The 72,089-nt window shown below is 43.5% G+C and overlaps 1 protein-coding gene across 1 annotated transcript; it reads left to right on the top strand.

Moving 5' to 3' along the window:
* The first annotated feature begins 13,120 nt into the window (after nucleotides 1–13,120).
* On the top strand, nucleotides 13,121–45,794 carry DIPK2B (divergent protein kinase domain 2B). Its single transcript, XM_032842501.1, has 5 exons — nucleotides 13,121–13,599; nucleotides 20,208–20,472; nucleotides 39,330–39,503; nucleotides 41,939–42,227; nucleotides 43,410–45,794. The coding sequence occupies exons 1-5, from the start codon at nucleotides 13,367–13,369 to the stop codon at nucleotides 43,751–43,753; spliced, it is 1,305 nt and encodes a 434-aa protein (XP_032698392.1). The 5' UTR covers nucleotides 13,121–13,366; the 3' UTR covers nucleotides 43,754–45,794.
* The last annotated feature ends 26,295 nt before the right edge of the window (nucleotides 45,795–72,089 follow it).

Here is a 72,089-nt window from a genome sequence, read left to right as displayed (position 1 = left end):
CTGTAAAGTTATATGTCTTACACATCTAAATGTACAGTCTGAAAATCTTACCTCCTATACTTGCCATGTCATGAGATTAAAGGTGCCAAAGAGACCAAGTATTATAAGAACATTATGAAAAGTAGCAGATCACTTGGAATGCGGGAGGAGAAGAGCAATTCAGGAAAATCTTCAGACACTGAATGTGAAAAACACATTCAGAATTTGGTAATGTTTCTAAAAAGGAAAGTAGCATATATTAAAAATTACAGGGATAATTTAGATCACTTTTTAATGAATTCTTGATGTAGTGTTTCTTATAATTTTTCCTTTAAAAGCTGCTATTTAAATTGATGTTGGCTCTTACAATTCATGGCATTTTGGAAATGAGAAAAAAATTGTTTTTCATCATTTTTAGGATTTTCAGCTGTCAAAATCTTATCCATCAGCAACCAAACTGTCAAAAATAAGGGCTTTGTTAACAAAATTGTGCTACATCTATATAATGGAATGCAATACTTATAAAAGGTCTCATAGAAGAATATTTAATGACAGGAGAAAATGTTAAAGTTAAGTTTAAAGAAAAGAAAACTTTGTGTGTCTGTGTGTGTGTGTCTGTGTGTGTGTGTGTGTATGTGTGTGTGTGTAATCTATAGGTCTGCCTTAAGATGTCTCTTGTGCCTGTTAACTCCAAAGGTTGTGCTCTAATCTAATTGCCAAAGTACCATAAATATTTTGCTAAATCACATTGAACCTGGAACATCATTTCCAACACTTTGCCCAGGGCTCTGTTATTAGTCCTGCACTCTTTTCAGCATTTCTATACTTTTTTATTAACACAGTGGATAAACACATACTTGCAAATACTGCAGATGATGGAAATTGGTAACAACAAACCCTCAAGTCCAAAATACCTCTAAGACTGAAACTAAAGCCAAGCCCAAGATAAAGTGAGTGACATCAGCACCATGCCTGAATAGGAAGTTTCTTGTTCATGTCCTCCTCTTCAACAAATATTTGGTGGCATCCACATACAGACAAAAGTGCCTCTGTGGGACCTATGGAATCCAGCACCATACACCAACAGACTTGGGAGAAGTGTCACCCACCCACAGAATTAACTTAATTAACAGACCTTAATTAACTTAATTAACAGACCACAGAATTAATTAACAGACCTCAGTCCTGGTTGTGGACCCTTCACTGACCTGTGGACTGTCTCCGGGCCCTCTTGGCCACATTCCAAGATCACCTAGAAAACACCATCTTAGACAATCACTCACAGATGACAGAGCCTTTGTGGAACTCCGGGTTTCCAGCTGAGAAAGTCCAGCATACTTTTGGAGCAAAAAATATAAGTTTGGATGTACTGAAGAGAGTAAGAGGTACAGTATGACTTTACCTGCATCATCCCTCTTCTGAGGTAACACAGCAAGGGCCAAGAAAGATCTCAGCCCACGACTTTTCCCCACAGGCGAGAATAAGAGCATGTGATTGAGCATCCAGCAATTGGTGTGAGACACTGCCAAAGAAGCTCTTCTCACCCTTACCCCATCCAGAGTACTGAATAGTGAGCTGTATTATTGAAGGGTGGAAAGAGACTGGAAAAGCAACAGATAGGACTCTTGGAGAGTATTAAAAGGATGCAGATCTTACTAACTGCATGATGGACTCCATCAAGAAGGCTGCCTATGAGCCACTAGGGACACCTCAATCTCAAATCTTTCCAACTGGCCATGGCACCATCAACACTCTTTGAACTTAACCCCCACACACCTCCAACCTGTGGCAGGCTGCCTTGTATGCTCCTCATGGTGACAAGAGCAAGGTTTGTCAGGTGACTAGTGAGCACATGTAGAAAACTGACCCAGATCTGTGGGCCAGGAAGAGACTGCAAGCTTGAGCCTTAGTACTACCTTTGAGAGGAAAAAAGTGAGGCTGTGGGCACTCTTTGGTGCTTTTCAAGATGGAGAAGAGACATGCCCTATTTAAGAATTCTGCCACAAGAGGGAGCAAGGAGTGTGGAGAAGGTGTATCCACAGACCCTTCAGAATCCCTAGCAAGACTGACAGAAGGTATTTCTCTCCCAAAAGCAGTAAAGACTGGAGAAGATGGCTGCTACTCCAAATGTGAAGACAGGATTGCGAAACTTCAGGGAACATCAAAAATCAAGGAAGCATGACACAACAAGGATCACAAAATCTTCCAGTAACTCATCCCAAAGAGATGGAGATCTGTGATTTACCCAGAAAAGAATTCAAAATAACTGTGTTAAAGAAACTCACTAAGATACAAGAAAACACAGAATGACAACTCAAACAAATAAGAAAAACAATACATGAACAAGACAAGAAGTTTAACAAGGTGATAAAAATCATTTAAAAATTCTAGAACTGAAGAACATAATGAAAGAAATGGAGGGAATGCATTAGAGAGTATCAAGAACAGAGTGAATCAAGCAGAAGGAAAATATCTTAGAAGACAGAAACTTTGAGGGGCCCCTGGCAGCTCAGTCAGTTAAGCATCCGACTCTTGATTTCAACTCAGGTCATGATCTCAGTGTTGTGGGATCAAGCCCTGCATTGGGCTCCATGCTCAGTAAGGAGTCTGCTTGAGATTCTTGCTCTCCCTCTCCTTATGCCCCTCCTCCCATTTTCTCTCTCTCTCTCTCTCTCTCTCTCTCAAATAAATAAATCTTAAAAAGAAGGAGAAGAAGAAGGAGGAGGAGAAGGAGGAGGAGGAGGAGGAGAAAAGAATATTGAAAGTATCCAGTCAGAGAAGAACAAAGAAAAAAGAATGAAAAACGGATCTATGGGGATACCATCAAAAGAAGCAATTTGCAAATGATTGCAGTTCCAGAGAAGAAGTAAGGGAGTGGAGGCAGAAAGCTTATTTAAAGAAAAATGGCCAAGAACTCTCCAAATCTGGGAAGTTAATGAAGCTCATATGTCACCAAACTCAAAGAAATCCTCTGTAAGACATATAATTAAATGTTGAAAGACCAAAGTAAAATAATTTTTAAACCAGAAAGTGAAAATCAGCCTGTAACCTAAAAGAAAACTTCCAAAAAGTTATTAGTGGGTTTTGCAGCCATGAAAATATACGAACACTGGTAAAGGTAAGTATGCAGTCAAATTCAGAATCCTCTAAGGCTATAATAATGGTGGTGTATTAGCCACTTAACTTGAGTATAAAAGTTGAAGGACAGAGTACTAAAAATAACTGTAGCTAAGACAAAGTGGCCCCCAGGACCTCAGGACTGTGTGGGGTCTCATGTTGACAATCATTCAGGCTTTCTGGCCAGTGACAGCATGCAGAAAGTTGCTGGCCTCAAGATTATAGCCTGGTGGGTGAGGACAGGCCCTGTTCAGCAGGCTGGGAGGGCTTGATGCCTGAGGGTAGGAGTAAGTTGTGCATGTGAGTGCTGTGGGACTTAACATCCAGACTCCCTTGGATCAGTCCCTGATTCAGGGCCATGTAGGGATAGACCAGGCTAAAATTTTAAATAAATAAATAAATAAAGCCATAATAATTGTTAATGGATATATAACATAAAACAAGATAAATTATGACATCAAAAATATAAAATAAGTGGCTCAGTCAGTTACGTGCCAGACTCTTGACTTTGGCTCAGGTTGTGACCTTAGGATCTCGAGATCAAGCCCTGCGTAAGGCTCTCCACTCCACAGGGAATCTATTTGAGGATTCTCTTTCCCTCTCCTTCCGCCCCTCCCCTACTCTCTTTCTCAAATAAATAAGTCTTTTAAAAAACATAAAAGGAGGAAGTGAAATAGTAGTTTTTTAATGTAATCAAAGTTAAATTTTATTGGCATAAAATAAACTGTTATATCAATAAGGTGTTTTATTCAAGTCTCATGATAACCACAAAGCAAAAACCTACATACAGTAGATTCACAAGAGATAAACAGAAGAGAATCAAAGCATACCATGGAAAATCATAAATTCACAAAGGATGGCAGCAAGAAGGGAAGAAAGGAACAAAGAAACTTCAAAGCATCCAAAAACCATGAATAAAACAGCACTAGTAACTCCTAACCTATAAATAATTACTCCACCTATGAAGGGATTAAATTCTCCAATCAAAAGAAATAGAATGGCTGGATGGGGAAAAGAAGCAACCAGAATAAACCATGTGATGCCAACAGGAGACTCTTTAGCTTTAAGGACACACACAGGTACAAAGTGAAGGGGTGGAAAAAGAAATTCCATGTATGAGAAAGACAGGCAGTAAGGTAGCTATACCTACATCAGACAAAAGACTGTAAGTTGAAAATAGTAACAAAACTAAAAAAGTCATTATATAATGATAGAGAGATTAATTCATAAAGAATGTATAAGGATCATAACTATATATACACCCAATATCAGAGTACCTAAATATATTAAGCAAATACTAACAAATATAAAGGGAGAAATAGACAAAAATACAATAATTGTAGGGGACCTTCAGCAACGGCTAGATTATACAGACAGAAAATCAACAGGAAAATGTTGGACTTGAACCATACATCAGACCAAATGGACCTAACAGACATTTATTGAACATTTCATTCAACAGCAACAGAATGCACATTCTTCTCAATTGCACATAGAACATTCTCTAAGATAAATCACATAATAGGACACAAAACAAGTCTTGGCAAATTTAAGAAGGTTGAAATCATACTACATATCTTCTTTAACCACATGGTGTAAAACTATAAATCAACAACAAAAGGAGAGCTGGAAAATGTACAAGCATGTAGAAACTAAACAACACACTTCTGGAAAACAAATGGGTCCAAGAAGGAATCAAAAGGAGAATTAAGATTGTCCACCTTAAATTTATGCAGTGCTATATGTCAATTATATCTCAATAAAGCTGGGGAAGAAAAACTCAAGATGCAATTAAACCAATAAAACTATCAAGAGCCCAAGTTAAAGCTTTTTTTTTTTTTTAATCCATATGCTAGTATAGACTAAGGGCACCTGACAAAACAGTTCGTATGAAAATAACTGAGTATTTTAGTTTGCTGGAAGTTTAGGGGCACCTGGGTGGCTCAGTGGATTAAGCCGCTGCCTTTGGCTCAGGTCATGATCTCAGGGTCCTAGAGCCTCGCATCGGGCTCTCTGCTCAGCAGGGAGCCTGCTTCCCCCTCTCTCTTCCTGACTCTCTGCCTACTTGTGATCTCTCTCTGTGTCAAATAAATAAATAAAATCTAAAAAAAAAAAAGAAAGAAAGTTTATATGAGCCAAAAGAACTAAATGCAGCTGCCAAAAAAAGAAAATATAATCTCTGATATATAGATGATAGATAGATAGATGATAGATAGATAGATAGATAGATAGATAGATTATGCCCAGCATGAATGAAATAGATCATGCCCAGCATGAATGAAATAGATCATGCCCAGCATGAATGAAATCCAGACCATATCTACTCCTTAATATGGAAATCAATTGAATCATTGGTTCTCAGCATGCATCAGAATCACCCAGAAGACCTGTTAAAGCACAGATTACAGGCTCTGCCACAGAGTTTCTGCTGAGTAGGTCTGGGGTGAGGCCCAAGAATGTGCATTTCTCGTAATTTCCCAGATAAAGCTTGTTTTAGGACCACACTTTGAGAGCCACTGAACAAGAATATTGTCAGAGGGTACACCACACTATGGCAAATGTTCTAGGAGCATTATGATAAGAGAACATGTTCAAAGAATGGGATATATTTAGCTTGATAGGAGTTACATGATAACTTGCTACCCATATTTGAAAGCTTATGTAGCAGAACAAACGGACTTGTCAGTTGTAGTTCAAGAGGCAAAACTGAATTAAATTGCAAATTACAAAAAGGCAAATTTGAGCTCAACACAAGGACATACATTCTGTTAGGATCATTCAAAAATAGAATTGATTAAGTTTCAAAAAATCAGGTTGTAGATTTCTATGTATGGATGTATGTCTTTTTGTGAATATATGTATCTTTAAAACCTGGACAATTAATATATAGCAAAAGTTTAGCAGTGCTTATCTTTTGGTAGGGGTAAGCAGATTTTTTTCTTTTGGTTATTTCTATTATCTAATTTTACCACAATGAATATGGATTATTTATGTAATAAAATACTAGGAGCTGAAAAATAAAATGGGTTGTTTTGCAGGATAGATAGGTGGCACCCTCTTACCTAAAGTGATCAAGCAGAAGCTAATGAAAAATCTTAGTAAATGACTTAGAGAAATGGTTCTCAAACTTTAAAATACATCAGAATTGGGGTGTCTGGGTGGCTCAGTGGGTTGAGCATCTGCCTTCCGCTAAGGTCATGATCTCAGGGTTCTTGGATCAAGCCCCACATCAGACTCTCTGCACAGCAGGGAGCCTGCCTTTCCCCCCCACCACCCCGCTTGCCTCTCTGCCTACTTGTGACCTCTCTCTGTCAAATAAATAAATAAAATCTTTAAAAAAAATTTAAAAATAAAATACATCAGAATCTCCTGCAGGGCTTGTTAAAATGAGTGCTAGCCCCCACTCTCAGAGTTTCTGATTCAGTGGGTCTGGGTTTGAACCAGAGAATTTGCATTTCTAAAAATTTTTTGGTCATGTCACTGCTGCTGGTCTGGAGGCCATAATTTGAGTAGCTCTTGTGTGACAGGCATCCTTCTAAAATGGCCTCCAGTGATTCCCATCTCCTGACATCCATGCCCTTAAATAATCCTCTCCTTTTATGTGTGGGCTGTACCTAATGACTTGTTTCTAACAGATATAATACAACAGTGATGGAGCATCACTACTGAGATTAGGCTATAAAAGACTGTGAGGAACTTCTGTTTCCAGAAAGAAGTAGAGAAGTACATTTCCCTATCACTCCTACTAAATATAACTTAAAACTCTAGACAATCATAAGTAAATCAAACATAAGAAGACACTGACAAATGGAAAGAAGACCCATGAGCTAAGGAAGTTGAGAATTGAGGAATGACATGGTTGTGAGCTCCCCATGTTTTCTTATTGCCTCATATATTCAAAACTTGGTACTAGAGAAGCCAGCAACCTGGAAAGGCCAACTGACAGAGATTTTTTTTAAAGCCCAACAAAAACCATATCTCTCTAGCCAGAGGACTAGGAAAGGGCAGCCTAGAAAGACAGAAAAAAACTGTGACCTTACCCCCACCAGCAAGGCCAAGAGGAGAACCTACATCTTCACCCTCACCAGTCTATAACGAGGCACTCTAATTTCCCTTCTCCATTGGGGTGATGCAGAGAAGGTCAAGTGGGGAGCCAAAAGTTCCATGTCCACCAGGCAGTAACAAGGCATACCCACTCTCTTCCAACCATCAGTGGAGACCATGTGGGGAATCTGGACTTCAATCCCCACCCTGTGGTAATGAAGTACCCACTTTGTCTCCCTGACAGGGCTGTATCAGAGAGCCTAGTAGTGAGTCAGAACTTTTACCACCATCCAGGGGTAACAAGGTCATCATCGCCCTGCAATAACACTAGAGACCACAGTGGGGAGTAGTAATGGGGCACTTGTGATATCCCAGCTAGAGTGAAATCAGCAGAGGCTTGGTGGAGGTCAGGAGTTCCCATAGCCCCTCAGAAGTAAAAAGACCCTCCATCGGGGCACCTGGGTGGCTCAGTGGGTTAAAGCCTCTGCCTTTGGCTCAGGTCATGATCTCAGGATCCTGGGATTGAGACCCGCATCGGGCTCTCTGCTCAGCGGGGAGAATGCTTCCTCCTCTCTCTCTCTTTCTGCCTGCCTCTCTGCCTACTCGTGATCTCTGTCTGTCAAGTAAATAAATAAAAAAATCTTAAAAAAAAAAAAAAGAGCCTCCTTCCCAGGTGTCAACAATAGCTGAGTGGGAGCCTGAATTTCCCTCTGGAAGTAATGAGGTGGCTCTCTCCCTGCTAGTCCCTTTCCAGTAGTATTTCAAGAAGTCAGCTAAAACATAATACTTAAATAAAATCTTGAATTTCATAACATAATATCAAAAATGTCCAGATTTCAACTGAAAATCACTCATCGTACCAAAAATTAGGAAAAGCTCAACTTGAATGAAAAAAGACAATCAGTAGATGCCAACAGCAATATGACATAGATGTTGAAATTATCTAACAAAGATTTTAAAGGAGCCATTGTAAAAATAATTTGGTGATCATTACCAAGACATCTGATACAAATTCAAAAAATAGAAAAAACTGAGTAAAGAAATAGAAAGAAGATACAAAGAACAAAATGGAATTTTAGAACTGAAAAATACACTAACTGAAATTAAGACTTAATGGAATGGAGGGAACAAGAAAATAATTGGTAACCTTGAAGATACATTAATAAAATCACCCAATCTGACAAGAGGGAAAATATGCTTGAAAAAAATAAGAATCATGGCCTCAATGACCTATGGAAATACAACAAAAGGTCTAACATACATGTCATCAGATTTTCAGTAGGAGAATAGAAAGAAGGAGGGGTTGAAAAAGTATTTGAATAAATAATGGTTGAAAAGTTTTGAAATTTAACCAAAGACATAAATGTGCACATTCAAGAAGTTGAGTGAATTATGAACAGAATAAATTCAAAGAAATCCACTCTAGTAGACAAAAGTTCTCAAAACTAAACACAAAGAAAAAATATTGAAAGCAGTCAGAGACTAACCTATAGGCAAAGAACAATGAGTGAAAGTGGATTTCTCTATTAGAAACCATATGAGCCAAAAGGAAATGGAACATTTTTGAAATGTTAGAAGAATCATCAGCTCAGAATTCTAAATCCACAGAAAATATCCTTCAAGAAAAGAGGGCAAATAAAACATTTTCAGATGAAGGAAAACAAAGAGAATTTGTCAATAGCAGACTTACTCTAAAAGAATAACTGAAGGAAATTCTCTAAGCAGAAAGGAAATGACAGAAGAAGAAATCTTGTATCATCAAGAAGGAAGAAAAAGCAATGGAAAGAGTAACAATATGGGTGAATACAATATACCTTCCTTTTCCTCTTGAGTTGACTAAAATTAACACTTGATTTTTTTAAACAAAAATTATAACACTGTCTAGTGTGACCCTAAATGTATATAGAGGGAATATTTAAGACAATTGCATTATAAGTAGGGGAGTTAAGGTTTCTACATTTCACTTAAAGTGGTAAGCTGTTGACACCACTAGACTGGGATAGTGGTGTATGTAAAATGTAATACAACAACCACTAGTAAAGCTATACAAAGAGATACACTTAAAAGCACTATAGATAACTCAAATGGAATTCTAAAATGTTCAAGTGGTAGGACAAAGAAAACAGAAAGAACAAATAAAAGTAATATTAAATGGCATACTTAAGCCCTAACTTTTCAATATTTGCATTAAATGTTGATGATCTAAATATACCAATTAAAACACAAGGATTGGTGGTATGGAGTAAAAATAAACAAAACATGACCCAACAATACTGTCGACAAGAAACACATTTTAAATATAACAATATAATTAGGTTGGAAGTAAAGGATGGAAAAAGATACACCATACAAACATTAATCAAAAGAAAGTGGGAACAGCTATATTAATATCATATAAAGTAGATAGACTTGAAGCAAGGAAAATTTTCAAGTACAGAGAGGGAAATTCCATAGTGATAAAAGGGTCAATCCATCATAAAGACATAGTAATCTTAAATGTGTACACCAAACAAGACAGCTATAAAATATATGAAGCAAAAACTGATAAAATTAAAAGAGAAAAATTTTAAAATCCACAATTATAGTCAATCCACAACTGAAAAACAACAAGATAGAAAATCAGCAAAGATATAGAAGAACCAACACTGTCTACCAGCAATGCCTAGTCAACATTTGTACAACACTCTGCCCAGCAAGAGCAAAATGCACACTCTTGGCAAGAGTTCATGAAACACACAGCAAGACAGACTATATCCTGGACCATAAACAAACCTGTACAAATTTGAAATAAAAAATTGAAATGAGGGGTGCCTGGGTGGATCAGTGGGTTAAGCATTTGACTTCAGCTCAGGTCATGATCTCAGGGTCCTGGAGTCGAGTCCCACGTGGGGCTCCCTGCTCAGCAAGAAGTCTGGTCGACCCTCTCCCTCTTCCTTTGCCCCTCCCCCGGCCCCTGCTCAATCTCTCTCTCTCTCTCTCTCTTTCAAATAAATAAATAAATCTTTAAAAAAAATTTGAAACCATACAGCATGTTTTCAGACCATAGTGGAATCAAATTAAAAATCAGTTAACAGGAAGAAAGCAAGAAAATGTCCAAACATTTTGAAAGTAAACAACAGACATTGAAATAATTCATGGGTCAGAGAAGAAGTCTCATGGAAAAATCTTAGAGTACATGGAACTGACTACAAATAAAAATACAACATATCAAATGTTGTGGGATAGAGCTAATATAGTGTCCAAAGAAAAATTTATAATATAAAATGCTTACATTAAAATGAGGAAAGCTGCCAAATAAATAATCTAAGATCCTATCTCAAGAAACTGAAAACAGAAGAGCATGACAAATCCAAAGCCAACAGAAAGAAAGAAATAATAAAGGTAAGACTAGGAATCAATGAAATTGAAAATAGAAAAGCAAAAAAGCAACTCACAGTGATCATGTGGAACCCAAATTTTAAAATATAATACCATTTATAGGACGCGGATCTTGGAATGTACAAAATACTGATGAAAAGAAGAAATAAAACTCCCTATTTGAGGATGACATGATAATCTACATAGAAAATACCAAGGAATTGAAATGCCTGAGTTGCTCAGTCGGTTACACGTCTGCCTTCTCTTCAGGTCATGATCCCAGGGTCAGGGATCAAGTCCACCATGGGGCTCCTTGCTCAGCAAGGGAGCCTGTTTCTCCCTCTGCCTGCTGCTCTCCCACTTGTGCACTCACTCTCTCCCTCTCTCTCTCTGACAAATAAATACATAAATAATTTTTTAAAATACCAAGGAATCTACAAAAAAATCTCTTAGAACTAATAAATCATTTCAACAAGGTCACAGGATACAACATCAATATACAAAACTCAACTGTATTTCTATATATTTGCAACGAACACACAGACACCAAAATTTAAAACATGACACCATTTCCAAATGCTCCTTCAAAAATAAAATACTTTAGTGTACAGGACTTAGATGCTGAAAACTACCAAATGCTGACAAAAGAAATAGGAGATCCAAATAAATAAAGAGGCATAACATGTTTATTCAATTGAAAACTCGATCTAATAAAGATATCAATTCTCCCCAAACTGATACACAGATTTAACACAACCCCTATCAAAATTCCACCAAGGTTTTTTTTGTAGGTATAGACAAGATTATTCTAAAATTTATATAGAAAGGCAAGTGAACTAGAATAGCTAGAATAATTGTGAAAAGAAAGAAGTTGGAAGGCTCAGTCTACCCAATTTCAAGACATTGTCTATAGCTACAATAATCAAGATTGTGTGACAGTGACAGAGGAACAGACACATAGGTCAATGGAACGGAATTGAGAATCTAGACATAGCCACCTATAATTACAGACAACGGATTTTTGACAAAGGTGCAAAAGCAATTTGATGGAAGAAGGATAGATTTTTTAATAAATGGTGCTGGAGCAATTGGATATCCATCGGCAAAACTATGAACCTGCTTGACCTAACCACATCCTACAGAAAAATTAATTCAAACTGGGTCATAGATTTCAATGGAAAGTATAAAACTATAAAACTTTTATAAGAAATCATAGGAGAAAAGCCCCTGGGGTCTAGGGCTAAGTGAAGAGTTCTTATACTTGACACTAAAACCATGATCCATAAAAGGAAAAACATTGATTCTGCAAAAGACCCTGTTCAGAAGATGAAAGACGAGTTCCCCCCTGGGAGAAAATATTTGCAGGCCACATATCTAACACAGAACTAGTATCGAGAATATATAAAGAACTTTCCCAACTCCAGAATTAAGCACAACCGAACATTCCCCTGAGGAGGACAGATAGTGAGGTTATAAGCACATGTTTAATCATCGGAGAACAACCATTAACCTGCTCTTTCTGCCAATCGTTAGCCAAACCGCCCAATTCTTCTGAGACCATCCCCGGCCCCCTCTTATCTGCCTTGTCCCTCCTCCCCTATTCCAAGCCTGCCTTCCTGGTTTGGTCCTTGTATGCTCTCTCCATTCCTAAATTAGCACTCCCTTCCACTCCCATGCTGTGGGCCTTATCTTGCTGTCAGAAGGAAGGCAATTGTGGACAGTAAATGCCACCAAGTCAGGCTGGCATGGAGAAGGGAGGCAGGGTGGTGAAGGTAAGGGGGACAGGCAGTCGGGGACGGGGTGGGGGGACGGCGGGTCGAGGGACAGACATAGCTGGGTGCAGGCCGAAGAATCTTTCCGTTGCTCCCTCATCACATCAGAGACCACCAGATTCCATCTTCTCCCTGCTCAGGTCTGCGAGAGGAGCTGATACATGGGCTAACTTGAGTTTTTCTATTCCTGAAGCAGCCTAACGTTTTTGCCACTGGAATCAGTGTTAAATGTGCCATTTAATTACCAGCAGACTGACCTAGAGTTATTTCACAGCCAAATAGAATCAAAGTGGGGCTGGGATGGCTCATCAAGGGGTGGGCCAAAGTATCCACTGCAGAGGGGGGAAATTGCTGTGTCTCTGTGTGTGTGTGTGTGTGTGAGAGAGAGAGAGAGAGAGAGAGAGAGAGATCTATAGGGAGAGATGTAATTGGTGTGTGTGTGTGTGTGTGTGTGTGTGTGATCCATCAGGACAGTTGTGATTGGGGTGTGTGTGTGTGTGTGTGTGTGTGTGTGAGAGAGAGAGAGAGATCCACAGGGAGAAATGTAATGTGTGTGTGTGTGTGTGTGTGTGTGTGTGTGTGTGAAGGAGAGAGAGAGATTCACAGGGAGAGATGTAACTGGGGGGTGGGGGCACACGCAAGAATAGGGACAGATGTGCCCAGAACTGAAACAGTGGAGGGTGGAGACCTTCAGGATCCTTTGAAACTCCCAGGTGGAATCCAGGTCGGACACACATCCTGAATGGACCTTTCCTGCCCAGCCAGGATATCCTGTGTTTGTCAAAAGGACCGCACAGGGAAGCCCTGACCATTGTCCTTCCCTAAATCTGCCAGTCAGCCCTTCCCCAGCCTGAGGCAGCCGCCCCAGACAGAGGAAGAGTAACTCTGGAAACGGTGTTATCAGCATCCTCCGTGGACTTCCTCACCTCCTCTCCAGCCCCATTAGCCCCAAGCTCCTTAGCATCCTCAAACAGAAATTGGGGAAGCTGAGATGGGGTCATTGCCCCGGACCCAGCCCCCTCTCTTTTGCCAAGCCCTAGCCCTGCGCAGCTCTGAGTGAGCAGCTGAAGGCTGCGGGCGGGAATCTGGAGCGGGAGATGGAGCCCCAGCTTCGGCCCAAGGCTGTCGGCCTCTGCCCGGGCCGCCTGGTGCTGCTGCTGTGGGTCTCAGCCCTGAGCTGTTCTCTTTCCTCGCTGGCTTCTCCCTCTCCTTCTCTGGTGCCCCGAAGCAGAACCAGCTACAGTTTTGGAAGGACTTTCCTCGGTCTTGATAAATGCAATGCCTGCATCGGGACATCAATTTGCAAGAAGTTCTTTAAAGAAGAAATAAGGTCAGAATCTCTGTTCGATAATTCGGAGGGGCAAACTCCTGTTCTCTTCGCTTAATGATGGCCAGGAGGCAATTTCAGTGGGGGGAGCTGAAGCAAAGTCATGTAATCAAAGCAGTGATGGGTTGAAGTTGGGGTGAGGAGGGGGAAAAGGAATGAAGCTAAGTGCTAGCCCTAAATGCTAAATCCAAAGTTTTCTTTTGAAGTAGGAGCTTAAAGTGTTCTTTTCTATGAATGGAGTAGCCTGGGATCATTGAGTTTACCAAGCTCATTTCTCATAAAAAGAGGGAAATAGAATTAATAGAAAGCCTACTATGTGATGGATATTTTAAAGCTTATTTTTTATTCTTTCCGCATCACCATCCTGGAACGTTAATGTTTAGCACTCATTACTCAGAGAGTGACCAGAGCAAGATTAAGTGACTTGCCCAAGGTCACCACCTACTAAGGGGCAGATCTGGGATTCAAACCAGGGCAATTTACTTCAAAGTTTCGAAATCAATTTTCTTATCCAGAGGAAAACCCAAGTTTAGTGAATGGTGATGCATTTGGATCTCACCGAAGGACGGTATCACACTCTGGAGTTCAAGCCTGTCAGTACAGAGTTCAATGAGTCTTGACGACAGTCAAGACCCAGTAGGTGCTCCAATGGCATTGCTGTAACTCTTGGTCATTGCCCTCGAGGGGCTCAGGAGGAGAGAGCCATGTTATAAATAACAATAATAAGATGTGGCCTGAAATGTACAGGACCTCCGGGAGTTCTAAGGAAGGGGGATATTAATTCTAAATGGGGGCTGGGGAAAGCATTCAGAGCAAGGCCTTTAAAGGATGAGCCAAAATTTAGGAGACAAGCTTAAGGTAGAAGGACCAGCTAAAGCAATGGCCCAGGGTGTGGGGAGAGGAGAGAAGCACTTAGTGGTTGGAGCATGGGGCCAATGTGAAGGAATGGTCAAGGAGGCTATTGGAAGAGGCAGATGGGGAAGGGGCCTTGAATGCCATTCCGAGGAATTAGGACTTTTACCCGTGGGCCAGCAGTTCCCAGCCTCTTCGAGACCTTTTATAATAGGCCTTTTCTCCTCAGCCCTCCTCCAGGAACCTATCTGAGGCATGTAAGAGTTGGTGACCAAACAAACAACATTAATTTACAATAATTTGATTTTCAGTCTGTACTAACTGAAGACATATTTGATTATTCAACTAAGTTACTAAACAGATATAATGAATGGAAAATATCGATCAAAAATGTGGAACTTTGGCGAGATGATAGATATCGTATTGATGTGGACTTTCCCCATTAGGTCTTCTTTTAAGGCGTCTCTAATGGTGAAGAGTTGAAAGACTTTCCAACTGGCAAAACTCTATTGCAGGCAATGGCAAAGGAATTTAGTGGGGTAGAGATAAGATGAGACTTGTGTTTTGGAAGAATCTTCTGGAAGGCAATGTGAGTCTGCCTTTGATTCATGTCATGATCTCAGGGTCCCAGATTGGAGCACTACCGCAGGCTTCCTGCTCAGTGGGGAGTCTGCTTCTTCTCCCTCTGCCCCTCCCCCTGCCACCCTGCTCATGCACTCTCTCTCACTCTCAAATAAATAATTTAAAAAAAAATAAAAAAACAATAATAATTTTAAAAAGGAAAGCAGTGTGCAGGATGGATTGGTTGACGTTGGCAGGGGCAGCCAGGTCAGTTCTCCTAGCCCAGGAGAAAGGTCAGTGGGAACAAAGCAGGGCAGGAAGGATGCCAGTGGGTTCAGCTAGAGAAGTCATTTTGTTGACCAACTCAGTGTGACAGAAAGATGGGAATGTTGAAAGTGAACACAAGATTGCCATCCCGCCTAAGAAACGGGATGGGAAGGACCAAGAACATGGATGAAGTGGGGCTGATTCCTCAGAGAAAGGAGGCGAGGAGAACACGGACAGATTTTTCTGACAGGGGGGAGGGCCATTATGGGAGTCAACAGAAAGAGAGTCCCAGGGTCACATCCTCCCTAAGGTAACTAAACAAGAGTATATGAATCGTATAGTTGACTCTTCGCCAAGTGGCAATAAATGAAATTTTTCTCACCAGGCAGGTATTGGCCGAATTCAGGGAACATTTCCCCACATGGGTTTGTGTTCCATTCAAGTTCAGGATATTACCTCAGTTCCCTCAGAATTTATGTTCCATGTGCGTCCTAAAGGGTTGTGTCCAGAGACAGGCAGGAAAGCACTGGGTGGGGCAGGTTGCGGTTTAGGGCTCTCCACGTTGAGAACGTACATTCCTCAAGTTCAGCTGCAGAGAGAGACAGTGAGTGGTTGTGGGGACGTGGACTTGTTTATAGTTCTTCACAGCAGAAGAAACTGTTTCTTTATTTTAAAAGTAATAGCTATTTATTTTAGAATTTTCAAGAAATATTAAAGAAAGCACAAAATGAAAATCATGTATAATTCCTCCTTCATTATATATCCTTGCCACTTTTTTCTAAGTATGGATTTAAAATTTTTTTTCAGCAAAAATGTGATCATCCTATGTACACTTTTCTATAAACTTTAACTTAACAGTATATCAGGAACACGTTTCCACATGACTAAGTATTCTTCAACGTCAGCCATAGAGGCATTTTTCTAGATTGTCTCCTTTGGCAAGGAAAACAAAAGTAAAATTAAACTCTTGGGACTGCACCAAAACAAAAAGCCTTTGCACACCAAAGGAAACCAGCAACAAGACCAAACAAAAAAAACAACCCACCAAATGGGAGAAGATAATTGCAAATGATACAACCACACTTTGATTTTTAATGGCTTTGCAGTATTCAATCACATCAGTCAACCGTAATTTAAATAATCCACTGCTGTGAAACAGCTAGGTATTTTTTTTTCTTTTCAGTATTATAAACAGTGTTATGTAGAACATCCTTATTGCTAGATTTTTGTGCACATCAATCATAAATTCCTATGACAGATTCTCAAAAGTGGAAAATTCTGGGTCACAAAATGCAGTGCATTTTTAGGAGACTTTATATATGTATATATCTCCAAATGGAGACTTCAACCTATAGAGCTCACTTCTTGCATGTTCACAAATATTTAATATTACTGCTATTCTTAGTTTGTATGTCTTCTGAGCTGAGCCTTTTTTTCAGGCTTACAGATCATTTCTTTTAAGGGGTGGGCTTGTAGAATTCATTCCTTTAAATTAATTTATTTTTTTAATTTAAATTCCATTAGCCAACATATAGTATGGGCCATTTCTATTCCTTGTTTGCTAAATTATCTGAAGTTCATATCTTTACCTCTCTTTCTAAGAGTGTTCCTCTTGTTCATCTCCAAATATTTTCCCACTTTAACAAATGACTATGATGATAACATTAGGGAAAAGCCCAGCCGAACTCGCAGATGAACGCATCTTTCCTTCTAACCCTTATCTTCTCTTTGGCAAGAACGCTAATGATAAATTTGTTGCTTCCCATACCCAACGGTTGACCTTTGAACATTTCCATGTTTTGGGTACCAGTTTCCCCATGGGTTCCGTGTCGACTTTCAAGTCCTGAATGAAAGAGTTAAGGGAAGCCAGAAAAAAAGAGTAAACCTGATTGACATAGTCTTCCTTCTGAAAACATACCTATCTGTGAATTCCTAATCGATCGTGCCAGCTGGCGAGATCGACCAGGAAACTGATCGATCAGAATTCATCTATGTGCAGGTCATAGGTTGGGGAGAAAGGTGGAGGCGGGGGACTTAACAGCAGTATTTCTGATCAGAATTACTCCTAGGGATTCCTGGCCTCTCACCAAGACAGGTGCTTTCCCTGCCCTTCCTTCCTGTACTCACTTGGACTTGCATCCCCATCCCCCAAATCCCAAAGTCTTAAAAGAAGTTTAAATACTTCTGATTAGTGGAGGGGTCGCAGTAAAATAAGTAAATCATTAGACTCGCTTTTGCCTTCTCTTCTCCGTTGCCCTCATCTGTCTCTTTCATCTCAGAAGATCATAGTAATGATTGCTTTAACTCACTTTCTGGAATTAAGTTGGGGTCTCAGGAGCTGCAGGGCCCCAGAGCTTATGGCAAAAGCATCCATGTACACGTTCCGTCATCCACGCATGCGCCCATCCACTCATTAACCCATTCATTCAAGCATCCGTTCATGCATCCTTCCACCCAACCATCCCTCTGCAGCCAGCCACCCAGCTAGTCCTCCTCATTTCCCTCCATTCATTTATCATCCCTCTATACATCCAAATACACATCCATCCATCCAACTAAAATGCACTGGGCACTAAATTCATACCCACCCCTCCGCTAGGCACTGAGTGACCAAGTTGAAGGAAGTCCAGTTGTAGTCCTGCAGGAGTTTACTTTCCACTGGGAAAACAGTGATGACACTGGGAAAATGGAAGAAAGTATCTCAGACAAAGGGATGGGTACATGACCAGGTGAGTGGAGGCTCTGAGATGCAAAATGACATGGCTTAGCCAAGGATGATCACTGATTCGGTGAGAAAAAACAAGGTTGGAAGGGGGAGCAGCAGGAGATGAGCCCAGAAAGAACGCTGTGAACTGCTCTAAGTAGTATGACAGATGTCCTGAGAGCTTTTGGGAAGACGCTGGATGCTTTAAGAGTTCTAGGCAGACCTGAGGGATGGAGAAGAAGAAAGGGAGGCAAGAAATATTTAAGAAGGCATGTCTACAAACTTAGTGTTTGACGGAATGCAAGCATGAGGAACATGCTAGAGAAAAGAGTGTTTTATTCTCATTGCAGCACTGTTGCTCTGCCCCACACCTCCACCCTGTCCTCCATGTTGAGGTGCTTGGGTAGATTGGACCACACGAACTCTTTGCTTTCTTCCAGCTCTGGAAACTATGATACTGCTAGCTACGACCCCTAATAATGTTACCTACCAATCTGTTCCCACAAACGAAGTCATAAAAAGGATGACAGGGGACTAGGCCATGGCAAAGCACTTGAGATTGTGAGTTCTGGAGTCTTGAATGCCACTCCCTCCAATTTCTGGTTGTATGACTTTGGACAAATTACTTCTCTGTGCCTCAGTTTCCTCATCTGTATGATTAAGAATACTACTGACTTCACAGGTTCGCTGCCAGGTTTAACTGAATAATTACACATGAAGCATTTAGCACAGTGACTGGCATGCCTAAGTGTTTCATACATGCGTGTTGTGACAATCGATGTCTAAGAGAGCTACCTATCATAAATCCTCGGTCACAGGCCTTTCAATGGGGTTAAACCCCCAGGAACAAGAGCAGCTATAGGAAACAAGCAGATAGGCCTGCCTTGGGGCCCTCTGCCCTTCTTTATCCTCTTAGAGGGGAGGATCATTCCCAATGGTTGTCCTGAGAAAGCTGGTAAAATTGACTCACTGCTGGTTTATAATGTTTCATCTTTTTTTAAATTTTTTATTTTTTATTTATTTTTTTAGATTTTATGTATTTATTTGAGGGAGAGAGCATGAGCTGGGGAGAGGCAGAAGGAGAGGGAGAAGTGGGATCCCCACTGAGCAGGGAGCCCAATGCAGGGCTCATCCCAGGACCCCAGCATCATGACCTGAGCCGAAGACAGACGATTAACTGACTGAGCCACCCAGGCGCCCCACAATATTTCACCTTTTTAAATAGATTTGTAGCAATATTCTTGAGCAAAATTCTTTGAGCCTGCTTCCACAGCAGTTTGAATGACACTACTGCATTGTGGGAGATGTTAATTGATAGGTTCTCCTGGGGCACCTTCTTTGAGAACCTTGCAGTCTCTTAGGGTAAAGCTGCATCATGTAAGTGAGAAAACAAAGTTCTGGGGCCAATCAAAATGCTCATTTCCCCCAAAAGTCATGATCATGAGGTTGGTCCAATAATGCCCAGTAATAAGAAGTTCCAGATTCTTACTTAAATTAAATATAGAACACATCTCAGAAGCCTAATACAATTAATCATGAAAGAAAACATTACCTTCCTAATTTTTCCTATATAAATCAGAAGGAGATTTCATATTCTCTCCTAATGGGAATGTTGGCATGTGGCCAGAAGAATCACTGGAGAAAAGAGTCAAGGTGGGGCCTAGGAAACTAGCAAGAGGGTCCTAGGAGGGGACTAAGGACCAATCGTGCCATTGTGTAACATGACACACCTCTTGGATCCCTGATGGCTTTGAAATGTGGTGACAATTTACCTGCCACTGTTTCCTGTGACTTGGGTGGTATGGATGACTTTAATCTTTGGACTGAAGGCAAAACTGAGGGGGCCACTTGGGACGGGATATGGGGAGCCACTGCTCCTCTGAGTGCAGGCCCAGAAGCCTCTTCACAAACTATGGTTCCAAGACCCAGCCATTAGTCAGAGGGTGGGCTGTTTCTAGAACCAATGTTGAGGAAGGGGAAAGATCATGGGCTCTACTGACCGATGGCCCTGGATCTGCACCTCTGCTCAGCAATGTATTGTCTGAACTTGGGCGAGGTCCTTAAACTCTGTAAGCCTCTGTAAGCTCCGCCTGCTTGTGTGCATGCTCTCTCTCTCTCTCTCTTTCTGTCAAATAAATAAATTTTTTACATCTTTAAATATATATATATATATATATATATATATTAAAAGAATAAAATAAATAAAATAAAAGGGCCCTTCTTCCAGGTTTGACAGCTGGCTGGCCTCCCCCCTTGGACTGCCTCCCGACTACCTGCCTTCTTACCCTGCAAATTACTCGGATGATTCCAAAACCTGGCGCCCCGTGGAGGTCTCCAGGCTGGCCAGCAAACAGCAGAGTGACATCTCGGACAGGAGAATCTGCGCCTCTGCGGCAGCCCCAGAAACCTGCAGCATCGAGCGCATCCTGCGGAAAACCAGGAGGTTCCAGAAATGGCTGCAGGCCAAGCGCCTCACACCGGATCTGGTGCAGGTGAGTGTGCTGGTCGTGAGGTGGAAGACAAAGGGGCAAGGTGGAGGGAGACATCTATTCTCAGCTCCGTGTGGAGAAAAGGAGTCACGGTCTGTCTGAAATGGGACCAAACCATGTCACAAAGCAGAGTGGCTTGTGACAAGACAGTAACTAGACAACTTTATTTACAGAAACCTTTCCCCTTGTCATCCTCCACTCTCACTGACATGACACACACCACCCCCCAATGCCGCAACTATTTGGAAAACAATTTCTGGCTGCTCCCTCTGGTCTGAAGAACCCATGGGATGACCCTCACCAACCTTCCTCCTCCCCCCCCCGCCCCCGCCCAGGGCTTAGCTCATCCTACAACCTTCTTGGGGGACCTTTGCCAACCTTCAGACCGTGCCCTCTCTTGGAAGCTCTCCTAGATACCCTGTTTCACCATCCAGAGAGCCCACTTTAAACATCAGCTTCCTCGTCCAGTGCCCACCAGAAAGAAGAACCAAACCTGAGTCATGGCAGAAGTGGGGGCTCTGCTAATACAGCTCCCTCTTCCCATCTGAGAGCTCCCACTAGCTCCCCCCTGTAGGCTGCCTCCAGGACTTGAGCACATTGCTGATGTTCTCATATCTTGCTTTGGTTCCCCACCCCTGTGCTATGGTCCCCGGGATCCTGATTCCTCGCCCAAACCAGCACAACCACGTACCTCCCCACACACCCCAATGGGCCCCTGATGGTAGAAGGTGCCCCCTCAGAGGACTGAGGGCTATCTCTCCTTCAGCCAAGATGGGAAAGAAGAGGTTCACCCCAAGCTCCCTGTCATGACAGGGCTGGAGAGCACGAACTGACACATTCCAGGGGATGCCGATGCTGCCTCTTGCACTCCACAGACCACAAGCCCCCTTCACATGGACACCTGAGGCTGCCTGAGGGACTTCTGAGCACTCAGACCTTCCCCTGGCCTCTTCAAGATGAGGGACACCAGCAAAGAACCACTGGTCCCTGGATGTGTCATACATGACATAAGACCACCTGGCTTTGTTCTTCAGTTGTGTGGGCACTGCTTTGCAATCAGGAGTAATCAAGCTATGGGAACATGACTGCCATCTGACATCGAGCTTTCCAGTGGGAGCCTTTTGCACCCTGCACTCTATGAATCTCACTGCCCTGGAGTGGGGTGAGAAGGAGCCAAAGGAAGTCAAGCCCTTCCCAGGCCAGGGAGGTGGTGGTGGGATCCAACATCCACGTCTTGGAGTTTGCACAGGAGACAGGAAGTGGAGGAGGCTCAGGTGAGAAGAACCACCCCCCTTCCCGGGGCTGCTCAACACTGAGCAGAACCCAATAACAGAAGACAGATGACAAAGCCCCCACCATGGTCCACACCATACATATAATCTCCCTGTGCCTCTCTTCCTGCACCAGTCGACAGACCCTCCACGCACTGGCCTGGGTACCTGTCATCTGCCATTTGTTGGCCACAGCAAGTACCAAGCCACAGGAAGGACCAATGTGAGACCTTTTCCACTTTGCCTCAACTATATGCTCAGGAACGAGTGCAAGTCCCCAGGAAAATCTAAACAAGATACACACGGAATTGTTTGAGAAGCCCCTTGAAAATCCCATCACCTCTTCTTGTCCCCATCATGGACAAGTCCCACGCTGAAGGACACAGTTCCCCTAAGGTACTGGTTCCAGATTACCTCCACTCGGGACACTGGACAACACACCAAAGGACATCCGGGGGCTCAGGATACACTTGAGATCCCATAGAAAGTGGCCAGATTGACTTTGAACTAAGGAAAGCTCCCTCTTTCCTTCAGCTTCTAGAGATTTCCATAATAACAACCCCCCAGGGATTATCCCAGCCCCCACCCCAGCAAGTCCAAAGCAACCTGCCCAGTACATCTAGCATCACCCACCATGATGAGTGTAGACATTGGGTTTAGACAAAAGATCTCTGGGGTCCAGAAACTCTTCCTGAGCTCTGCCACTTGAAGCTGGGGTGAAACAGGAAGGAGCAGAGACCCAGGAAGAACAAAGAGCTGCCACTTCCCGTGCCCCTAGTCAACAAGCTTCAACAAGCTTCAACACTGTGCTTTATCTTGGGGACACAAAATGAATCTGACACAAGCTCCACCTCCAGGAGCAGGTGACCCAACAGCGAGTACAGGTAAGAACACAAACCACCACAAAGCAATGTGGTAGATGTTACAGTGATACTCAGTAAGGGAACAGAGGACAAACCATTGACTTGGGTCCTTCACTCACCAACCAGGTGACCTGGCCTTTAAGCGCAGGACTTCTCTGCTTTGTTTGCCCCAACATCCTTCCTCCCAAAGTGGGTTGGGGAGGGAGGCCTAATGGATGATCTCCAAGAGCCTCCCAGCTCTGACATTCTCCGACTTGAGATGACTCTGCTTCACTTATTTTTTAACAAATCCTGATGAACGACTGCTGTCAGCAGGTGCTCTGATGGGTTCCTTGATTTCCTAATTCTTTTTTTTAAATTTTATTTATTTATTTGAGAGAGAGAGAGCAAGCATGAGCAGAGGGGAGAGGCAGGGGCAGAGTCCCCGCTGAGCAGGGACCCCAACAGGGGCCTCAATCCCAGGACCTGGAGATCACAACCTGAACAAAAGGCAGACGCTTAACCCACTGAGCCATCCAGAAGCCCCTTGGTTTCCTACTTCTCAAAGGGCAGCAAATAGTGTCTCTCCTACCCAATTCATTCATCCTAATGAGCTAATGAGTATAAAGACGTTTTAGAAAAAGTCCATCGCCATCGAAATACACGGCAACGTTATTATACTGAGAGATCTCTTTCTTCAGTGTGTTGTGCTAAAATCTGCTCGACCAAATTCATCCTCTCACTCTAACATGCAGCCAAACCAGGTTTCCTTCTTTTTGCCAAAAACACATCCATTAACAACACCTCGTTAAGACACATCCAAAGCCACAACCATTTTCACTTTTTAGTTAACTCATCTTTTCATCCCCACCGGAGATTTTTCCTTTCTTTTTTTTCTAAATTTAAATTCAATTAGCCAATGTATAATACATCATTATTTTCCTTTCCTTATTAAAAAAATGAAAAATATCAGCAGCCATCTTATAAATGCTGAACAAAGTCTGTTTTTCCTCCATCTACTAAAGATCAAGGTTATGGGCACCCCGTTTGGAAACACTTCCTCCCTCTCCTGTCCTCCTTTCCAGATACACTTTCACCTTAGGATTCTGCAGAATGCCCTAAGTGTTCTGTCCCCTTTCCCTCCAGGGCCTTATTCCAGGCAGCACCCAAACTCCCGCACTTTCCTTCTTAGCAAAACTCACCTTCCAGGGCACCTGGGTGGCTCAGTTGGTTAAGTAACTGCCTTTGGCTCAGGTCATGATCCTGGAGTCCTAGGATCAAGTCCCACATCAGGCCCTCTGCTCATCAGGGAGCTGGCTTCTCCCTCTGCCCCTCGCCCTTTTCATGCTCTCTCTCTCTCTCTCTCTCAAATAAATAAAATCTTAAAAAAAAAAACCCTCACCTTCCAGACAGTTTGAAATGCATCTGTCATCGCCAAAGGTGGGCGTGGGGGGGGGGACTCACTTATCTGCCCCAGACAGTTGAAAATGAGTGTTCACACAAAAACTCACACGTGAATGTTCACAGCAGCACTGGTCACAAGAGCCAAAAGGCGGGAACGACCCACACATCCATCAACTGATGGATGAATAAACAAAACATGTTATTGCCGCACGATGGAATGTTATTTGACCATAAAAAAGACTCAAGTCCTGATTCCGCTATCAGGGTAGCTTCAAAACATGAAGCTTCAAAACATTACACTAAGTGAAGGAGGCCAATGCAAAAGGACAAACACTGGAGGATTCCCTGTAGAGGAGATGTCTAGAATGGGCAGACCCATAGAGACAGAAAGCAGATTAACTGAGGGGGAGAATTAGGAATGAATGCTTCATGGGCACAGGGTGCCTGTTAGGGGTGATGGAAAAATCCTGGACTTAGAGAGTGGTGACAATTGTACAACCTTATGAGTATACTAAAAGCCATTGAATTATACACCTTAAAATGGCTAGAATGGTACATTTTATGTTATGTGAATTTCACCTCAGCTCAAAAAAAAAAAAAAGGAAAGATAAGCTCCATAGAAACTTCACCAATCCTGTGACTTTATTCCCTTGGAGCCCCAAGAGGTGATGGGCAGCAAATCCAATAATTTAATTCATGCTAGGATGTTAACAGCTAATAACATTTCACTGTGAGCTCTCCAAGAAACCATTTGTGAGTAAAACCAATATGGTAATACTTGTACTTGTCCATCCCATGACTATCTCACACCTTCCTAATATATCCTTGCATCCTCCCCCCATCACACACAAAATCCAGATGTGCCCCTAGAATCCTTCTCAGTGATGCTCCAGGCAAGTAGCCTATTTCTGGGGCACTGTTCATCCCAGATTTGACCAAACAGCTCAGCTGGCCCCGGGAATTCTCTCGACCATGAGTTGAGTGGGTGTTCCCTGATTTTCTCAAAAGCCACTTTCCAACCGGGATCTAGGCCAGGGCTTTCCAGAGTGTGTGTGTGTGTGTGTGTGTGTGTGTGTGTGTGTGCGCGCGCGCGCGCGCGCCAGTGCACGTTTGCGGAAAGGAGAAGGGGCCGCAAGGAACCCACAGGTTTGCTCAGAGAACTGACAAGGGAGAGAAGAGAAACAGCCAAAGAAATAAAAGAAAATTTAAAGGGTGGGGGTGGGGATGTGACCGGTGCAGGGCCTTCTGAACTTTGTTGGTGAGCTCTGCTTATGAGTAAATAAAGTCAGCTTGGATGAAAAGCCCCAGTAGTCAACAGCCAGGGAGTCCGTGGCTCCCCCGCTCCTGCAGGGCCAAGAGCTCCTTTGTATTAAGGACACTTTCTCAAGTCACGGGGCCGTAAGTATGCTGCCGGGACCAGAAAAATCAGCCAGAGGGTGAAACAGTGCACTGTGTGTGTGTGTGTGTGTGTGTGTGTGTGCGTGTGCGCGCGCGCGCGCGTGTGTGACTTACGCTAATAAAACCGTGAATTTCTGCTTCAAAAAACTGCATTGTTCTGTTCTGATGGGAATATCCCACAGCCTAAATTACTAGCCCACAGACAGAACCACAGCCAAGAACACCACCCTGTTTATCATGATCTGCCTGTTCGAAAAACCACAAAGAAGGCTTCCTCTGCTGTTATGCCAAGTGCAAAGAGGCAACCACCCCAGCAGTGCGTGGCTAATCGGAGGAAAACACATATCCCCCATTGGGTCCGCCTCCCATCCCCTCAACTACTGGCTGCTTCTGACATTGTTCTCAACACAGACCCTGTTTTTCCCTCCAGTGGGAACAGAATCCGTGGCCACGCAGCCTGTTCTCCCACTAGATGGCAGTATAGAGTCTTCAGGCCACTACCTTCTAACAAGGATGGCTGGCAATTTTACTTCGTCCGTCTTGGTAATTTTTTAAAAAAGAGATAGAATCAAGGGCAGTGAGCAAATTTAGCAAAACACATGTTAACCATTTAATTGGAGTATGGTTTTAGAGGTAAATACTAAAATAAAACTCATTTGTACTTGTAGCTATTGTACCCGTACTTGAAGTTAATACTTACACTTGAAGTTAATTAAAAAATACGTAAGGAGGGTTTGCAGGACCTATGTGAGGCCCTAGGAGGGTATTAGGGTGTGGAGACAAGGTCCTGGCACTCTGGGAGATGACACCCCGCTGGGGCGGAGAGCCCATTGTGATACGAGACAGGTTATGATAACGTGTTTGAACGAAGATGAAAATCTTATGTTAGAGTCACAGCTAGTTTTAAAATCCATAAGGATTTTAATCTCTCACAGGCTACCAGGTCAAGGACCCTTCCAAAAAGTTAAATATATATATTTTTAAATAACATGGCCAGATTGATGCTAGAAAAAGAAAAATAGCTGATCAGTGACCATACCACTTTCACACTGATCTAATAACAGAGTCAAAGATGAAATGAGTATCAATGAAAAAAGAAATATAAGCTAGCGACTAAAAGTGCCCGGCCAGTCCCACATAGGTCTATTCCCAGAACATCAACACATACCCTCTGGCTGACCCATCTTTGGAGAGCAGAGGCCCTTCCGAGGCCCAATGTGGTCTTGAGACCCTGCTTCCCATGACCCTTGGGTGGTACTCATGGTACTTTGTTTGTCGCCCATGGGAGTTTCAGGAGCCAACTGGAGAGAGATTATAGGTCTTGGATCTGAGCTCCGCCCAGCCCACTTTTCTCCCTCTAGTCACGGCACCATTGACAGTTGAAACACTAAGGCTTTGGATCATAGGTTTCGTAGAGGATTACAAACACAGAGAGACTTCATCACCTCGGCATGTGCGTCAACAACGTTATCTGGAATGGGATGGAGACTATTTCCTGGCTCCATTTTATCATAGGCTCGTGGAAAAGGGACTAACAGATCACTCAGCCTGTCTGCTCAAATGAGTCCCAAATTACTCCTGATGGACCTTGTAAGCGAAAAGAAGACAGTGAAAGGTGTTCTCCACTTTGACGAAAACAAGTTGGAAATTGAAGAGAAGCAAGAGAAGACTCAGGGAAGGTAGACGTGAGATGAGTCACCAGGGGTTCCTTCCCAGTGAGTTCCAATGGAGAATAGAGGTAGCCCACAGCCACAGCAGAACTAAAGGCTGGACGAACATCAAGATGGACCAGCCAAAGCAGGCTCTTCCTTCATGGGGCTCTCAGCTTTCCCTGGACTTGGCTGTTAGCCAGCCAAACCTATTCTTCAATAAATCAAGCCATCTTTTGTTCTTGCTACGATTTCTTTCTTTGCTATTTCAATATCCCTATTTTGACATATGCTGGAACAAAAATGTTTGCTTGGCTCAGAGGCCTAAGAATTGGTTGTTTCTCTGCATATGCCTGCATAATACAAAGTAAACAGAGGTTAAACTATATAGCATATGATAGATATCTAGAAAGACAGTCACTTGAAAAAAAATTAATAATGAAAATAACTGTTAAGTTGGTTGGGTTCTAAAAACAGTTTATTAGGCCACAAAACCTCTCAATAAATTTCAAAAGGTAGAAATAACAGAGACCACCTTCTCTGATTAAAAGGCAATAGCAGGGAGTGCCTGGGTGGCTCAGATGGTTAAGCATCTGCTTTGACTCAGGTTATGATCCCTGGGTCCTGAGATCGAGCCCCCACATTGGGCTCCCAGCTCAGTGAGGTGTCTGCTTCTCCCTCTATCTCTCCCTCTGCTTGCTCTCTTCTCTGTCTCTGTCTCTCTCTCAAATGAATAAATACAATCTTTAAAAAGCAAAATAAATAAAAGGCAATAACATCACACATTAACAACAATAAAAAGGGGGAGAAAAAAGAACCCTACCAAATCTGGAATTTTAAAACACTATCTTTGAACCACAAAGCACATAACTGAAATTATAATTATATCAAGAAAATAACAATCATAAAAACTTTATATAACCCCTATCTATGATTTAATCGTTGCCCCATCACTGCTCAGAGGAGAACTGGAAACCAATCCAGTGCTGTGTTAAGCAGCTATCCATACAACTTTGGTCATTAATGAGGAGGAATAATACAAAAAGATTTTAAAAATGAGGAATTACAGGGATGCCTGGGTGGCTTAGTCAGTTAAACGTCTGCCTTCAGCTCAGGTCATGATCTCCGGGGTCCTGGGATTGAGTCCTGCATCAGGATCTCTGCTCAGCGCAGAGCCTGCTTCTCCCTCTGCCTCTCCCCCTACTCGTGCTCTCTCTCTCTCTGTGTCAAATAAATAAATAAGACTCTTTTTTAAAAAATGAGGAATTATATGTCAACTTGGTCCTGACTCAGGGCCACTTATAACATTAAAAACTTTTCCAGTTTTGCCAGCCCTTCTCCCTAAGGATTACCAAGAATTCTATGGAAGACTTGATTTGTAAACCTTTTCAGTGGATTAAGTGCAAAGCAAGTGTATTTATCCCTGGTTTATGTATATAAGAGCACGAACCACAAAGCAATGTATCAACCTGTTTCAGGTCAAGATAGATTTCTACCCACTGAACCATACATGTGTCCTAGACTCTTGGGGTTGAAAGAAACTTGAAAGCTTACTAATTGAAACTCTAGAAATATTTGCATCCTTTATCTTACCATACAAAATGGAAAACTCACTACTTTAAGAAATAGCTTATTCCTTCTTTTGAACAGAACAAATCGTTAGAAAGTTCATCCCAAATCCGTCTTCTGTTGGCTTTTGCTCATTTAAATTATTAAATTATTTTCACTCCTTGGAGTTATATGTGACATTTCTCCCTTCCATATGTTTGCCCCCTTGATCCTGGCTTCCCGGTCCAGATAATCCCCAATTCCCTTTCCCATCTAGGTCATTCCCTTCAAATTGATGCACATTAAACATTGTGTCAGCTAAAACCCCTGAGATCTTCGTTTTCATTAAATATGATCTTCTTAGATTAAATCCATTACTCTAAGAGCCTGTCAACTTGATTCTGTTACTCATCATAGTCACTATCACCCAACTGCATATCACTATCCTGTGTTGATGAACACAGTTTTTATCTAGGTCCTAGTCATAAATAAAAATGTTAAACAGAGCAGGGAGAAAGAGAAAGTCTTCTTTCTCTATGGGGATTAATCCATGAATTCTCCTTACTGTTGAATGCTTCACTGAAGTTCACATGTTCTAAGTCTATTGCATGTCTTGGATTAAAAATCAAATAATCAGGTCAAAGAAAAAAAGTGAAGTTAATCTAGAATGATTTGATTAAATGAATCCTATATCATAAAATTTAGCTATTTTCAAAGCTTTTCAATCAAAGGAGAAATCACATATTTAAAGGCAAAAATCTTAAGTGTACAGCTAGATAAAGTTTTGCATGTGTTCCCTCATGTAACCGTGCTGCACATCAAGACAGTGAACATTTCCAGCCCTTCAGAAGGTTCTTTCATGTCACTGCCCTACAAAGACAACCCCCCTCAAAGGTAACCAATGGTATTATTTTCTTGAGACTCTCCTGGGTTTAGCTCTAAAAGATCCACATCCTAGGAAACCTCTCAATCCCAAGCAAACTGGAGCCACTGGTCACCCTACCCCCTCCAACGGTAACCACTGTTCTGACCTAAATCACCCTGAATTAGTTTTGCCTGGTTTTGAACTTCATTTTAATGAAATCACACAGTATATACTGAGCGTGGTGCTGTGTGCCACTTTCCATGTTGTTGCATGAATCAGTAGTTTAGTTTTTTCTTTTCATCACAGTCTAATATCCCACTTTGTGATGATGTCACTATTTATTCATCCCACAGTTGATGAACATTTGGGCTGTATTTAGTTTGGGCAATTGTGAATTAAAGCTGCTACAAACATTCTTATATATGTCAGTTGGTGGACATGAGTATACTTATGGAAGTAAAATCGCCAGATGATGACACGTACGTAGGGACTCGTTTAGTGGATCTTACCAGTTTTCCAAAGTGGTTGTACTGATTTCATCAAGGTTACATATATTCATTATCAAAATGTCTAAAGTATATATATTTTAAAATCCATAAGGAAGTAGGGGGGAAAAATCACTTAGAACCCACCCCTCAGAGGCCACCACTGTGAACACATTAGAGGTCTTCCTTCTAGTCTTTTTTCTAGTGCTATTAACTTAATTAAAAAGAAGTTGAAGAATTAGAAGTTGAATAAGTTGAAAAATTATAAGTTGAATAAATATATGGAAAATGCAGTATATGGAATGGTGCACATTCCTCTGTAACTTAATATGGTATCTCATGCCCTCCCCTATATCACTAATGAGGAGAAAAGTTGCCATGAGACACACAAAGAAAGGCCAAGGTGATAGGGTGGTTTTGTAACATGTCACCTTGGCCTGGCTGAAGTGCATTTCCCAGAATTCCCTTTCCTGTTAGTTTCCATTTCCAGTGGGTTACGGAAAGATTTCATTGGGAGTTTTGGAGGGCAGAAGGGAAACAGTGACCAGTTTTTAGCTCACACACAGTGTCCCCTCTGCTGGCTTCCCTTGTTGGGGTGAGGTCAATTGTGTGAGGTCAAATCCCTGTTTTTCAAAAAAGAAGAGAAAACAACCTGGTGTTTCTGCTTCTCTGATTGAACCCTGAGCGACAGGGGTGGTACAACCTCGACAGAGAGGGGTTAGGGAGAAGCAGAATCCTGGCAGCCCTTCCCCCAAGCAAGCACAAGGCTAGTTTGAAGTGTTTTCTGATTATCAGGATTCTATCTGAGCTTTCTGGACCACAGGACCTTTGCACAGCAGAAGCCACTGAACTCCTAAGGAAGCTTCCGCAAGCTTGCATGTGCAAGTGAGTTTTCAGAAGCACTTGGCATCCTGTCTTCTGATTAAAAAAGAAAGGTGGGGGTGGGGAAACCCAGCAGCCCATAAAACGAAATGGCCCAGTGAAGAATTATGACCAGCCTTGGCATACCTGAATCAAAATGACAGACCATGAAATAATGTGTTTTCGTCTGCATCAGCTGCCCCGTCCATCCCAACTATTGGCTGAATTGCCTGCCATAAAGATTATCTCATCTGCCACAGTGAAAAATCTTTGAGCAGCTCACAAGTTCTGCAGTGGCAAAGCCTGGGGCCCCACAGGGGGAGAAGATGGAGGATGAGATGGAAAGAGAGAAAGAGGAGGATGAAACTAGCCACCACTCCTATAGAAAGGCTCATCCAAGGTGTTGGCTACCCCACGGAAGAGGGGGTCACAACTGCTACCAAGTGAGCCTCTGGCTGCCGAAGGTTTGACAGCAAGGAGCACAGTGAGGCAAGGGAAGAAGGTGGACTGACCATAGCCTCTGTGCCACGGACACCAGGAGGGACGCTGTGGGGAATTCAGCAACAGTGGTCACCTATGGCACCACAAATGACGCACGTCTTCTAAAAGGAAACAATTGTTTGAAACTTATTCAGGGATCAGAAGTTGCAGGGATCAGAACCTCCTCAGACCAATTTAAAGTATAAAGGGGGGTTCGTTGTGCCAGAAGTACATCCACCAGGACCTCATGGAAACTAGGAAGTTCCAAGGCACCAACTCAGCCCATCTCTGCCTCCAAGGCAACATTGTTTCTCATCTCCGCTTTCTTTTCAATGTCTGCTCCATCACCTTCTCGGCAGACTGGATCTCCCCATGTGGTCATGCTCCCCGCTCTTCCCCAACGTGACAGGACATTACCGTTCCCGGACCCACCACCCGCCGCCTGGCTCAGCCTCCCAGGAGTTGGGGGTTGGAGCAGATGCCCCGAATAAGTGCACTCTGGCACATCCATCCATCCATAACCAAAGATGTGAGTGTTAAGGACTTCCTGGTGCCTGCTCCAGACTGGGAGCTGAGGAGATTACAGAAGTGTTGGTATTCAACATCTCTGTCCACGAGCACCCGAGAGCTGAGGCACAATGGGGCCTGAGGCCCAGACTCCAGGAGAAGGAAGAAAATGAGGGCTTGGCTAGGTCAGGAAAGCTGCTTAGAGGACATGTGATTTGACCTGGGAGGGGAAGGATGGGCTGGGGGAAATGTCCCTGGCAGATCTTCCCAAGAATAAAAGAACTGCATGCCAGGGAAAGATGCAGAAGCAAGAATAAGGTGTGAATGTGGAAAGTAGTTAAGTGTTAAGTCCATGATCACGGTGTGAGTCCACAGCAGTGAGTAGCTTTGCAACAGCAGGACTGGGAGGCAGGGAGTGTTGACGTTCATTCTACAGGACAGCTGTTCTCAACCTCAAGTCTGCATCAGAATCTTCTGGAGGGCTCGTTAACACAGGCATTGCTGAGCCCCAGCTCCAGAAGTTCTGATGCAGCAGGTCTGGGGCAGGGACTGAGAATTTGCATTTCTAAAAGACAAGTGACTTGAGGACAGGGGATCTTTCCACAGATGGACCTAAAAGTAGTAGGCAGAGTGGTTGGCAAAGGGTCCACAGTGGGGTCGGGGAGGCTGGGTAACAAAAGTAAGGCAAAGCCAAACACACAGAACAGCAGCTGGTGAAGAAAGTAGGCGGCGGGGGGGCATCCAAGAGGCACAGCATCTGCTACTGGCCAGACGATGCCCAGGGTTCCTGGGGAAGGGAAGACGCCTTGCATCCCGGTCCTGCACTTGAGGCCCGGGGCTACAAGGGAGAGGAAGCAAACAGAAGCCCTGTATGAGGGAAGGAGTTCACCCAGAGTCAGAGGCCCTGTTTTGCATGGAAATGGGAGCTCTGCTAGACCCGGGCCCTCCTGTGCTAGGGAAACATTCCGTAGACCGCATCCTGCCCTGCACCACCAAACCTGTTTCATTGTTTTCATTTAATGTGTTCACATCAACACAACCTTCCCAGGGTTATCCACTGGGGGTGGAGGAGAATCCAAAGCAAACTCCAAATTCTGGACCTGCTCCTGGCTCATTTCTAGTCTCTGCCTCTACTCTTCCAAGCCCTACTCGTCATCAGTAACTGACGTGTAAGCAACCGGAACTGATAAGCCCAGGCCAACAGTAGCATAGAGAAACTTCCTTATGGGCGAAAGGGCCAATGGTAAATCATGGATGATGAGGGGACCAGCTACTGTACCAAGTTCCCTCCCTTCTCCAGTGCCAGTAACGGTGGTTGAGGATGGGCTGTGCCTGTAAAGGGACATGACTGAGAATGATGAGGACATTTTTAAATGTCGAAACTTTTTATTTTTTATTTATTTATTTTTAAAGTAGGCTCCACGCCCAGCGCAGAGCCCAATGCGGGGCTTGAACTCCTGACCCTGACATCAAGACCTGAGCTGAGAGCAAGAGTCAGACACTTAATTGACTTGAGCCACCCAGTCACCCTAGATGTCTGAACTTTTTGAATCATGCAAATGGTTTCTCTCAAATAGTCACTGGGGCAGTCAGCCCTTGCAGAATGAAATGTTAACAAACCAAGAACCTACGCATAGTATCCGGGTTCCAGATGAGAAAAACAATCAGCAAGCACCTCAGTAAAAGGGGTGGGGAAGGAGGGAATCCATCTCCTGGAGTAGGAAAGAACTGTGAGCTATTTCTCGTAATAACAAAAACCAAATGGGTTTTCCTGGTTTTGAATACAATGCAGCTTGTGGAAACATTCTGTAACTTTTGGTTTAATTACCCAGAACAATCCGTACAGTCAGTGAATCATCATTGTTTTAATTACGACACGCTGATTAACCCTGATATATAATTAACCTAAACCCTGCTTCAAAAGCATATTTAACAACTAACTCATGTAAAAGGTGTTCAGGTGTGTAACCAGAAAGTCAACTCAGAGGTTTATTAGCACTCGAATTTTCTCTTTTTCCCCCTGGGTGCTAGGAGAGCTTGATAACAGTAAATTCACTAAGAGTAAAAATTCATTTGTTCAAGATTTCCCTCAGCCCTCCAAATTGAGCTAGTCAGGGCAGACTCACCACTGGAAAAGCTGACTTGTGATCTTTTTTTTTCCCCTGGTATCACTATATGTGTGTATATACATCTCAACACACAACGATGATAGCCTCTGGGGGCAATAACAGGAGCTCTTATTCACTTTCACACTGTACAATTCCATATTGTTTGAATGTCTGACAGTGAACGCGCATGGGATGGCCGAGTTTGGAAGCCTCTTTCCTCCCAGTGCATGGCAAAAATTGCACCAGTTAGCCATTTGTTAAAGACAGTGTGGGCACTGTCTGTAGCCTAATCCATTGATGGGGAAGATGGTGGTGACCCTGGAAAAGGTTAAAAGAGGAAATAAACGGGGGCACTTAGGTGGCTGAGTCGGTGAAGCCTCTGCCTTCAGCTCAGGTCATGATCTCAGAGTCTTGGGATTGAGTCCCCCATCAGGCTCCCTGCTCAGCATGGAGTCTTCTTCTCTCTCTGCCTTCACCCTTTCCGCCTGCTCGTGCTCAATTTCTCTCTCTCTCTCCTCTCTCTCTCTCCCATGAATAAATAAAATCTTAAAAAAAAAAAGGTGGGGGGGTGTCTGGGTGGCTCAGTCGTTAAGCGTGGGCCTTCGGCTCAGTTCATGATCCCAGAGTCCTGGGATCGAGCCCTTTGTGGGGCTCCCTGCTCAGTGGGCAGCCTGCTTCTCTCTCTCCCTCTGCCTGCTATTCTGCCTGCTTGTACGCTCTCTCTCTCTCTCTCCCCCCCTATCAGATGGAGAAATAAAATTTTTTAAGTGGAATGAAGAATAAATAAATAAATACTATGAATAGGGAGGTAAAGTGACTTGAGTTAGCACATTTGCTGTCTTTAGCATGTGTCTCATAATTTGTGAACATGAAATAATATCTGTTTGCCTTATTTTTACATTCTATAAAGCCTTAGAAGAACAGATTCTGAGAAGTGAAAACTAAAACCCATTTCAGCATGAACTCTCCATTTGTTAGTTGCCTATGTCCTTGGCAAGAGAGGTCAGAGTCCCGAATCCAGCTGTGCCGTCAGCCATTTTCATGATCTCAGACTGCTGACTTCCAATCTTTCAAAAGGAAAGCCATCCTTCTTGCCTTAGATTTTTCTCCCTGAGAGCAGTTAGTGTTCTTTCTTCTACACTTTTATTTCCATCACCACAAACGTTCAAATTTGTTCAGTCCTGGTAAATCTTGACCTTCCGCGTAATATTTGCTTTTGAGAAACAGCCCAGAGTCATCCAGACCCAAGTGGGATGATTAATATGGGAAATGAGTTTGAGGCTAGGATGGTTATAAGGCACACGCTGTCTTCCTGAGCCCTCTTGCTATTCCTGTGAGGTAGAAAAGGCACCATCGTTTCAGTTGGACCTGAGTCTCAGTCGGACCAAGATTCCAATTCAAACCTGTTGCCCTTCTCCCATGCCCCAGCTAACACACTCTTTGGAAAAGGAGTTTGGGGTAAGGGCATCCCTGGCCTAAAACTGGGCCTGGAAGCTCCTGGGTAGCCTTACCCCAATCACCCCGGGTCATGGAGCCCCGGCTTCTTGCTACAGCTCTGCCCCCATCCCCTCTTTCTCAGATGGATCTCAAATCTCAAGTCCAAAATAAAAGTCAGGAAAATTGGCTTAGCTTTTGACTGATACCCTATTCGCACCAGGCACTCCTAATCCCATCAAAGATGGCCTTGCCCTGTTTGCCGAAGCATGTGGCCATGGAAGGAGAGGCTTCGGCTAGACAAGGACACAGGGCATAGAGAGGACCATGGCTGGTTAGAAGGTGCATCTATTGGGGCGCCTGGGTGGCACAGTGGGTTAAAGCCTCTGCCTTCGGCTCAGGTCATGATCCCAGGGTACTGGGATCAAGCCCCGCATCAGGCTCTCTGCTCAGCAGGGTCCTGGGATCGAGCCCCGCATTGGGCTCTCTGCTCTGCTTCCTCCTCTCTCTCTGCTTGTCTCTCTGCCTACCTGTGATCTCTGTCTGTCAAATAAATAAATAAAATCTTAAAAAAAAAAAAAAAGAAGGTGCATCTATAACGTGACAGTGATGACGCTGATACTGATGACGATGATGGCGACGATGATTTGTACCATTTACTGAATGCGAAACACTTACCTCTCGCCTTGCCAAGCCTTCTGCATGCATGTTCTGTGAGGCTTGTAAATCGGCTCTGTGCTCAGTTCTCAAAGAAATAGCGGGACAGGCAGGATTATGAAACCTAAGCAACTTCTTTAGTCTTTCCACTATGTGAAAATGGACAAGTCAGCAGAGTGACTTCTGGCACTACTTCCTGGCTAAAATAACGAAAGGGGCAATCCTAGTATCTTCACCCATCCCTGACCCAACATCATAAGAAGTATAAAAATGGAGGTATCTAGGGGCACCCAGGTGGCTCAGTCTAAGCGTCTGCCTTCGGCTCAGGTCATGATCCCAGGGTCCTGGGATCGAGCCCCGCCTCGGGCTCCCTCCTCAGTGGGGAATCTGATTCTCCCTCTCGCTCTACTGCTCCCCCTCCTTGTCCTCTCTCTCTCTCTCTCTGTCAGATAAATAAATAAAATCCTAAAAAAGAAGAAGAAGCAAAGATATATTCTCCTAGCTTCAAATCACCTTCTATGCTCTCTACCTGGGTAGCTTAGGGGGCCAGAGGTGGGGCAGGAACCACTATGGGGGAAACTGCATGGACGTTGGAGTCTAATGGACAGGGTCTTGTCTTAGCACAGGTTACTATAACAGAATACCACAGACTAGGTGGATTAAAGAACAGAAGACTATTTTTCACACTTCTGGAGACTGGGAAGTTCAAGATCAAGGTGCCAGCTAATTGGCTCTTAGGAAATGTCTTTTCCCGGTTTGCAGACAGCTGCCTTCTCATTGTATCCTCACCTGGTGCTCTCACTACTCTTCTTATAAGGGCACTAATCCCATCCTGAGGGCTCTGTCCTCGTGGCCTAGTTACTTCCCAAAGGCCCCATCTCCCGATACCGTTGCATTGGGAATTAGCGTTTCAATATATGAATGGGGGGGTGAGGGTTGGTGCAGGGGCAGGGGAACAAACATGTGGCCCATACCAGGTTTGAACCCTGAATCTGACCCTTACCTACACTCGGCCGACTTCCAATTCCTCGGTTGCAAAAAGAGGTTCATAAGGGCACGTGCCTCGTGGGTGCCTGGGAGGATTCAATGAGCAATGGCAGGGAAATAGCCCACTGCCTGGCACGTGATGGGTTCGTCCCCTCTCCTCCTGTTTATACACGGGCCGAGGGCTGGAGCGCACATGAACTGGACACTCCTAGACTTGGAGGTGCAAACATGGAATGTTCTTTAATGTTCTCTCCCTGAGCACAACTCCTGGGCTCTCATCGGCAACCCCGGGCACATTTCATCATGCCCAGTCACTTCAGAATTTGGACTAGCCCCCTCCCTCCCTGGGAAGCCCCAGGGGCTCACTGGGTACCCGCAATGATGCCAGTTCAACAAGCATCCATGCCGGCTTCTGTCAGTCAGTTTCAATCCTTGTCTGGGAGCAGAAGCGTATGGGTCCACAGCCACAGTCCAGCTGGGGTCCTGTGGCAGAGTGAGCAATTGTCTCAGGTCCCCAGTTTTAGCTCCGAAAGCTCCACATTCCAGGAAACCCTCAGTCCCAAGCAAGCCGGGATGGTTGAGCATCCTACCCCATGAGCCTGTCTACGCCCTCACCAACCTCCAAGACTCTCAAGACTTCTCCCAACTCCCACTGGTCCTTCCACCCTCCTGGGTTCTGGCTGGGGAGAGGGAGGGCTCAGGCTGCTGGCCCTGCCCCGTGCCCCAAGGTCTGGGGCTCTGGAGGCTCCCACCCCGCCTACATAACCCCCATGGCTCACTCTGCCAGCGCCTCCGCTAAGCAGGCAGCCTGCAAACACCGTCTATAGACACCTGGGGGCACACTTTCTGCCCTTGGTCTTTCAGGCTTCAGTTCCTCACCCTGGAAGTCAGGCTCTTAGAAGTTGAAAATCCTGTTCTCACCCACAAAGTCTGAGTCTTGCTATCACCGATATCATCGGCTATCACCACTATTCTCTGTGCTGGGAGTTTAAACTCTTTTTTAAATTCAATTAGCCAAGATATAGTACATCATTAGCTTTTTATATAATGTTCGGCAATTTAAGCTTTTTAAAGATTTATTTATTTGAGAGAGAGAGCGCAAGCAAGGGGAAGGGCAGAGGGAGAAGGAGAAGCAGGTTCCCCAATGAACAGGGGATTGATCCCAGGACCCGGAGATCATGACCTGAGCCAAAGACAGATCCTTAACCAACTGAACCACCCAGGTGCCCCAAGTTTAAACTTTTTTCATTTAATAAGAGCGGATAGCATTTATTGAGTGCTTACTGCTGGCCAGGCACTGTTCTAGCATTTTACACCTGTCAGCTGTTTTTGATCCTCGTGATCTCTTAGTGTGCTGTTACTGGCACCCTCTTCTTAAACTGTAACCCAGAGTACAGAGACTTATAAGGAACTTGTCCAAGGTCACACAGCCAGCTGGTTGGTGTGGCATTGGCGCTGATTTCTGGCAAACTGGGCCCGGGGCCTTATTTTTAAGTATGTCTCTTTTCTTTTATTAAAGTAGGTTGGGTTCATTGTGTTTGTTCTGTGTGGAGAGAAAGGTACAGGCGCTGGGTGGAAGGTCATGGAAAATAAACAGAAGTCCGTGCCTCCCGATTTTATCCCAAGAAGAACAAAGTGGGGGAACCTAGGTGGTTCAGTCAGTCGAGGGACTGCCTTCATCTCACGTCATGATCCCGGGGTCCTGGGATCGCGTCCCAGGTCTAGCAGAGAACCTGCTTCTCCCTCTGTCCTTCCCCCCATTCGTGCTCACTCTCGCTCTCTCTCTCTCAAGTGGATAAAATAAAATCTTTTTTAAAAAAAGAAGATCTGAAATGAGGCAAGTATGACCTCTAACACCACAAAAAAAAAAAAGAAAAGAAAAGAACAAAACACAGGAAGATGGTCAGGGGCCTAGCATCACAACAGTGGTGACATTGTCATGAAATGGTGAAAGGGACCTAAAGGTCACTGGCAGAGGGCCGATCTAATTAATTCAGCCTGAGACTGGCTTTCTGTGGAGAGGGAGAGTGGGGGTGCGGTGGGGTGGAAAAGCAGGCGCTCCAACGTGTTGCGTGCTTGCTGAAGTGCGCCACCTGTCGGGCGCCACCCTACCCTGCCCCTAGGATGGCTCCGTCCATTCTCCTTGACCCTGGGGGGTCTCTCCCCAGTCCCCCCAGCCCCGCCTGCACAGCCCCTTACACTCCGCCCTCCAGTAGCGCTCAGATGCCCCCTTCCTGACCCCTTGTCAGGGGTCTCTCCCTGACAAAGCCCATCTTGTCCCCCAGCTCTGGTGTCTCCCCCCTCCCAGCAAGAGCTCAGCACCCTTTCCCCCCTCCTGGGGTCTCTCCCACCTACCCCCTGCAGGGCCTGCCCAGCCCCTTCCTGCGCTGCCCGTCGCAGCGACTCCTGGACCGCGTGGTCCGGCGCTACGCGGAGGTGGCCGACGCTGGCAGCATCTTCATGGACCACTTCACTGACCGAGACAAGCTGCGTCTGCTCTACACCCTCGCTGTCAATGCTCATCCCATCCTCCTACAGGTAGGCAGTGACCCCCGCCCAGGGAGGGGCTTCATGTCTGGCTCCGAGGGGGCCAGCCCCGGGTTGAGCTTTCTTCCCCTTTACCTAAAGCCTTGGGGCCACCACCTGGAGATATGCCCTGCAGCCGTACCTGGGGAGGAGAGAAAAACAGAAGTATTGTAGCTGTCCATCAGTAGGGGAATGGTCAAATAAATGAAGGCGCACTAGGACCTGGGGATCCCATGGTTAACGAGACAATCATGGTGGCCCCTGTCTCCTTGTAGCTTCCAGTCCAGCGTTGGAGACAGACAGCGAGTCAGCAAGTGTCTGCAGAGCGTGTGGAGGCCAGTCACACCCATTTGCCCCAAATCCCAAGGGTCAGGACACTCACGCTGTGGACACAAAGGAAACTAGGAAGCGGGAGGAAAGAGTGGAAAAAGGAGGAGGGCTAGGGAGAAGAGGGAGAAAGAGGAAGGAGAGGAGGGGCAGAAGAAGGAAGAGGAATAAGGGAGGGAAGAGAGAAAGGAGAGGGAGGGGAAAGAAAAGAATGTAAAGGAGAGGGAGAAGCTGCAAGTCGAGGAGAAAAACACCACAACAAAGACACTTGATGTTTATTTTCAGAATTAATTATATAATTATAATTTCATCATTTAATTTTAAATATAATTGTATATAATTATTAATATGTATACTCAATAATCATTGATATATTATTATATATTTTGGTCTATATTAATCAATTGGTATATATTTATTATCTATAATTATTTCATTCATTATTATACATAATTGTATGTTTATTATATATTATTTGTTATATATAATTATACATGTAACTAATATATAATAATTATTATATATAACATAATATGTAATATATAATATGATATAATACATATAATTATATATAATAATCATATAGTGTTCATATATATCATATATAATATAATAATAACATAGATTATAATATAATCTATATGATGAATATACTATATTAATATATTGTAATTATATAATAATTATATGTAATATTATGATACATAACATAGCTTATATAATGTATAATATATAATAATTATACATAATAATATAATTATAATATATAACATTAGTTTGTCATAATATATAATTACACAAACTATATATAAACTAATATATTAATAATCATAATATGAAATATACAATTATTAATATATTAATATATAACTTGCTGTCTTGTGCACATTTATTAATATATGAATAATTAATATAGACTGATATATAATCAGTGAAGTGCTTTCACTTATTGAGCACCTGCTGTGTACCGGGTTTTGTGTTGAATGTTTTAATTAACAATTCCACACCGAAATATTATTATTATCCCCTTTTCCAGATGAGGTAGGTGAGGCTTAGAGATGTAAGGTGACTTGACCACAGTCACTTAGCTAATGTCAGCAATGGGACCAAACCCAGAGCTATCTGACTGCAAGGTCTGTATGCTAAAAGCTGCCTAGTAATACTGACATCTTAAATCCTAGAGAAGGAGAAGGAATTGCTGGTTGTGCCTCCCTGGAGTCTTCTTTTCCCAGCATCCTAAGCTTGGTGATGGCAGCAGACTGCTGAGAGGCCTGGGCTGGGTACCTCCACCACCCTGGGCCCCACCCATGAAGAGCCTGGATCTGCCCAGTTAGACCTCGCCAGGGGGCCCAGGACTTCCCTCCACGGCCCTCAGTGGCAGAGGTCCCGGGTGGGCAGGGGAAGCAAGAAAAGGTTCTTCACAACAGGCGGCTGGGTTAAAATGGGCAGAAGACCACAGAAAATTGTCGAGAGGGGGATAACTTTTTTTTTTTTTTAAATAAGGAAAATAAGAAAAAGGGGGCGGGGGGGTGGGGCAGGTGCAGCATCTCTGAGCAGGCAGTTGCCCTAGCCAGGCAGATTCATCCAGAGCCAGAGCCGTAGTTCCCCAAACTCGAGCCCACCAAGGGCCGCTGTCATGATTTTTGCTCTTTCCCAGAATCTGTGCCTACACTATTATTCTTAAAAAATATTTTCCTTCACATCGGCCTGAACTTGACCCTCTTGTTTCACCCCCATGGCCTCTTCCTAGGCAGGGCTGTCTGTGAAATCCCAAATACTAGTCATATTTTTTTCAACTCTTCAACTCTTGAAATAAACATAGTCCCCTGAATCCGGAAGCGCAGGAAAAATCGCCCCTCGCTTGGGGAACCTGTTGAAATGCATCCGCTGCCTGGAAATAAGGGCTGCCTTTTCCGAATGTCTTCATCCACCCACGATGGAAAGAAAGGGGCACGGGGCCCGTGGTCCAAGAGGTAAAAAATAGGCTGAGGGACACGCGGCAGAGGAAGGGGCGCGGTGAGGCTTATCCTTCTGGGGGATCCCAGTGAGAGACTGGGGGGAGCGGCTTCTCGGCGATGTTCGCTCTCATTTCCGAACACCTCCCCCGTCCTGCTCTGCAGATCTTCCCCGGCGCCGAGGGCTGGCCGCTTCCTAAGTACCTGGGCTCCTGCGGCCGATTCGCGGTCAGCACCAGCACCAGCCCGCTGCGCGACTTCTACGGCGCCGCCCCGGAACAGGCGGCCGACCTGGCCTTCCAGCTCCTCGCCGTCCTGGAGTCCCTGAGGAGCAACGACCTGAACTACTTCTTGTACTTCACCCACGTCGACGCGGGCACGTTTGGCATCTTTAACAACGGGCATCTGTTCATCCGGGATGCCAGCGCCTTGGGCGTCATCGACAAGCAGGAAGGTATCCAGCGTGGGCCTAGCTGAGCCGCTGGCAGAGGGGAAATCAGGGTGACAGGAGCCAAGGAGAGGTGATGGGGGGAGGGGAGTCGTCGCACCCCGGGGCCTTTCTGGTCTCGTGTGTCACTGTGAGAGAAGCCCCAGTTCGTAAAATGTCCCTCTTCCCCTTTTGAGTCTGGGCTCCAGCTCCATCTCCAAAGGGGAACTGGACTTGACTTTGTCCATGGCGGTCTTCTGCAAGGCCGCCCCGGCCCCGCCTAAACCCTCAGGGCGCTGCCGGTGTCCAATGCGTGTCAGTGTGACGCTGGGCACCTGCCCTGCCCCCCTCCCCACCACACACACGCACCATCTCTGGGTCTACCTCCTCGGAGCCTCTCTCAGATGTTTCTAGACTTTATCTCACACATACCTATCTGGCTGATGCCCTAGTGCGCCCCTTAGCTTTTTCTAAACTTTCCAGACTGAAAAGCATGGCCTCGAATGTGGTATGTGAGGGAACTGGGTTTCTCCCCACCCTCAGGGGCTCAGCCAGCGTTGTAGAACTCTTTGAACATCCCAGTCTCTAGCAGTGACCACATTTTCTTAGCCCAGTCACAGAACAGAGGATTTTCTTGTCTGATCTCTGATTTTGCTGATAAGAGAAGGCCTCCGAAGACTGACCTGTGAAACCACACTGACTCATTTCCTGAGTTGCCTTTGTTAAAGAGAATCGAGTCGGAAGAAACGAGGCTGATGGCAGAATACTGGGGCGACGGAAACCACTGCGCTGGGCAGGCCCCCGGCCCCTGTTGCATCCTTATTCTACATCACCTGCTGTTTCTCCCAACTCTGTATTCCACAAGGGCAGATGAGATGGGTCCTAGCGATTGCCTGCATTCACTCGTTCCCTAATAATAATGGGAGGATCACAGTGTGGGTTTGAGCCCTACATTTAGAAGCCCAGTCTCTGGCAGGGATCAGTGCATTTTCCATGCCCCGGCCTCCTCCTGCCATAGCACAGAGAGTCCCTCCCGTGTTGTCCTCTGCAGGGACCACTGTGTCCCCAAGCTCTAACTCTCCTGGTGACAGGAGATGCTAGGACCCTAAACGTTCATCCAGCAATTCTAATTAGTGGTGCCACCCTTCCATTCCCCTGCAAGGGGCGCAGGTCATACGGTGTGTAATATCATGCATCTCTCTCTTCTAGGCAGCCCGGCAGCTGCCGGGGCAGTAGGAGAGAGTAGAGACATCTTTAGCTGCCTGCTTTCCGGCTGCCAGGCTGAGCTGCCCTCCTGCTACACAATCCCAGAGAAGCAGAGCCTGGTGCTCGTGTGTCAGCAGCTGCTACCTCCGCTCCTCCAGGGGAAGTTCCCCTCCCCAGTGCAAGAGGAGATAGACACCGCCCTCCGCCAGTGTGGGGAGGACTCCCTCCCTGACCCTGAAGTCCTTGGGGCCGCCAGCCGGCTGAAGGACATCTTGAGGCCCCTGAGAACCTGTGATCCCAGATTTGCCTACCGTTACCCAGACTGCAAATATAACGATAAGTTCTGAGGGGCTGGATCCTTGCCGGCCTTGGGGAACAACATTCCTGGCCCTCCCTTGCCCAGGAGAGTAGCTGCAGGGTTGAAAGAAGCAGCTGCATCCTGGGACATTTGGAGAGATGGGCTTCATTTTCCAGGAACAGAGGAACACTCTGACAACCAGAGGGGAGTCGGCTGCACGGCGCGGTTGCCCCTATTGGCTACAGCGTCACAGAGAAGCCTGGGGCTGGGCGGCAGAAGACCCAACCACGACCACAGACACTCACTGGACCTTGCTGAGCCCTGGTGTCCTCTGTTCTCCGGCAGACTCTCAAGTTACTGAAAAAAGATAGAGATGTGAAGGGCCAGGGACACGTATAAGAGGTTACAAAGAGTGTTCCAGAATCGTGTACAGGCAGGACACATAGGAGAGAGCCGTGGAGGTAGAGGTTGACATAGAGGGAAGGCAGGGGGAAGGTGAGGCCCCTGGCCAGGACCGTATCAGACTTAAACAAGAAGTGCCCCCTCCCTGCTCCCCGTGCCTTTGCACTAGCCCTTCTGCCACACTTCCCACACTGCCACAGTGTGTGGGGACTGCAGGCTGAGGAAACACATGGACAGGGCCACACTCTGGGTGCCTAGGGTCCTGTGTGCTCCTATGAGGTACCTCGTGATGTGGGAAGGAGCCCCGGGTGAGAAGAGATGAGCTGTGGGCTATGGGCCAATGTGTTCTTCCGGGACCTCTGAGAAGCAGGTGTCAGGACAAGGGCAAGACGGGCAAGGATCGTATAGGATCCCTGCATAGAAGGGAAGAAGGAGGTATTGCCGATCTGAGCCCAAGTGAGGGAGAGAAGGTCAGAGGGGGCATTCTATGACTGGCATCGGTGCTATCTGAAGGAAGGTTCCACAAGGCCTTGCTGCACTCCATTCCTGGCAGGGAACAGCCCGTGGGAAGCGTGGCCTTGGCCTCACCGCAAAGACAGAGTTCAGAGTGCACCATAGGGCCCACAGCCTGCTCTGCTCCCTGGAGCAGGAAGCCTGAGCAGGACACAGCAGCCACAGTTGGGGCCCCAGGCCAGCTCTGTCCCCACCACAGCCTCCAGTGTTGCAGTCGAAGGAGTCTGAGAATTTTCACTCAAACTTGGCCTTAGGAGTCATTGCAACAACATTTTTTCAAGGCCAGCCAACAGAATGTATTTTATTCAACAGTTTGTTAGTTTCCTTTATACCTTTGAAATATTTAGTCACATGGTATGTGGGCCTCCATGTGGATTCTTGCCCTGGCCCCTTAAGCCTTAGTGGGGGCTCTCTGGACCTTTGTCCAGCCTCCCTGTCAGCTCTCTACCTTTAGGGACCTCCCAGTCAGCCTCCTCTCTTCCCCTCTGAATAGGTACCTTTAGGTTAGAATGCTGGACTTAATAGCTCTCATACTACAGATGGGGAAACTGAGGCCCGGGAAGAAGAGCAACTTGCTGAGATAGTCCTTGCTCCTCTTGCCTTCCTCTTTGGCTGCTGATCCATACCCTGTCCTACCCAGTTTAGGTCCCTTCATTCACGTTTAAACATGGGCCATGAAAAGTCCTATCTCATTGTCCACTAGGTTGCTTGTCTTGGGGGGTTTGCCTTTTGACGGCTCCAGGCACTAACTCCTAGGGCAACTATGATAGCAAGGATGGCAGGCCAAGCTTCTGAAAGGGCAGGCCTGGGCTGCCTGACAGTCTTTGAGACAGTTGCCTTCTGGCTCGGTTTGGAGGGGCGAGGACTGACCACCTTTCCTAACACCTGTCTTTCCGCCCAGTGAATCTGGTTTGTGACTTCTGGCCTTCAGAAGCACAAGAGGAAAGTTTTCTGTTGGTTGATGCCACCCATTTTGTTGTAATATGTTAAGGCAGCCACAGGAAACTGAGACACACCCCGAACCCTGTCTTATTGTCTGCTTGGAGAGAATGCAACTTGCAGTATTCCCCAAGGCTGGTCTATAGTGATGGGTTCAAAGGCCCGGCCCGGCCCAACCATGAGGGAGTGTGCTATGCCATCTGTTCCCGGGGCTGAGACTCAGATGGTTCCATTTCTCCACTAAGTGCCACGTGTCATCTAAGACCCTGTCTGAGTCTTACCTTGACCCAGAGCTTTTCCGGACAGCCCGGCCCCCAGGGAGCCCTTTCTGAATCCCCTCTCTGTCCCCCTGAGGCATGGGTCTCATTGATGAGAGGCCCATTGAAATGAGGCCCATTTGAAGCTAATGCAAAGGATATTCCTGATGTGACGCACGCTCCCACCCTGCTTACAGCAGCCTCCAGATGGCAGTAGTGAGCACCCTTTGTGTTCTCCGCAGCAAGGCTTGGAGCAGGAGCTCCTGAGGGTGGAGCCTTCATGGACGGGATTAGTGCCCTTCTAAAAGAGACCCTAGAGAGTCCCCTTGCCCCTCCTGCCACATGAGCATGCAGGGAGGAGATGGCCATCTATGCACCAGTGAGAGCGCTCTCTCCAGACACCAAACCTGCTGGTCCCTTCATCTCAGACTTCTCAGTCCCCCAGAACCATGCGAAAGAAGTGTCTGTTGCTTGCCAGCCCCCCAGTCTATGGTATTCAGTTATAGTTGTTCAAACAGACTGAGACGTGCTTCTGGGCCCATGCAGCACGAAGCGGCTTCCTTGAGAGTTTTGCTACCTACTGCCTCTTCTGCCTGCAGGACCAGCTCCGCAATTTGTGGGGCCTCCTATTATTGGGATTGGCCAGACAACAGAGCATGAAACTGAGAGCAGGCTCCATGAGACTGAGGAGCTTGAGTGCCCATGAACCTGGCCCTGGGTGCCTGAGAACACTAACTCTTCACCGTGGCAGAGAATGTTCCTGGGGTTCACTGGCATCTCCTTTGGCCTCACCACCAAGGGGACTAGGCATGGGACCAGAGGCAGTATACAAAAAAACTGGACAACTACCATGACAAAGGAACTGATCTACGAGAACACACGCCACCCACCGCAGCCACGACTTCATGGAAGGAACCACAGCCTGGCGGCCAAGTCCGACTCTTCATAAGAGGAAACCGGTTCAAGCGTTCGCTCAAAGTGACCATTTTTTGGTCTCCTGCTTTCCACTCCTCCCCTGTAGCATCTGACTTCTGTCCACCAGTAATTCTGTGAGCCTGAATGTTTCCTCTAGAGTTAAAAAAGAAATTGTTTGCTAAAGAAATGAATCAATACGTTGTTGGATTTATATTCTTTTGGGAATATAGCCCTGGAATCAGACAGACCTGGTTTCAAGTAATGATTCTGCTGATTCCTGTGTAACCTTGGGCACGTTGCTTAACCTCTCTGAGCCTGCATAAAATGGGGAGGAAAGGATCTGCCCTTGCAGGGTTACTGTCCTAGTTCAGTGATACAATGTCTCTCAAGACCCTGGCACATATAGGCATTCTGTATTTGAAGGCAAATGTAGGGCAAGAATAGAGGGTCTCCTAGCTCAAAGGACTCCTCACACAGCCAAGGAAAGTGCTGCAGGCTCTGGCAGGCCCCTAATCCTGGCCCCAGGGCTCTGCTCCAGCCCAGAGGAACCGTAAGGAAACCAGAATGCCGCAGGCTGGTGGGCAGTGTGGGGTCATTGTTAACCCCTCCCACCAAACAGACTCTGGCTTGATCGTGAATGACAGCTGGGCAGCCACTATACTCACTTCCCCAGCCCAGCCCTCCGCTGGGCTCAGAAGGGAACCCTCCTCAAGCAGGTAATGTTGGGTGCCTTGGGAAGTCCATCCATGCTCAGTACTGAAGAGAATAGCAGAAGCCAATGAGAAGGCTCATTGAAAGCTGTTGTCTCATCACCGGTGCACGGAGATGTGGCTTTTCTGCGCACTTCAGGCATATTGGCCACATAGGCCGGCGCAGCTGGGTTCGTGTGCCCGCAGGTATACTCGTGGTCCGTCTGCAGCTCTTTAGGATGCCACGTGGCAAGTTGCAGTTGAGAGTTATGTGGGAGCGTCAGCGCCCAGGCAGGGGGCCATGAATTTGCAGACATAATGACCCTCCAAAGGGTGACTGAGAGGCACAGACCAGCAGAGAGGAGCTGGGCAACCAGTTCAAGTGGCCCACCCCATGTAGCTCTTCATAGGAGCAGACAAGGAGAGGAAGCACCCCCATCCCACTAGGGTGTCAGGTCCTAAACTGGCCCCTCTTGGAAAAGTTAGCACGTCATAGTTACTTACTGCAGTGTTGCTTGTAATCAAAAAATACTGGAAACGACCTAAGTGTCTGTGCATGGGAGAATGGTTGGCTAAATCCATGATACCTCCACACAGTGGAGTGCCATGCTGTTTTGCAGATGAATGCAGACAATCTCTATGAACTGGTATGAATGATCTGCAAGATAACCCGCTAAACAAGAACAACGTAAAAGCAAAGCACCAAGAGTATTTAGAGGATGCAACCTTTTGGGTAAGAAAGAAAGAGTATGGGGCGCCTGTGTGGCTCAGTGGGTTAAGCCCCTGCCTTTAGCTCAGGTCATGGTCTCAGGGTCCTGAGATCGAGCCCTGTATCAGGCTCTCCGCTCAGTGCGGAGCCTGCTTCCTCCTCTCTCTCTGCCTGCTGCTCTGCCTACTTGTGATCTCTGTCAAATAAATAAAATCTTTAAAAAAAAAAAAAAGAAGAAGAAAGAGTATAAGCAAACATTTATGTATTTGCTCACTTGTGATATAAATATACATTATATGAAAATATACATAAAATATTTTATATATATACACAAAGAGAGAGAGAGAGGAGAGAGAGAGAGAGAGAATAAACCAGAACCTAATGAGATTGGTTACCTACAGGGGATGGTGGGAATGGGATGGAAAGAAGGGAGGAATGGGAATGGAGGGGGGGATGAAGATGGAGTGAACCTTCTCTGAGTATATTTTTTTTTTATAAATATGACTCTTAGAGCCATGGGAATGCCTCACACAACCCACAAATAAATAATTAAAATTCCCCCAGGATGTGGGTTACACTAAGATGCAAGATAGACGATAACGAGCAGACCTAACTGTGTTACACATGACTAGGATAACCACACCAAAGAACTAGCCTAAGCAACTTGAAAAGTAAGCATTTGATTACAACAGTATAAGGCTAACGATTGAAAATCGTTAGTTTTGTGCTGTGTGAATTTCACCTCAAATTAGAACAAGAGAGGAGACAAAGAACCATACACAACAACTTGTGCTCTAGTTAGTAAATATTTTTCCCATGGGGGATGCGGTTTAGCTGTTTCAAAATTATTTTAAGTGTTGAGTAAGTAAGTAAATATATTGTGGATAATGAGAGACAGGCTTCTTAGCATTGGAGAAGGGAGTTACAAACAAGGAAAGAGGGAAGGCAAATTTTAACCCTCTAAGGCTGGACTGGAATTGGAGGTATTACTAAAAATGGGATTTTTGCTTTGGATACACAAATGGATAGACACAGAAATAAAGATGTGAGTGTTAGAAATATATTTCCCAGCTCTGTCTCTGAGAAGGCCTATAAACAGTGACACCCCCCACTACCTGGTGTCCAGGTCTTGGTTTCTCCGGTAAAGAGACCAAAACTCTTTGGAGAAATGGCTGATTCCAAACTAAGAAAGCAGAAGATGAGTCTGGAATAATCTTATGTGGCCAGAAAGAAAAGAAATGCTCAAAAAATTGTGGGCACAGAAGCCAACTTGAAGAGACTCTCCGTAGCCAAATCTGAGACAATCTGAACAACAGAATAAATAGTGATAGTCATAGATTCTAATGCACAAATAAAATCAATTCTTATGAGACCATACTGATATAAATACTCAAATAAGTAAATAAGTAGGGGAAGCAAGAGCTCTTTGTTATGGTAGAATTCCAACTCATAAATGTAGAAGAAATGATGGGAGTGGGAAGTCATCCCTTGGCAAACACCACACTAATTACTGCAGGCAAGAATCCTCAGTGGGGACCTACAACCAGATGAAAACGGAAGCCACAGGACATTTGCACCAACTCAAAGTGGTCTTGCCACAATTTACTCATTAAGAATGAAGGTAAAACTAGTGGTGAGGAAACCTGGCAGACACGACCTTAGCCAAGCGATCAGGGTCCACCTTAGCAGTGACGTGCATCATGTGCCCCCCCACCCGAGGTGATGCCCTGAGAAGGGCACAGCATATCACTTCTGTAATATTCTTGCCCAAAATGCAAAACTTCAGTTGAACCATGAGGTAACACCCAACAAATCCAGGGACATCCTACAACTGGCCATGAAAGGCAAGGAAGGACTGGAGAATTATCACAGACTGGCGACGTGAGAATTACATGCAATGTGGCATCCTCAATGGGATCCTGGCCCAGAAAATGGACATCTGTGGTGTGAATCAATACCCACTGGGCAAAACTTACCAGAAACACACCCCCCAGTGGAACAGGTTAGGTTTATTCCTCATGGCAAGGGGGGAAATGCACACCACGAGAGGGGAGCAGAAAGGACTTGGTAGAGGATTAGAGTTTGTTAGGTGAGTTTGGGGAGGGCTCAGGGAAGTGGGGCTTGGGTGTCGATTGCATGCTGTCAACAAGTGGGGGTAAAGCCATGACTGTACACCTCCATGAATCTTATCTCTAAGGCCGGGGGGTGGAGAAATGAAGCAAGCTAACACCGTAGTTTGTAAGGCAGCAGTAGCTCATAGTAGCCAGGACAGGGGGACATTCAGTTATTTTTGGTTCCATAATGTTCGTGCTGTTGTTTGTGTTCAGACATTAGTATGGTGTGGTCTTGTTTTGTCTTGATTCATTGTGGTCACAGAGTGGCCTTGTTTGATGTTCGTGATCTGAGCGATTGTTTATGTTCGAGGAGAACACAGAGGCCCCAAGGTAAGGACCAGGCCAGCTCTGAGCACAACCAAGGGGAAGGCCTGGCCATGACCCACTAGTTCCCAGCTAGTGTGTGGTCCTTGTCTCTTTCTCAGAGGGACGAGTGGTGAAATCCCATTTAAGGCTTATTCGATTAGTACTTCAGATTTTGTCAATGTTAATTTCTTAGTTTTAATAATTGTCCTATGGTTGGTAAGAGGTTCGCATTAAGGGAAATCGGATGGGAATTCTGTATACTGCTGTGGAACGTTTGGGTCAGTCTAAAATTATCCCAAACTAAAAAGTACAAACAAAACAAAACAAAAACCTCAGCGAGTGGGGCAGAAATTGGCTGGGCACCAGGTGAAGAAGCTGGCTTGCACATTGGAGCTGTGTTGTATACAGCAAAAGACATCACCCAAAGTATGAAAGCATTACCTGTGTGATAAGATGGTCCTGCCTATGACAAAAACACATGGAAACTGAGTTGGATTAAAAAGATAAGTCACGGGGTGCCTGGGTGACTCAGCTGGTTAAGTGTCTTCCTTCAGCTCAGGTCATGATCCCAGGGTCCTGGGATTGAGCCCATCATCGGGCTCTCTGCTCAGCGGGGAGTCAGCTTTTCCCTTTCATTCTTCCTCTGTGCTCTCTCTCTCTCTTTCTCTTCAAAATAAATAAAATCTTTTAAAAAAAAAAAAAAAGGAAGACTCAGGTCACCCATTTGGGGTTTAATTTGGGGTTTACTCCGGGATGACGCTCATGGACTAGAAGCCTTTTCGTTGCGACTGTTCTTTCTCTGCTTCTCGATCAATTCATCCAAGTGAACGTGCCCATGCTTGAACCAGGGACACCCTGACCACACTGGAAAGCTGTAGAGACCCGGGGCTCACATACTTACTTCTGCTTCCTTGGTGCCTCATGTAGAGATAGCATACAGCACAAGTTAAAGATCCCCTTCGCACCCTTGCACTCCCCCCTATTTATCTGAATCCACCTTTCAGTCTCATAACCCTACCTGGAGCTTCTCTCTGAAAAATCATTCTCGAGGAGGGAATACGTGCCAAAAGGGAGTTCTTATTCCCCTGGTTAAAATAACACATATTTTATATTTTATTTTTGTAACGATCCTACCCGAGGTGGGGAACATTTCAGGAAAAGAGGCAAGTCACGGAAATTGGGTGAAAATATAATCCTGTTGAAAATTAAAATTTGGCAAAATTCATCAAGAGCCCCAAAAAGGATTGTGCACTCTACCCAATAATTTCACTTCTGGGATGCTACCCAAAGGAAGTAATCAAGAATGCAGAGAGATTTAGGCACAGACTGACTGTTAAAAATCACGACTGAACACTTGTAACCTCTACAAAAGTGAGAGTAAGTGGAATTTTTAATAGGCATCGACTATCACACAAGAGGAAATGAGAGGAGAAAAATAGAAACAAAATTGTGAAAGCTGGAAAGCAAATAACTTAGCAGGACCAAAAGAACGGAATTCTAAGCTGGCAGCAAAGAATACCGAGAACCATCTCCATTTACACCACAGAATGTCTCAAAAAGTTGAGGAATTGGTGGCGCTAGATCCTTCAGGAAGTGAGGGGGGAGGATGAAATAAGGAGAAGTCTTAAAAGGCCATTTTAAGAAGCAAATGGTCAGTCTGAGGAAGACAAATACCGTATGATCTCACCCGCATGTAGAATTTAAGAAACAAAACAGATGAACAGAGGGGAAGGCAAGGAAAACTAAGAAGACGAAATCAGAGAGGGAGACCAACCACAAGAGACTCTTATCGTAGGAAACAAACTGAGGGTTGCTGGAGGGCACATGAGTGGGGGCGGGGGGTGGGATGGGCTTTGAGGAGGGCATGTGAGGGAATGGGCACTGGGTGATGAATCACTAGACTCTACCTCAGAAACTGATCATACAGTATATGTTAATTAAATTGAATTTAAATTTTTTAAAAAAGAAGTACCAAATGGAACTGATCCCCCACCCCCTGCCCCCTGCCCCCCTCCAAACTTCATAGCCAGATAATGGCCGGGTGATGGCCCTCTGAGATCCAACAAAAGATCAGAAACTCCTTCCCTAGAGAGAGTAAGTCCAAGGGTCTTTAGGGACAAGCACACAGATTAGAATAGTAGGTCACACTGAAAATGGGGGACCAAGGGCATGTGTGCACAAGAGATGCGTCACGCCTCCCCGTGAACTGGCAGCCCATCTGTCCTTCCACCCCCCACCCCAGGCAGGAGAACATGCCAGGGAGCCCCAAGGGAAAAGGCTAAAAAATCCCACCATCACAAGCCCTTCAACCACCCCACTCGGGGCTCCGCAGGGAAGTCCTCACAGGCTGGCCAGAGCACATAATTGTCTTTTCAGTTCCCCCCTCCTTTTCTTTTCCATTTTTTTTCTAATATTCGTTTGACATAATTTCAGGCTTTCAGAAAAGTTGAAAGAAAAGTACAAATAATTTCCATAGAGAATACAAATAATTTCTGTATTCTCAGTTGTTTACTTCTTTCCATGCTTGCTTTCTCATTTTCTCTCTCTTCATTTCCCTCTCTTTCCTTCCCTCCTTGTTTCTCCTCCTCCATCTCAATCTCTCTCTCTCTCTCTTCCCCCCTCCCTTTTTCCCTCCCCCAACCATCTTTTTCTGAACTATCTTGGAATAAGTTGCTGATGTGCTCCCCAAAACTTCAGAGTTCATATTCTAAAAACAAAATAAAGGCTGACATAACCACAGTACAATTCTCAAAATCAGGAGATTAACATTGATACCACATTGTTATCTGACCACAGCTATTGTTCAAATTTTTCTAATTTTGCCAGTAATGTTCTTCATAGAAATCTTTTTCTGGCCCAGGATACAATTCAGCATCATATATTGCATTCAGTTGGCATGTCTCCTTTAATCTGGAACATTTTCTCGGCCTGTGTGTGTGTGTGTATGTGTGTGTGTGTTTCATCAGTTGGACATCTTTGAAGAAGAGACGGGGGTTAGTATGTAGAATTTCCCTCAATTTGGGTTTGTCTGTTGTTCCCTATCAGAAAACACATGAAGACAGTTTGTCCCATTATTCGTGATTCACTTGCTAACTTGAGATCTACCAGGTCTCAGCACTGTAAATTTAATCTGTAATTGGAGAAGAAATCTCTGAGATTATGTAAATATCCTCTATTCATCAAAATTCCTCCCACTTGTTCTAGCATCCATTGACGATTTTGCCTGAATCAATTATTACTATGGTGGTTGCCAAATGATGATTTTTTTAATTTTATTTTCCCTTTTGCATGTATTAGTTGACATTCAATTGTAAAACAAAAGAACTTTTCTTCCTCCTTACTTACTTAATACATTTATGTAAATATGGGCTCGTGGATTCTTATTTTCTTTTTGCTTTCATATCTCTTTTATGTCCAGAATAATAATGGGAAGATTCTTATTTAATTCAATGGATTGTAATTTATTATTATCACATATTTTTGTACTCCAAATTTCCCCAGGGTTGAGCAGTAGAAAAATTCCTAGGAAGCAGAGCACAAAGTCAGACTAAAAATGAGAAAAAAAAACTTAATTACAGAATTAGTCCAGAAGGTCCAATATGCAATAACAGGAGTTCCAAAGAGAACACAAACACACACACACACTCACACAGAGACATAGATGCGTACTTAACATAGACAACACACAGTGACATAAACACACACCCAAGGACACATACAGACACACAGACACCCATACCCATACCCATACCCAAACACAGATACTGACATGGACGTGGAGACACACATGTGCACACAGTCACACAAAGATGCACAAACAGAAACACACACAGACAAGTAGACACACACGGAGAGAGGAGGAAATCATCAACAAGAAAATTAAATTTCCCAGAATGGAACACCATTAGTGTTTATACTGGAAGTACTTTTGGAGTGCCCATTACAGTGCACATGTGTTTAGAGCCCCAGGGACAAAGGAAAGACCCTACAAATTTCAGGAAAATAGCCTCAAACTTTTCACAACTCTAGAAGCCAGAAGACAATGACTTCAAAATTCTGAAAGAAAATTATTTCCCACCTTCAATTCTCTACCCCAAAAAACCATCAATCAGTCCTATATCCAAACTATTGATTTCAAACATCCAAATTCTAGAAGTTTCCATTTTCAAACATCCTGTCTTAGAAAGCTATGGGAAGACGTGTTCTACCACAAAGAAGACCCGAGGTGTAGGAAACAAGGGCTCCAGCATGGGAGAGAGGGGAAAGGAGTCCTTGGTGCCAAGAGATAGCAGTATGCCAGGTATGGGGCCACCAAGTCCACAGTGGGGCAGGTCAGAAGCCTTCATCCATTTTTTCAGGAAGAAGGAACCCATGCAAACCTGAAGCATCTGAAGGTTTTGGCAGAAGGTTTAGACCATTGGTGAAACTTTGACTTTGAATTAACAATAAATACATAGAGAAACAAGCAAAAGAATTAACACAATTAGGAACTTCTGAGAAAATGAGAAGTTTCTCAGGAAAGGAAAAGTGAGCGTTGTATTCTACAGGGCTCAGCTCTGAAAGGCATTTACATAGAGAGAGTTATCTAAACACTGTTAAAGGCACCAGATTAGGCCCACGATGGGGTCACTCATGCTAAGCCCTGTGGCAGCAAACCCAAACTTAACCAAGTTTCTATGCTCAGCTCTTCTGGAAAAGGAAGGACTAGATCAAGCCACCAGCACTTAGCCTGCTCAGCACAAGCTTCAGGACTTCCCTTTTGGGGGCTCCTGGGAGGCTCAGTTCGTTAAGCGTCTGACTCTTGATTTTTGGCTCAGGTCGTGGTCTCAGGGTTGCGGGACTGAACCCTGTGAAGGGCTGCACACTGGGTGTGAGGCCTGCTTAAGATTCTCTCTTGCCCGAGATGCCCAGGTGGCTCAGTGGGTTAAGCTTCTGACTCTTGGTTTCAGCTCAGGTCACGATCTCAGGGTCATGGGATCGAGCCCCACATTGGGCTCTGTGCTCAGTGGGGAGTCTGCTTCTCTCTCTCTCCCTCTGTCCCTCCCCTCACTTGTGCTCTCTCTCTATCTAAAATAAATAAATAATTTTTTTTAAAAAAGATTCTCTCTCTCCCTCTGTCCCCAAACCCCCCACTTGCTCTCTCTCTCTCTCTCTCTCTCTTTCTCTCTCTCAAACAAATAAACAAACAAAAACAAAATCAATTTCCTTTTTAGCTGTACAACCAAGCAGCAAATGCCCTGTATAACTCCCTTACTCCTGCTCATTTTGGTCTATAAAAATCTCTTACCTTGGACAGCTCTTTAAAGTTTCCTTCTATCTGCTAGAAGGATGCTGCCTAATTCAGGAATCACCGAATAAAAGCCCTTAACAACACTAAATATTGATTTAACCAGAATGATGGACATATCTACATTGGGAGTATGGGAAGAGCATGCGTGGGAAGAGGGAGCCAGGGAGAAAAAAAGTAAAGCTAAAAAAAAATCTTCATCTTCCACAATGGAGATTCAGTGATGCTTACAACAGAAAAATCAAGAGCATCCACTCAAACCTGTTATTAGAGAAGTGATAGCAGGCAAAAGAATTAGCTAAAAGATATTGTTGCCTGTGGGCAAGGAAAATAGAGGGGAAAGGGTGGGGACAGCTGTTTTTTTTTTTTTTTAGATTTTATTTATTTGACAGAGAGAGACACAGTGAGAAAGGGAACAGAAGCAGGGGGAGTGGGAAAGGGAGAAGCAGGCTTCCCACCGAGCAGGGAATCCGATGCGGGGCTGGATTACAGGACCCTGGGATCATGACCCGAGCCAAAGGCAGACGCTTAACCACTGAGCTACCCAGGTGCCCCAGGGCAGCTGGTTTTTGTACCTAAACCCTGCAGCACTATGTGACTCTCCAAACTATATAAATCTATAGCTTCTTCAAAAGTCTTTTTTTTTTAAAGATTTTATTTATTTATTTGACAGACAAAGATCACAAGTAGGCAGAGAGGCAGGCAGAGAGAGAGGGAGGAAGCAGGCTCCCCGCTGAGCAGAGAGCCCAATGAGGGGCTCGATCCCAGGACCCCGAGATCACGACCCGAGCTGAAGGCAGAGGCTTAACCCACTGATCCACCCAGGCACCCCAAAAGTCTTTTTTCTTAAGATTTTATTTATTTATTTGAGAGAGAGAGAGAGAGCATGAATGGGGAAACAGATACTGGGAGGGGGAGAGAGAATCCTAAGCAGGCCCCACACCCAGTGTGCAGCCCTTCACAGCCCAACACAAGGCTCAAACTCACGACCCTGAGGTTATGACCCGAGCTGAAACCAAGAGTCTGATGCTTAACCAACTGAGTCACCCACATGCCCTCAAAAGTGTTTTTTTAATGCAATACCACAAAATGTTAAATAAAAGAAACAAGATTTATGCACTGAAATTATAATCACGCCATTATTTTAAATAGCAAAGAGTTGTATGTAATTTAAATTCCCGAGAGCAGAGAAATGACTAAGTAATTTGGGTTGCACCCACACAATTATATATGTAACTGAATTAAAATACTGTTTATGGAGGCATTGCAACGCCATGAGAAAATGCCTATGACCGATGCTCAGTGAAACTAACAGATCATCAAATGTTCTGTATGTGTTGAGCTTTTTCTGGTTTTGTTTGTGTTTTTTTTTTTAATAAATAAAGTTTTGGATAGAAATAAGATGGGACGTAAAGATACCGAAATATTAGCAGTGGTTGGATTTAGATAATGGGGCTTTGGATTTTTTTTTTTTTTAATCATTTCTACTTTTCTGTATTTAACAAATATTCTTCGGGAACTTAAAAAAAAGATCTAATGATAATACCACACATGTGTTCATTATTGAAAATATTAATACAGGCCAAGAAGAAAAGAGAAATCATCTAGATGTATTGCTTTTATTATGAAAAAAAATGCAGACATTTTAAAGAGCAGGGACTTCTCTCGCCTTCCATGATCTGGCCAGCCAACTGGGGCCTGACCAAGCTTCCGAGTCTTGGCCTTAACTCTGAGACAGACTTCATCTGAGGCACCAAGATTTGCTATTTTCTTGAACCGAGATAAAACAACTTATTTTTAAAAAGTCTGAACCAGTTTTGATGAGTATTTTCAAGTTAAGTCCCAGGAATTAAAGCCAAATCAACGCAGTTTCAGAAGCATTCCAGAAACTGGTTGACTAACAATGGAAGTTGGGGGAAAAAAGATAATTTCCACATGCGTCATTCCTTTTGTTTTATTTGTTATAGTCCTAGCCTACGTTCTCTCAGGTCCCACTTGAGTTGTATGCTGCTCCTTCGAGTCCCAAGTGTTAGGGGGAAACCATAGTTCCTAGGGCCTTCATGGGCTCAGAGAAAAAGAGGGTATTAATACATAAATTATTTTTGTCTCAGTTACACATGCATAATTTTTGGCTACGGTTACAATAAGAGTAACCGTCCATGCAAGTGCCCATAAGAGAGCTCTCCTTGTACGGGTGCATGAAAGCTCTACGTTGAAAGTCAGAAGAGCCAGCCCTTTGAGATTAGGAGGAGACTGAGCCCAACACAGAACTCCGTGGTGAGTTTGGGAGGCACTCTGGCCCTTTAGTGAAAAGCAGTCTTGGCCTCCAACTACTCTACTGTTTCTTTGCCTTTTTTTTTTTTTTAAGTCACCATTTCTCTTTCTGTTTGGCAGCAAAACTGTGGGATTAATGCCCACTCTGTTGCACTCTGGAAACTGTCTCAACTGGCTCTGTGACGTTCCTTGAAGCAGCTGCCAAAAGGTTAAGAGGCTGAATGAAGTTGGCAAAAGCCCCTGTAATTTTTACAAAAATTATCTGTCTTCCCAGAAAGAGTGTGCGATAACCAATTCTGGAGGCTGAGGAGCGCTGGCCCAGTGGAGCCAGATCCTGGCCCTAAGGTCAAATCAAGCCTAGCCCCTTGGGCCAAGTTCACAGCAGGCACCCTTGGGAAGCAGACCAGAACACTGGCTCCATTCACTGGCCAGCATGGGGCAACTGCCCGCCTCCCCTCTGCAAAGGACACTCCGACATGGCACTTCCTGCTAGCCTCGTTATGTGCTTTGCTGGGTTTATTGATGACTTCATTCCCAGATTCTCACTGCTGTTCCTTCTTTTCTTCTTCCTGTTCTTTTTTTTTTTTTTTTTTTTTTAAGTAGGCTCCATGCCCAACCCAGGGCTCGAACTCACAACTCTGAGATCAAGAGTCGCATGCTCTATGGACTGAGCCGCCCAGGCGCCCTACTTCTTCCTGTTTTAATTGAGGTAGAACTTAGACACCAAAAAGGCACACAGTTTCAGTGTACATTATTTGATGCATTTTTCAGATATATAACTCATGGGAGCACCATCGAGATAGAGAACATTTTCATTCCCCGTTCAACACTGAGCCCCCACCCGCTCTCAACGAAGGTAACTGTGATTCTGGATTCTCTCACCATGGATTCGTTTTGCCTGTTTTTGAACTTCGCATAAATGGAATCACACAGTGTTTGCTCCTTGGCCTCCAGCTTCTGTCCCCTCAACATGTTTTTGAGATTTATCCATATTGAGTGTATCAGTGCTTTGTTCCTTGTTATTGCTGAGTCATCTTTCATCATGTGACATATCTACACTCCTATTTTACTGAAGAATCCATTTCCCCCGGGGGAGACCAAGACAATGAAACATGGGGTCCGAAGCCTTCATCTAAAGCAACGGGAATTTGGAGGGATGGCCTCATCTCCAGAGGCCTGGCTCACAGAGAGAGTTAAAGCATCAAAGAAGTTGTCCCAATTTTGCCCAATCGAGTCAGCTGTCCAATGCTTTGAACAATCCAAAGGGGGCTGTGTCTGATGGCAATGAAACACAAGAGCAATGGGAGCCATGACAGGACTCAAGTTTTTATTTTTAATTAAAATTTTGTGCTTGGCTGAGTTTCTTCCAACCCTGGCCTCACAGATCTTGGACTTGGACACCAACTGTGTGGTCTGAACCAACCTTGTCATGAATGACTCTGTTGTATCCATTCACCCCTTAGCTGTCCTATGGGACTCAGGAGGGATTTGTTAGTGGTGGGTCTAGAATAAAGACTACTGATTCCACCCCGCGGAGACCAAGGAAACTGATCTGGTCTCCTTTACAAAATCGATGATGCCCAAAAGTGTCCCTGCAGTTATGATGATGTGTTTGCCCGGCTCCTATCTCTGGTTCCTAAGGGTAACTCCACCTAGCCTCCTATTACAGATTTATTGAGTGTTTACTATGTGCCAGAAACCATTCTGACTTTTGGTGCTGAGGGGCAGGGAGGTGTTGTTTGTTTGTTTTTTGCTTGCCTTTACTTCTCACAGAAGCCCTGGGATGTAATTATTTTCATGGGTGAGGAAAGCATGGCATAAAGAAGACAGGCGTCATAGTCAGCTCGAGCTGCTTTAACAAAACACCACAGACCAGGTGGCTTAAACAACAAAAATTTATTTCTCACTCTTCTGGAGGCTGGAAAGTCAGATCAGGGCACCAGCATGGTCAGGTTTGGTGGGAGCTCTCTTCCTTGCTTGTAGACAACCGCCTTCTGGCTATGTCCTCACATGGCAGGGAGCAAGCTCTCTGGTGTCTCTTCTTATAAAGAAACTAATTCCATCATGATGTCCCATCTTCTTGACCTCATGTAAATCTAATTACCTCCCAAAGGCCCCACCTCCAAATAACATCACATTAGAGGTTAGGGTTCCAACTTTTGAACTGTGGGGAGGGGGGAACAGCTCAGCACACCATCATAACTTGTTCATGGACATACTCTAGTTAAGAAGTGAACCTGGGATGTGAGCCTAGGTCTGACTCCAGAGTCCATGCACTTAACCATCATGCTATATACTTCTTTGATGACATCAGGACTTCGCTCACTCTCATGTCCCACCACCAATGCTCAGAACGGGCTCTGGACAGACAGACCCTGTGTGCCAGACCTTATGGTTAGATTGCAGGGGCAATAACCACCAATCTGAATATCCCACCAGACACTAAGCTCAAGCCCACCCCTGCATCTGCTTTTCTCCCTGGTTGGGATTCCTTAGGCCTAACCATTCTTTAAAATCCAGCAGAGGCCTATCTCTTCCTAGAGGCTTTTCCTGTTGACATTGCCTCTCAGTAGCCCCACTCTTAATAAGCACTTCTTGTTTTTTATTATCTAGATTGTTCTATCAGCCTCATGTTCACTATATTATTCATAGTCTCTATAAAACATTTTGCTATGTCATCTATGACTGCTAGCAACTTACTGTTTTATTTCTCCAAAGACCAGATTCCACAACTACATGAGATAGGTAAATCATACTAACTTTACTATAGTAAAGCTTACTTTGGTATATTAGATACCAAAATAAATAATAAGTGCAGAGATGGTCACTCATTCATTAAGATAACACTTATTCATAACTTACGATGTGCCACTGACCAGAACACATACTTTGTGTGGGGTGGATTTAATTGTATTTTAACAGACACTCATTGAGTACCTACTAAGTGCTAAGCACCAGAAATTCAAAGATGAATATGAGAGAAGCAAGGTCAAAGTCATTGGATAGAATAGAAAGATCAGAGTTTTTGACGAGAAAGAGGGGAAGATAGAGCAAGAAATGTAGAAGGAACACAACCTGCCAAGATATTTGATGACACACCAGTGTGCTAAAATTCTATTCTTAAAGCCATGGGAAATGTAAGTAGAATTGGAAAAGGGGATACTGTTATAGATTCAGAATTTTAGGAAGAGATGAGTGGTTTTATTCTGTATGAGGGGTGTTAGAGTGAGGCAGGGAAATCTCCATTCCAAGTGAGAGAAAGGGAAGATCTGAACTATGTTGAGTTAATGAGAATGCAGGAGAGGGGGAGAAGTACCAGAGAGTGCTCAGTTGAGTGCCTTGATTAGAACATGCAGCAGATAATAAAAGACCATGCAAAAGACCATGCAATGCTCATGCAAGGACATTTGACAACTTGAAAGAAGCTAATAACCTGGATCCCTACCTCACACCTTAGATATACACTCTGGTGGATTATAAAACTGAATGTGGGCAAAAGCTTGAAGCCTTTAGAATATAATATAGGAGAATATCTTTATGACATGAGACCATGGAAAGTTTTCTTAAACAAGACACAAAAAGCAGTAACCATAATGCAAATAATTGATTCATTTGACTGCATTAAAATTAAGAATTTTTATTCTTCAGAGGACTCCATAAAGAGACAAGCCACAGAGTGGGAGAAGATATTTGCAACACATTCATTGACAAAGGACTCACATTCAGAATATGTAAAGAATACTTACATATGAATTAAGGGAAAAAAGACAACTCAGTATAAAAATGCGTAAAACATTGAAATAGCCATTTCAAAAAAGGGAAAATCTAAGTAAACAACACATATATGAAAAATCGTCCAACCTCATTGTTTAAGAGGGAATACAAACGAATACCATGATATACCACTACACACATATCATACTGGCAAACATTTAAAAGTCTGATAATACCAAATCCTGAGGAGGATATGCAGTAAAGGTAACTTATAACTGATGATGGATAGGCAAACTTGTACCAAATTTTTAGAAAATGGTTTCTAAACCATTCTACATTTCCTAAACATATTCTGATAAAGAGGATGATTCACCTACCTTTTGATCCACTAGTTCTACTCTTGAGTATATACTAAAGAAACTCATGCATATATTCACCCCAACTCACGACAAGTTCCTCATGGGTTCCATCTTTGTGTTTTGCTCTATGCTTTGAAGTATTTCCTCAGCTTGAGTTTGCAGGTCACCAAGTTTTATGTCAGTTATGACCTTTCTTATCTTCTAACTGGCTACTGAATTGAGCACTTGGGAATTCACATGGACTCAGAAAATATTTTCCATACAGGTGACTCTTCCTGTGTTCATATTTTTTTTGATTCGAGTGGTTCTCTTCAACAAGCTTTGTTGGACATGTGTTATCCTTGTTCCAACTGATCTTCTCTCTCTGCTTTCTTGGACCTCTTCAGATGTGCTAGTTCTACTTGGAGCCAAGGTCCAGTTATTAAAGTACAAGGGGAGTAGGCCTCAAAGTAGTGGAAGACAAAGTGGTCTCACCCTTCAGGAGCTCCCCATAGCAACAGGCAGGCTATCAGTACCCCCACTGAAGGCCAGGAGAAAACCTTCCTGCTCTTAGACCTCCTCACACCTCCTCAGACTCAAGTCACAGTCTACCCTCTTAGCTCCTGTTGATATCTTGGAAGCCCAGACAATGAAACCCACCTGAGGGGATCCAACAACAGTCCCCTTTCCCCCAACCTTGAGTTCCATGACTTATTTTTGGATGTTTTCCAGTAACTGCCTCATTCTACTCCCCTCACTGGGGCTCTCCCACTCTGGTTTCCAAGGCTTAACCAGTCCACCCCTGAGAAAGCTACATCCCAAGTTCTTCCATCTGAGACTCCCATGAAGATCACAACCTCACTTACCCCCAACTATTGGCTCTAGAAGGAGACTAAATTTGGGTTGCTACCTACATCAAGTCTGTCATCTTTACAGAACTCTAACTTCATGTATTTCTCAACAGGAGCAAAATCCTTATACCAAAACCTGACCAAAGATAGCAAAAGAAAACAAAAAAGAGAAGAAAAAATCATAAACTAATCTCACTAATATCTAGAAATGCACAAATGTGGAATGAAATGTTTTGAGTTGAATTCAGTGGCTTGTAAGTAAAATGATATACCTATTTGATTGTCAATTACAAAGTCTCTATTCAAATGTATAGATGTCCTCTCTGTTCTTTCACAGGGCTGCTTGAAGAGTAAGTCAAGCCATTTGCTACTTAAACAAGTGTAATATGGCATATGAAAAAGGTAGAAGTCCAACTGAAGGTTACAGACCTTCTTTTGTTTCTTCTGGGAGTAGTTGCAGGCTTCTCATTCAGCCTCTAGAGGGCAGCCAGAAAGAAGAAATATATTTCTGTTCTCTTGTACCCCAGGAGTCACTCATCTCAGCAGTTTCAATGTTATGGTTTCTTCAGACTTGGAAACCAGTCCTTCAAAATGGCCCTAGACTGGGAGGGGAGTGGAGGAGTGGGGAGAAAATAAAGGAAAATTTTTAGAGTGATTGAACTGTCCCAAGTTGGCAGATACATGACTCTACCCATATACAGTAAACTTTACTGTATACAAATTTTTAAAAATCAGTAAAGGTATCAGGGGAGCTCTGTGGTAATGGAGTCAAGTCACAAATGGATGGAATATCGACTGTGACAAGAGACTCTAACTGTATTACAAATGTATGTCAAAACCTCACGGATGGGTGGGGATAAAAGAAGCAAGAATTCTCATTACAAGGAGAAGAGTTTTTTCTTTTCCTTTCTTTTCTTTTTATTGCATTTATATGAGAAGATGAACTATTACAGTAGTCTTTTCACAACATATGTAAACTAAACCATCATGTTGTACACCTTAAACTTATACAGCAGTGTATGTCAACTATTTCTCAATGAAACTGGAAAAAATAGAACAAGGGAGCGGATCAAAATAACTTCAGGAAACAGTGTTTTAATTACTCAGACTACAGACAAAGAGAACTATATGTAAATATTGTATTCTAGTTTGTAAAGTTTTTTTTTTCCTCACAGGGTTCTAGGATAATAATTCTGAAATTATTTTGCATGTATTATAGAACTGAACAAATACATAAATAAATTATCAATAATAGGAGCCTCTGGTACCATGTACCAGAGTAAGTAGTTACAAATATACAAAGGGGGAGGGCAGAAAGCTAAACTGAACTCACATTTATGTATGTATGCATGTAATCACATATTTGTTTTTGTTATAGATGAAGAAATTGTGGAAGATTAGGATGGCAAGGCATAATTTCAATTTTTTTAAAGTTTTTATTTATTTGAAAGAGAGAGAGTGAGCACAAGTGGGGGGAGGGGCAAAGGGAGAGGGAGAAGCAGACACCCTGCTGAGCAGGGAACCCAAGGTGGGGCTTGATCCTAGGATTCTGGGATCATGGCCTAAGCCGAAGGCAGATATTTAACCAACTGAGCTGTCCAGGCACCCTTTGATTTTAATTTTTTGCATCAATTTCCTTGTATCTTTTTTATGGGAATGAACTCATGTTTATTTTAACATACCATATAGATAGAATTATGGATGTATGTGTATTCATGTATTAGCACACATACATATATTTTCTAGTTCTGTACCTTTAAAGGGCCTAGAAACAGTGACATCCCAGTAGCCATGAGCCTACCTATCACCCAGATCTTGGTTTCTAACACCATTCTTCAATCAAAGGAATTGAAGCTTTTAGGAGTCTAAGACAAAGTAAATACAAGATGAGCTTGGAGCCTTTTGTGGTGCCAAAAAAACTCAGAAGTGCTGAAAAAATGCAAGGGGAGTTGTCAAAAGTACACAAGAGCCAACTTGAATGGGATCCCAATGGCCAAAGCTGAAACAATTTGAGCAACAAAATAAATAATAATAGCATTGGATTTAAACTCCAAAACTAAGATAAATATTCATGAGTTAATACCAATATAAATGACTGACTATTATATACATATAAACAGAATATATATTGTTTTATTATTTTTATCAACAATTCTGGTAATACATCAGCACCTTCATGGTTATTGAGAATATAAAATTCAAAAGGCACACAACTAAAGGGTAGACAGAGAAAAGTCTTCCTCCCACCCCTGGCCCAAAACTACCTAGTTTGCTATCCCTGGAGGCTCTTTATGTAGCCAGTTTCTTATCTTTCTAGAGCTTCACAGTAGATTCAAAAGTTTTAAGGTCATTAAAAAAAAAGCAAGGAAAGACTGAAAAATTGTCTCAGGTCAGAAGAGACTAAGCAGACATGATGACTAAATATAGTGTAGTATCTTGGAGTGGATCCTATAACAGCAAAAGGATATTAGTGGAAAAACTGGTGAAATGTGAATAGTCTGGAGTTTAGTTAGTAGGACTGTACCAATATTAATTCCTTAGTTGTAAAAAGATACCATAGTTATGTATGATGTTAACATTAGGGAGAACTCGATGAAGGATATAAAAGAACTATACTGTATGACCTTTGTAACTTTTCTGAAAAATCTAAAATTATTCCAAAATAAAAATTTTAATAAAAGACAAATAGTCCAGACTTTTGGTTACAGACCAAGATGGAAGATATGCACTTCTTCCTATTCTTCCCACTGAGTGAAGACTGAAACTCTAAATATTGATTTAAAAAACAAATATAAGGTGACTTTAAAAGGTAGAGAAAAGTTGGCTGATCAGCCAGAGGCCTAGGGCCCTAAAGAATGACCTGGTGGTGAGTTCCATGTGTTTTCTTTTTACCCCAGAAATGGCAATGGGCACAGACAAAAGACCACACACCCCCATTAAAAAAAAAAAAAAAAAAGCCTGCTGGGAGTTTTTTCATTTCCTTGCCTTATGGAAATGACCCAAATCTTAACTACAATCATGGAATAAAATTGGTGAGAGCAGATTTACTTGCCTTTTCCCTCACCTTGGGAAAGCATTCAGTCTTTCATCATTCAGTGTGATGGTAGCTGTGGGTTTTTTGTAGATGTCCTTTACCAGGTTGAAGAAGATTTCCTTCTATCCAAGTTTCTTGACATTTTTTTCTCCCATGAATTGTTTGTCGGATGCTATGTTGGCTACTATATTGAGATGATCCTGTGGTTTTTTAACTTCTATTAATAAGGTATATTACATTAGTTGATTTTTGAATGTTAAATTACCTTTGTATTCCTGGGATAAATTCCATTTGGCCATGATGCATACTCTTTTTTGTATGTTGTTAGATTCAGTTTGCTAATATTTTCTTAAACGTTTTTGCATCTATGTTCATGAGATATTGGTCTGTGATCTTTCTTTCTTCTGATATCTTTGTCTGGCTTTGGTGTTAGGGTAATATTGTTCTCATAGAATTAGTTGAAAGGTGTCTCCTCCTCTTTTATTGTATGAAAGAGTTTGTGAAAGAATGACATTATTTCTTTAAATATTTGAGAAAACTTGTCAATGAAGCCCTCTGGACTGATGCTTTTCCTTTTGAGAAGAATTTTAATTATTACTTTAATCTTTTTACTTATTATAGGTCTATTTAGCTTTTCTATTTACTTGGTAAGAAGTTTATTGAGATAAAATTCACAAGCCATGTAATTTACCAATTTGAAGTGTACAACTCAATATATTCACAGAAGTGTGCAACCATTGCCACTCTCAATCTTAGAATATTTGTATCACCTCCAAAAGAAATACTGAACCCTTCAGCCTTCACTATCCAACCCAATCCTCCCCCTGCTTTAGGCAACCACTAATCTACCTTCTGACTCTATGGATTTGCTTATTTGGGGCATTTTATATAAATGGACTCATACAATACAAGGTTTTTTGTGACTGGATTTTTTAAAAAGATTTTGTCTATTTACAGACACACAGCGAGAGATGGAACACAGGCAGGGTGAGGGGGAGAGGAAGAAGCAGGCTTCCCACTAAGCAGGGAGTCCCATGAGGGACTCAATCCCAGGTCCCTGGGATCATGACCTGAGCCAAAGGCAGACACCTAATAACTGAGCCACCCAGGCGCCCCAATTGTGACTGGCTTCTTACACTTAGTATAATGTTTTCAAGATTCATCCATGTTGTATGATATATTAGTACCTCATTCCTTTTTATGGTCAAATACTATTCCATTATACAGATATACAACTTTGATTTATCCATTCATTCGTTGATGGACATTTCGTTGTTTCCACTTTTTGGCTATTATGAATAATGCTACTATATTTGTAAGTAAGTCTTTGTGTGGACATCTATTTTCATTTCTTTTGAGTACATTCCTAAGATTGGATTCTACCTCTACTTGAGTTCATTCTGGTAGTTTGTACTTAAGACACCTAAGCTGTTTAATTCATTAGCATTAAGTTATTTATAACATTCTCTTATGATCATTTCAATTTTTGTAAGGTCAATGGAATACCTTCTCTTTTATCTGTGATTTTCATCCTTTGTGTCTTCTTTTTTCTTGATCAAAGTAAAGGTTTATTAATTTTGTTGTTCTTTTAAAGAAACTATTTTTTATTTCATTGGTTTATTCTATTTTTTTGTTGTTGTTTAGTTTCAAATGACTCAGAAAGGCAAAAAGAAAATACTCAAATAATACACCTTCTACACTCATATATGGAAAGAGAGATAATGACAAAGCCAACTGTGGTAAAGTATAAGCAACTGGTGACTCTGAATAAGACATCTGTTCTAATCTTTCAGTTTTTCTGTAAGTGAAAATAATATCAAAACAATATTACATAACATGAAAGTAAAAAGTTATAAAAAATGAAATTTTCCTACCACAGCTCAAACTGCACCGTGGCAGCTCTAAGAGGACAGAGGGAGGTAAGGACAGTGCAGAGGTGTGGGGGACTCAAGGAAGACATCCCCAAGGCAGCCTTCCAGAGTCTTCTCACATGCCAACACAGCACAAAGAGTCCCAGAGGTTGTTTTCATGAAGCTGAGAGTAGTGTGGATGGGGCCCTGAGGGCTGGCAGTAGTGGAGAGAGAGGCCTTGTGTCCAGGGTGAAGAACAAGTCTGTGTGGTCCAACAACAGAAGACAAAGGGGAATGAGTCATATTGTCAGTTGCTTGCACTGACAGAGTGATCCCCCTTCCTCAAGGCTTGGTGACACATAAGTCCCATGCAGAACTGAGATGCAACACTGGCGAGGGGTTCAAGCCTTGAAATGACTGTAATTTCCTCTGTCAGTCAGTGAATGGAGGCTCTAAATAGAAATTACAGAAAGGAAAACTTACACTTCTTATGCACATCTTTCCTGGCCTAAGAAATGCATACCTGCTATACACACACACACACACACACACACACAGTTACACTAATCAAAAAAATCTGTGGAGTAGCTATATTAATATAATGCAGAATAGATTTCAGAACAAGGAAAATTATCAGCAATTAAGAGGAACATTACATGATGATAAAAGATCAATTCTCCAATCAACCATCCTAATCTTTTATGCACCTAAATTAAGAGCCCCAAAATGCATGCAACAAAACACGATAGAATTTAAAGGAAAAATGGACAAAATTCACTTCTACTTGGAGACATCAACATTCCTCTCTCTCTAATCAATAGAGCAAATAGACAAAATCTCCAAAGGTATGGAAGATCTGAACAATAATACCAACCAACATAATCTATTTGGTATTTAAAGACCATTCCATTCAATAACAACAGGATAGGCATCAGAAAGATCTTAATGGTTTGGGTTGGGGATCACCTCGGTGGCTTAGCTGGTTGAGCATCCAACTCTTGGTTCTAGCTCAGGTCATGTTTCCTGGTTGTGAGATCCAGCCAGGCAGAGGGCTCCCTGCTCAGCGGAGAGTCTGCTTGAGATTCTTTCCTACAGGCCCTCCCCCTCCATTCCTCACCCTTGCTCCTGTGCTCTCTCACTTTCTCTAAAATAAATCAAGTCTTAAAAAGAAAAAAGGTCTTAATGGGAAACTAAGAAGCATAGACCAAAGTGGATCAGAGCACTCATTTATCCATACACGTTTAACATCACCACTTAAATGTTCAGAATGCATTGTTAGACATTCTGAGGACAATCCATTTTTGGATCCTGGTTTCTCTCAAGTTAACCCCACTTCAAAAAGAGACTTCATTGGCCACCAGATTGTTCCCTAACATAACATCATTCTGAGGCCTTAAAAATAAACCTAGCTGATATAAGTTGAGTTTAGTTATCAATATTATGTTTGAAATAAAAGAGTGTGAATATTTAGCACTGTATGGAGGTATTAACCAGTACAATAAAAAAAAAGAGGCAGTGGCGCCTGGATGGCTCCATCAGTTAAGCATCCACCTTCGGCTCAGGTCATGATCTCAGGGTCCTGGGGTCGAACCCCTTGTTGGGTTCCCTGCTCAGTGGGGAGTCTGCTTCTCCCTCTCCCTCTACTCTTCCCCCACCACCCTTGCTCGTGTGCTCACTCTTTCTCAAATAAATGTTTTTTTTTTTAAAAACAGAGGCATAAAAATAGGAAGGGAGGAGGTAAAATTATATGTATTGTTGATAAGATATCTGAAAAACTCAAGAGAATCAATGCTAAAAATAATACAAATAACAAATTTAGGATGGTAACAACATAAAAGTAACATACAAAAATCAATAGGCTTTATATATCACACAATTATCACTTCTAAAATATAGTGGAAGAGAAAATTCCATTTGCAACAGCAGTGAAAAAGGAAAGATATTCAACAATCATAAAAATTGAAAAGAAGATAGCTCTATATTAAACAGAAGAGACTTCTAATAAAGACAGAGTAACAAGACTGTTTATCCTCTTGCCTTAAACAGTAAATACCTGGACAAAATACTTGAAGCAATGGTTTTTAGGACATCAGAAATCAGGCAGCAACACACACAAACCAGTGATGAAAGGGAAATGAAGTGATCCCCCCTTGCTTGGAGTTTCCAGGCTGCAGCCCAGAGAGAGGGAACCCAGAGCCCAGGGCTTTCCCTGGGTTGAAGTTACAGAGTTGATAATTCAAGGAGGCCAAGATAGCTGAAGATTCAGAGTCACACAGTAGATAGAAATGTACAAAACAATACCTTTGGAGATTTGCCTAGGATTCCTTCCAAGTTTTCAAGAATCAGTATGGGTGCGAAGAAACTACTTGAGGACCAGAAGGGTACGGGAGAGAGGAAGCACCCAAAAAGATTAGAGGGAAGAATCTCTGGAACTAACTTTGCCAATAATAGTTCCTGTTCCCACTAACTGGATGGGAAAATCCTCACGAATCACATGGCATTGGGTAGAGTACTCTGAATGGGTCTGCTTCAGTAGTAGAGCAAAATGAGAGCTTATCTGAACATTGCTCTAGTCTCACCTAACAAAGCTTAAAAGATGTGAAACATTCAAACTGTTTTCAAGTAACTTAAGTGCATCTCAGAACAAGCCCAAGAACATTTATAGAAATAAAATAATATCCAGAACCTAACAAGATAAAATTTACATTGACTTGCATTAAATAAAGACTTATCAGGCCTGCCAAGAAACATGAGAGAATGATCCATAATTAAAAGAAAAATCAATCAAAATAGCCTAGATGTGACACAGATAACAGAATGAGTAGACAAAGACATTCAAAGAGTTATTAAAGTATATTACATTACATATGTTCAAGCAAGGAGGAGAAAGCAAGAGACATGGAAGATACTGACAAGATCAATACCAGACTTCTAGTGATAAGTCATTACAATGTTTGAGCTGTAAAAAAAAAAATTAGATGGGATTAAGAGCAAATTAGACACTATGGAAGTGAAGTTTACTGAAATCAAAAACAATTGACTATGAAACCCAGAAATAAAGAAACTGAAAAAAAAAAAACTTAACAGATGATCAGTGAGCTATGGGACAATTTCAAGAAGCCTAATCTATACATAACTGGAGGACACAAAAAACAATATTTGAAGCAATAATGGCCAAGATCTTCCAAATTTGATGAAAACCGTAATTCCACAGATTTAGGATACTCAAAAATAAATTTAAAAGGATCCAAATCAGGGCGCCTGGCGGCTCAGCCGTTAAGTGTCTGCCTTTGGCTCAGGTTGTGATCCCGGGGTCCCAGGATCAGAGACCCATGTTGGGCTCCCTGCTTGGTGGGAAGCCTGCTTCTCCCTCTCCCACTTCCCCTGCTTCTGTTCCTGCCCTCACTATCTCTCTCTCTCTGTCAAATAAATAAATAAAATCTTTAAAAAAAAAGATCCAAGTTATACAAAATATAGTCTCTGATTACAATGGAATCAAATTAGAAACGAACAAGAAAAATATCTTAAAAAGCCAAACAGTTGGAAGAACACGCTTTCATTTCTTTAAAGATTTTATTTATTTATTTGACAGACAGAGAGAGAGAGAGCACAAGTAGGCAGAGAGTAGGCAGAGAGAGAGGGGGAAGCAGGCTCCCTGCCAAGCAGAAAGCCTGATGCGGAGCCCAATCCCAGGACCATGATATCATGATCTGAGCTGAAGGCAGACGCTTAACCGACTGAGCCACCCAGGTGCCCCAAGAACACACTTTTAAAAATCCATCTGTGAAAGAAGAAATCAAAGGGGGAAATCAGAAAGTATTTCAAAATGAAGATAAAAATACATTCTATCCAGGTTTATAGAAGGCACCTTGTAGAGGAAAATGTTAAATCAGTAGGCTTCAGTTGATAAAATCCTGCACATTACTAAGAAAAACTCTTGACTGGTTCCTGGAAACTGAATACTGAGCTCTTGAGAAGTTCTGTTAAGATCATTTTTGTATGTCTGAGGCATTTGGCCATTCTGTACCAGTTTGACTAGATAGTTCATGCTGCTAATGTGATCTATAGTGAACACCTGCATTTGCTCTAGAGGCCTGGAGTCTAGCTACCTGAGGTCAGTCATGCAGGTGCTAGCCACCATAAGAATCCTGGAGCTGCCCTGGTTGGCAAACTTTACATGTAACACATTGTTG

The sequence above is a fragment of the Lontra canadensis genome, unplaced genomic scaffold (genome assembly GCF_010015895.1).
Source record: "Lontra canadensis isolate GAN:19392208 unplaced genomic scaffold, GSC_riverotter_1.0 scaffold131, whole genome shotgun sequence".
Taxonomy (NCBI): Eukaryota; Metazoa; Chordata; class Mammalia; order Carnivora; family Mustelidae; genus Lontra; species Lontra canadensis.
This window is presented reverse-complemented; position numbering and strand designations above follow the sequence as displayed.

Excerpts from the sequence above, each read along its gene's own strand:
- DIPK2B (XM_032842501.1), top strand. The coding sequence starts at position 13,367 with ATGGAGCCCCAGCTTCGGCCCAAGGCTGTCGGCCTCTGCCCGGGCCGC. Across the intron at positions 20,473-39,329 it reads TCACACCGGATCTGGTGCAG|GGCCTGCCCAGCCCCTTCCT; the intron begins GTGAGTGTGCTG and ends TACCCCCTGCAG. Across the intron at positions 42,228-43,409 it reads CGTCATCGACAAGCAGGAAG|GCAGCCCGGCAGCTGCCGGG; the intron begins GTATCCAGCGTG and ends TCTCTCTTCTAG.